This window comes from Glycine soja, chromosome 2, assembly GCF_004193775.1.
Source record: "Glycine soja cultivar W05 chromosome 2, ASM419377v2, whole genome shotgun sequence".
NCBI classification, from domain to species: Eukaryota; Viridiplantae; Streptophyta; class Magnoliopsida; order Fabales; family Fabaceae; genus Glycine; species Glycine soja.
Genome location: NC_041003.1, coordinates 17,633,901 through 17,705,989, shown reverse-complemented (window position 1 = coordinate 17,705,989; position 72,089 = coordinate 17,633,901). Strand labels below are relative to the sequence as shown.

At 35.0% G+C, this 72,089-nt stretch overlaps 2 protein-coding genes, 1 long non-coding RNA gene and 1 pseudogene across 5 annotated transcripts; 1 reads left to right on the top strand and 3 right to left on the bottom strand.

Annotated features, from left to right (window-relative positions):
* Window positions 1–27,142: 27,142 nt before the first annotated feature.
* Window positions 27,143–28,179, bottom strand: LOC114371264. Its single transcript, XR_003658039.1, has 2 exons — window positions 28,039–28,179; window positions 27,143–27,547 (listed from the first exon to the last, which is right to left on the bottom strand). It is a non-coding gene; the product is annotated as an uncharacterized LOC114371264 (long non-coding RNA).
* A 5,158-nt stretch (window positions 28,180–33,337) lies between these two features.
* LOC114391143 lies at window positions 33,338–34,521 on the bottom strand (annotated as a pseudogene).
* Window positions 34,522–34,698: 177 nt separating this feature from the next.
* Window positions 34,699–43,392, bottom strand: LOC114391132 (zinc finger protein ZOP1-like). Of its 3 annotated transcripts, none has more exons than XM_028352128.1 (5): window positions 43,033–43,380; window positions 42,092–42,292; window positions 41,375–41,450; window positions 35,527–35,622; window positions 34,699–35,432 (listed from the first exon to the last, which is right to left on the bottom strand). In XM_028352128.1, exons 1-5 carry the CDS (start codon window positions 43,039–43,041, stop codon window positions 35,074–35,076), a joined length of 741 nt encoding a protein of 246 aa, XP_028207929.1. In that variant the 5' UTR covers window positions 43,042–43,380; the 3' UTR covers window positions 34,699–35,073. The 3 variants fall into 3 exon arrangements, with proteins under 3 accessions (XP_028207929.1, XP_028207944.1, XP_028207935.1); XM_028352143.1 differs by lacking the exon at window positions 43,033–43,380 and adding an exon at window positions 42,413–42,547; XM_028352134.1 differs by lacking the exon at window positions 35,527–35,622 and having other exon boundaries at window positions 43,033–43,392.
* Window positions 37,311–40,447, top strand: LOC114391124. Its single transcript, XM_028352123.1, has 3 exons — window positions 37,311–39,496; window positions 39,589–39,707; window positions 39,820–40,447. The coding sequence occupies exons 1-3, from the start codon at window positions 37,711–37,713 to the stop codon at window positions 40,372–40,374; spliced, it is 2,460 nt and encodes an 819-aa protein (XP_028207924.1). The 5' UTR covers window positions 37,311–37,710; the 3' UTR covers window positions 40,375–40,447.
* Window positions 43,393–72,089: the final 28,697 nt, after the last annotated feature.

Genomic DNA, 72,089 nt, shown 5'->3' with positions numbered 1-72,089 from the left:
ACTTGAGGTGGATCTGTGATCTTCTAGATTTGAAGCTCAATCAACATCACCTAGGCCTCTAATAGGAATAGAATCAGTAGAAATTGTTGATCTTAAAAGTGTAGTCCATGATGAAGAGTACCTTTTAGGTATCTCAATATCCTTTTAATAGCTGTCCAATGAGCTTCAAGAGGGTGTGACATGAATTGAAACACTTTATTAACTACATAGCTCAATTCAAGATGGGTGATAGTGGAATATTGCAAGGCTCCCAAAACTAATTTGTACAAAGTGGGATCAGAAAAGCAATATGACCTTGTCTTGGTCAGCTTGCAACTTGCCGTCATAGGAGAGGAAATAGGATGAGCTTTTGTCACTTTTGTCTTCTGTAAAAAGATCTCTAATGTATTTACTTTGAGAGAGAATAAGAGAACCATCAGATTGTTGTTTAAACTCAATACCCATAAAATAATCCAAATGTCCAAGCTAAGAGATAATGCAACATTAGGTTTGGAAGTCAGTAATTGAACTGAATTGCTAGAGATGATAACATCATCAACATAGGCAAGAAGAAAAATGGTGTGAGAGGCTATTTTGCAAACAAATAGAGAGGAATTACACTTAGTGGAGACAAACCTAAACTGAATTAGAGTAGACTTTAATCTATCAAACCACTACCTCGGGGCTTGTTAAAGACCATAAAGTGCCTTGTCGAGTTTGCAAACTAATGTCTTATCTTTATGCTCAAAACTAGGAGGTTGTTGCATAAAGACATCATCTTCAATTAGCCCATTGAGGAATGCATTATTAACATCCAATTGAAAAATCTCCCATTGATGAGTAATGGCCAAAGTAAGAACTATTCTAATAGTTACAGGCTTGACAACAGGAGAAAATGTTTCATTAAAATCAAACTTAGCTACTTCATGAATGCCCTTAGCCACTAAACATGTTTTATACTTGTTGACTGAACCATCTAGATTTTCTTTGATTATAAAAACCTTATTGCAACCCGTAACTTTCCTATTGGGTGGTAGGGAAACTAAGTCCCAAGCGTAGTCATTTTTTGTAAACCTTTAAACTCTACATGCATAGCCAAAAACCATTTAGGACCAATTACAACATGTTTGATGTAACGACCCGCCTCATCGCTACGATATCACTAACTATAAAATGTGACATTTCAATTTTAAGTGAAAGCTCCATTAATTTGATTATGAAAACGGTAAATTCTTCGCAATATACATTCATCAAACAATGCACAAACACATAAATAATTACATATATATATATATATATATATGTATGTATGTATGTATGTATATTAAACCGCAATACATCATTCACATGCCAGAACATAATTCAGTTTTTACATATATCAAAACTTGGGACTTACATGCCCAATAAAAAAGAGTCAAAGAACCAACAAGAAATAGTTGATAACAAAACACAACTTTCTCCCAAAACAAATTCCAACGTTATCACGTCGGCTTGGCGGCTCCAACAAAAGACTTTTCTCCAAGTCGCCTACTGTTGGTCTTCTTCTCCCACAATCAAAATTTTGATATCATCACAGACACCAACCACACGGTACAAAAATAGTAAGGGTGAATTTATTATAAAAGATCAACAAACACCAAATGACAATGATTAGCAAGAAAGAAATATCAATAACTACAATCATTCTCAATATAATCCATTAGTTCAGCATACACTTAACAAACTAGTCATCAACTCTAAAATGCAATGTGGTACCATTCATCAGGAAATAGCCTAAGTGTGTCCACATGACACGCTCACTTAGAAAAACTAGGTAGTAAGTGTCAAGGTCACCCTGTCGTGCACAAGCAACTTCCCCCCCCCCCCCCCTAAATGGTGATCAGCCTGAGTTTCAAGGAAGTTCTAAACCGAGTGACATGCTCCCAAGTACAAGTATTTTTCCTCATGAAAAATTATGAGTACTTACTGACAAAGTTTATATTATTTCTATGCAATATGAAGTATGAAACATGAGCATCATCAATGCACTGACCATGGATAGTTAAAGATTTGAAGTCATCTCCTACTTTCTCCAGGGATGCTTAAAACTCTTTAAACACTTTATTTCCCCCTCTAGGGATATCCAACATGGTCACACCACCCCCAGGTACATACACAACATACATCATCTCAATGACATCATCAACATCAACATCAACATCATCTCATCTTAATATCATTATCAACATCAATATCATCTCATATCAATATCATTATCAACATGACAAGCAATCACATTCCACATACATACTTATAAATTCATGCCTGAGATTCACATTTCCCAGGTCTTTAGACAACACAAACCTCATACAACAATCATCCATAATATCACGAGACTAATATCTTAAGGAAAATTCTAAATTAAAAAGGAGAACTATGATATTCAAAACAAAACTCTTATGCCCATTTAAAATTTAATAAAGAAGTAAATAAAAGAACAAATATAAAATTTTGGGCAGAGTCTCCTTTGTAAATTAAGACTTTTCCCAAAAATTCTAACCATTACAGTGACAATATCAATAACAAATATATCACATCCCATTAGTTAAAAACACAATTTTTATTGAAAACTAACATGCACATCAATAACAGATATATCACATCACATTAGTTAAAAACACATTTTTTTAAAAAAACCAACATGCATAGGGACAAAAATACATCCCCATAATTGAGTTCCATGACCCCAACTATGGTATCAAAAGCTGTAATCAAACAATAAACTCCCTCACCTATCTATATCTCTTTGTTAATTCCTTGTGGCATTGTTCTAAGATCTCTTAGGTTCTTGTTCGTTCATCCAAACTATATACTAAATCAAAGATAATTTAGTATAGATTTCAAAGATAAGGTTAATATCAACTTTTGGGGTCAAATACTCATTCAATTTTAAAAAGGGCTAAAGGGGTATTTTGAGATCCACACCAAAGAGACATCATTTTGAAATTTCAATTACGCCATTATGATCATGGTTCAGTGAAGGTTACAAAAACAAAGTCTATTTTATTAAAAAAAAAACCAACTTTTACAACGTCTCATTTTCAAGGTTTTTTCAAAGAAACTATAAAAACATCCAATAATGGTACCCAAGTCACAAGAGATGCAAAGATAGGCTCAAACTAACTAGGAGAAGGCTTAGTAATCATGGTTACCTTGAAGAAACTGCGAAGGGAGGATTAGAGGCTTCGTTCTCTACCAAATCCTTGAGTTGAGTTTTGAAGATTCCACTCCAATTAAATTTTTCATTTCCGTGCAGTGGCCTTGCGGCAAGCAACGACAACTCATGATGGTCACTGGTGGTCGGTGGTGGTTAAGGAGGAGGTTGGGGGTGTTGGGTGAGGGTTTAGGGGAGAAGAAGGAAGCAAAATGGATGTTTTACATTTCTGGACTATTTGTAACCTGCAAAACTTGCCCAGACGAAATTTTGCTCACCTAGGCAAGCTAATCCAACTCATACTTGCCTGGGCGAGTTCTAGGCCAATTTTGCTCCAACATATTTTACTGCTTTTGTGAAGAAAATCATATCTCACACACTCTAGATGTTATTTTGAATATCCCAACAGTCAAAACGTGCATACTTGGGTTTCAAGCCCACAGTCCAACTTTGAAAGCGATCCAATGGTTAACGAATTTAGGATTGTGGTTTTGCCGGAACAGATTTAGGTAAAACTTAAAATTTCATGATTTCAACCTAAGTCAATAAAACTCCCTATAACTCAACATCCACATCAAGCAAATCACACATGGCTAATTCAAATAATACCTTAACTCATCCAAATTAATCAAGTAATCAAATAACATAAGAAATACATCAAACATCTATTTTTAGTTATCGAAATTTCAGGGCGTTATATTTGACAGATTTGGATTCATAATGTGTTAAAAGAAGAGAAGGACGAATTTTGTATTGATGAATGCCATATTTTGATTTGGTTTTCATAGGGTGGCTATTAGCAGGTCTAGGTGGGGAGAGTGAGGGGGAAGCAAAAGTTGAATGGATAGATTTTGAACTTGAGGCAGAACCGGGATCTAAGTGAGGTTCAGAATTTGTAAGGGATGGATGAGTAGATTTAGGATTGATAGGACAGTTAGAGGGAGGTGAAGTAGGTTCTGAATGTGTGCGTTCAAACTGAGAGAAAGGTTTAGATGGAGAAGCAACTTGGTTAGCAATGGTAGCTAAAGTAAGAACAACAATCTGAGATGGCATTATAGGAAAGCTTATTGGTACAGATGGCACAATATCTTGAGTAGATGAAGAATGACTTGAAAAAGCTTAAAATAAGGAAACTTGAACCCATTAAAGACAACATCTTTAGATATATATATCTTTCCTATAGGTGAAAGACACTTAAATCCTTTGTGAGAAGTAGAATATCCAAGTAAGACACGCTCATGAGACCGAAATTCTAGTTTTTGACTATTGTAGGGTCTTAAGAAAGGATAGCATGAACATCCAAATGATTTTAAGAAATTATAATCAAGGGTATGTTTAAACATAGTAGTAAAAGGAACTTCAAAATTTAAGGATGAAGTGGCAACCTATTAATGAGAAAAACAATTGTTGTAAATTCAAATTCCCTAAATTTGAGTGGAAGGGAGGCCTGTTTGAGAAGAGTAAGTCCCAATTCTGTAATGTGTCTATGTTAGAATTCTATTACACCACTTTAATGGTGAGTATGAGGACAAATAACCATATGAAGAATTCCATGGACATCTTAGACCTAAACTCCCCAATCAATTTGGACACTTTCAAGTTTGGTGTCAAACTGAGTTTCTGTCATGGCTTCAAATTGTTGAAACAGAAAATGCATCTGATTTATATATCCAAATATATCATGAAAAGGCATCCACAAAAGTAATGTAATAATAGAATCCATGATAAGATGGAATGTGAGATGGTGCCTAAAGATCATTGTACACTAACTCAAGTGGAAAATTATAGGAAGTATTGGAAAAAGTGGATGGCAATCTATGGGATTTGCCAATACAACGAGCTGAACAAAAATCAATACAAAAATTTATTTGATAAGGGAACATTACACTATTTGAGTACAAGTTTCAAAACATTAGAATTAGGATGACCTAATCTAATGTGCCACAATGATTGAGAATTACAGATAAAGTTAGAACTAAAACTAGACTTAGAAAATTAAGAATCAATGGTGCTTTTACAATAAGTACTATTAGATGGGTTTGCACAAGGAGCTGAGCTTGCTGGTATGAACAATGGAATTCACAGTTGCAGTAGAAGGAGAAAGGTGATAGGAAGTTGAAGAAGGAGTTGCCTGCTTTTGTAAATGAGATTAGGAAAACATAGACACCATCAAGACTAAGAATTCCTTGGAGCAAGACTTCATTGGTGACCTGTGATTTCACGACACAATAATTAGAGTGAAACTAAAAAAACACATTATTATCATGTGCAATTTACTCACGTTGATCAAGTTTTAGTTATAGTATGCACATCAATAGTTTATAAGAGTTAAAGCTATTTTAGAGTTAAGAGGAGAGGCAAAGGAAGAAGATCCAACAAAATTATGTTGAAAACTTGTTCATTACCAATTAAAATCTGATTTGGCCCTCAAAGAACTCAAGCTGATGAATATTTTATGACTCTCCTGTGACATGAAAAGAAGCTTTTGAGTCTAGAATCCAAGTGGAAGAGTTCCCTTGAGCAGAATCTGAATTAGCTATCATATCAGAGGGCTAATTCTAATTTGACTATCCTCTAGACTAGTTATTATGAGATTGATTGTTGTTTCTAGAATTAGTTCCATTATAACTGTTCTGAAAGGATTGAATCTATTGAAGATTACCTTGACTTGTAGGATCTTGAAGAGAAAGTGATGAATTAGGTTGATATCCTTGATCAAACCTAAAATGACACACTGAAGCAGTATGCCCAAATTTATAGCACACTTGATACTGAAAATTAGAGTAATGTCCTCCACGACCACGATTGCCGCTGCGTCGGCCACTTCCACAACCAAAGCCTCTGCCATAATTGGGGGTTACTATTGCATGATTGATCAAAATCAAATCCATAGGACTCGTTTGGTACAAAATATAAATAAAAAAAAATATTTTTTCTGATAAGGATTACAATTTGAAGATGGAGCTTGAGTGTAATTAATCGAAGGAGAATATTTGATCATCCTTTTTCATGACTTCAAAATACGTGACCTATGTACTAGTAAGAGCACTTCAACTTTAGCAATTGGAGGAGACTCAAACTTTCTTTCAATTACTACAATTATAGGATCATACTCCATCAGAAGGCCTTCAAGGATGACGTCGACATGTTTTTGATGTGATATCGGATCTTCGACACCATTAAGCAAATCACAGATCACTTTGATTCTCAAAAGAAACTTTTTCATCGTCTTATCGTCAAGCGTTGTGCGATGCAACTCCATGTGTAATTGTCAAGCTCGAGCTCGTGTCTGCAAATGGAAGTACTCATGAATTTTCTCCTAGACTTAATAGGAATGAGTGCATCTCAGCACCTGCGAGAGAATCATCTTCAATAATGTCAACTGAAGCCAAGTTTAAAGAACCTGATCTTGTTGTTCCCAAATTTCATAGGCAGGATTTTCAATTCTTGGATCACAATCATTTTCGATGAGAAAATGCATCATAATTGTAGGATTCGCCACAAATTGTAGAAGTTTGTGAGGTTTTATCACTAGTTCTACTTGTTGTAGCCATAATAGATAATTGGAATCATCAAGCTTTTTTGAGATCAAGGGAAATGATTAATGCGAATGATGAGAAAATAAGGGCGTATCAGAAGTGTTTTCTGCCATTGATGAAGCTTTGGATCGAAACTAAGCTCTGAATACCATATTAAAGTTTGAGAGAAAAGAAGAGAAGCAAAAGATTTGAGTGAAAACTGATTATGATTCTTCACTCAACAAGATAACTCATTTGTTTATATATAGATAGTTACACAATTGTGAGCATCTCAACTAACTCTAACTATTGAACAAAACATATAACCAACTAACAAAAAATAAACAGTTAAGCTAACTTTAACTAACTAACTAACTGCAGTTGAACTAACTACATACTTAACTGGCTATACATTTATCTCTAATAAGGCTAAATCTGAAACGCTTACTATCTTTAAACAATTTAAAGCTTTGGTTGAAAAGCAATTTAATCTTTCTATAAAAGTTATCCAAACAAACTAGGGGAGAGTTCGGACCTTTTACCCTCTTTTCACAACAAGAAGGCATGATGCATAGTGTCCTCATACACATCACCAAAATGGTGTGGTTGAGAGAAAACATAGACACATAGTTGAGCTTGGCCTTACTCTCTTGGCTCAAGCTCTTCTTTCTCTTGGGACCATGCCTTCCTAACCAGTGTATATCTAATCAATAAACTCCCTACTTCTTCCTTCAAATTTGAAATCCCATATTTCAAATTGTATAAACCGCAACTAGATTATCACTTTCTTAAGATTTTTTGTTGTGCTTGTTTTCCATTCCGATGACCTTATAACAAAAATAAACTTCAGCAGATGGCATAAGTTACATATTTAAGGATGTTGTGTTTAATGAGTCTGAATTTCCATATCCTAATTTGTGTTCTTCTTCTACTTTTTCTAACTACTCTCTAGAGTCTCATGTACCTAGCACTACTATACCTCTAGTATTTGTCCCTCAAACCCAATCACCTGCTCCTTCCTCTCTTGCCTCTCCAACCAACACATCACAATCTAGTCAATCTTCTCCTTCTTTACCGATTGGCCCTCAACCAAACTCTCAAACAACAACTTCTGTACCTACTAATTCATCTCGCAAAGTCTTTTTTTTTTACCACAGGCATCTCTCATTCCACCCATTCCTCAAAACACCCATCTAATGAAAACCATATCCAAGTTTGGTATTGTGAAACACAAAATTCACCGTACTATTCTTCTTGCTCACATGGAACCTAAGTCTACTAAGCAAGCCTTGGCTGATCCTACATGGCTAGTTGCCATGAAAGTTGAATATGATGCATTGATTAAAAATGACACTTGGTTGCTTGTTCCCTTGCCCCCTAATAGAGTTCCTATTGACTGTAAGTCAATTTTCAAGGTTAAAGAAAACCTAGATGGCTCGGTCAAAAAGTAAAAAGCCAAATTAGTGACCAAGAGATTTCATCAGTAGTATAGAATTGATTATATAGAGACTTTCTCACCTATTATCAAGTCCATAATAGTAAGACTTCTTCTCTCCTTAGCTATCACTTATGGGTTACCACTTCGTAATGGCATTCTTGAAGAGGAGGTGTGCATGCAACAACTTCTAGGGTTTGAATCTTCTACCAAATCAATGGTTTGCAAGCTTCATAAGGATATCTATGGCCTCAAACAAGCTCCAAGGGACTAGTTTGATAGACTTAAAGAGACTCTACTGAAGTTTGATTTCGAACCCAACAAGCGTGCTCCCTCTCTCTTGGTTTACTCCAAGGGATTATCTACCATCTACATGTTGGTACATGTAGATGATATCATAATAATGCTGAATAATACTCCATTATTGCAGCAACTTGTGTCTTGGCTTCAATCTCTTTCGTCAGAACTTGCAGTCTCATACAAGTTTCTTGTCATCCACTATGACAACACAAGCACTATGTCACTTGCTCATAACTATGTTCTTCATGCTCACACCAAATACATCAAGTTAGACTTTTTTTGTTCACAAAAAAGTTATGCACAAATTGCTCCAAGTAATTGATGTGCCTGCCACAGACCGATATGCAAATATTCTTACCAAGGCTTTGTCTCCCACTAACTTTCCAATTTTTCTCGGTCTCACCCACTATGAGCTATTAGAGTAACTTTCCAATTTTTCTTGGGGGGAGGGGGGCTATTAGAGTATTATTTTCTCGGTCTCATGTAGTTCATTGTAATTTGACTTAATCATTCTGATCAATGATAAAATCTACTTTATATTTTCTCTCAAATTCTATCACTGCCAACTAGTTAGTTGTTAGTTAGTTTTCTATTAGTCACTCAAGTCTTTGTAATCTGACTTTTTGATTCAGATTAATGAGAAAGTAGTTTCAGATTCTCTCAAACTCTGATATAAGGGAACCAATGCTTATGGGGGAATTCTCATCATAATGATGATAGCATAATGAGACCTCGTGTCCAAACTTGTGACAAAGCTGACACTAAACATTGGCATACCTACCGAGAAGGTTGAGTAACTTCAGGTGAAAGTTGAGAAGAGGTAATAATGGGAGAGGAATTAACAGGTTCAGGGATAGGTTCAGGTTGAAAAATAGAAGCAAAAATAGATATGGTTGGAGGAGAAAGGCTAGGTTCTGATATGAAAAGTGTTGTTGTATAGATGTAATGGATAGTTAGGAATGTTGTGCACCAACAAAAATAGGAATAGTGGGTACAACAAATTCTCCTCCGTCGTTGTCTTCATCAGCAAGAGCTTTTGAGTGCTTCAAAATCATTTGTGCACTCAATTTTTCAGAAATCGCATGGGGAAAACTATTTTCTTTAGCTTCACCAAGTGGAACCTGTGATCAAGAGCTATCATCTTTAACATTATGCATCACTTGAAGATTTCAATTCTAACACTATCACTAACGCATTTCATACTCGAGAAGAACAAGTTCAGTTCCTTCTTGTGTGGTTTCAATCTCTTATTTCCGTTGACATGCTTTTGCGTGTGATTGGTTGGAAATCTTCATGGCAACTATGGGACAAGATTCAATTGCACTTTTAGTTGCTTACTCGAGCTTGTGTTTGACAACTTCACAATGATCTCCAATCTCTCTCTCTTGATAATCGCTTTATTATGGTTATCTCCTTTATGTTCAAAATCTTGTTAATGAGCTCACCACTATTGGTGAATCGATGCTGGCATCTGAACATCTACATCTGATTCTTGATGGCCTTCCTGATGAGTATGATTCTTCTATTTCTATTATCAGTACTCGATTTGACCCCCTTTCAATTGATGAAGTTGGGACAATTCTATTAAAGCATGAAACGTGAATCGAAAGATCAAAGAAAAGAGCCTTATGTTCAATTAATCTCACTAGAGGTCTCTCTGGCAATTCCTCTCAATAAAATGCTTCTAATCCAAATTTGCACTTGCTATGAACCTTAATTCTTAGGGTCAAGTCTTTTAAATTAATACAAACAATAATTAGATCAAAACTATCCCAACACTAAAATAGATTCAACATGTCCCACCAAAATATTCACCAAATATTCTAGTTAACTCTAAAATCAAGGGACTAATTCAATTGACTAAAGCACATCCGAAACTAAATTATTGTAAAAGGATTTCTCTTAACTCAAACAGAGCAACTCATAAGCAAATTTCAAACCTAGGACTGATGTTGTCTCGTAATTCCAAGAATCAAAATCATAGGATTTAAGTTATTCTTTCGCTCCTAATTTCCTTCCTATTTCTTAAAAGGGAGAAACATGGTTTATTTTAGTTCTAAAACACCTAAGGAAATAAATAAATCAAGGAATCAAGCTTTACATACCCTGTGTTAGGGAGATTTAGTAAATTATATTCAGATAGAGAAGCTCAGATGATAGAATGAAAAGATAGATACCATGCAAAGTTGTTAAATTTATTGTGAATAACAAAATTTATAATGAAAGGGTTCAAAGCACTCTCAAGCTCACTGAAACCAGAATACAAAACTCCTTAAAAAAGGATATAACAATTATCTAACTGAAAATAGTTACAACAAAAAAAAACATAAAATAGTTATAGTTACGACACAACTTATGTTAATGAACCACTATAATGAATGCTCCACCAGATTATAGAAGATTGGACGACTAATACAGAAGACAAGAGTGTTGGACTAGATGACCAACTTATGTTAATGAACCACTATAATGAATGCTCCATCAGACATTTTTTTCATTATTTTTTGGGCCTTGTATTTAGGGCTCCATAATATAGGTAAGGTACCCTAGAAATGTAGGATTTTTCAGCCCTTGTATTTTAGGGCACCTAGACTAGTTTTTTGTATTAGGGGTAGTTTTGTAATTCCAACAATCTACGTCATGCAGATCCAAATAATGCATGAACTTGTTTCTTTGAACAAGCTTTGTGAATATATCAGTTGGATTCTCCGTCGTATCAACTTTTTGGACTTCGACCCTTTTCTCAAAATGTATGAAGTGGTATCTGATGTCAATGTGCTTAGTCCTCTTATGATGAACTTGATGCTTGTCTAAGTAGATTGCACTCAGACTATTGTAGAAAATGATAGCCTTTCTTTGGAAACCCAAGATTTTGAATCAAACCTTTCAGTCAGATCCATTCCTTTGCTACTTCAACCAAAGTGATGTACTCTACCTCTGTAGTGGATAAAGTTATTGTGGGTTAAAGTGTTGCATTCCAAATGACAAGAGAGTTGCCAATCGTGAATGCATACCTAGTCACAAATCTCCTTGCATCCAAATCTGCAATATAGTCAGAATCTGAGTAACCAACGAGAGCACAAGATGTGTCACCGTGGTAGACGAGTCCAATATCAACTAATGTTCCTTTCCAGGATTACCTATATACCTACTCACAACACTAACTGCTTGTGCTAGGTCCGGTCTGGTGGATACCATAGCATACATGAGACTGCTTACAACACTTGCATAAGAAACATGAGGCATGTATTCCTTCTTTGGTTTTGATTAAGTAGTATTGAGTTCATATAGACAAATATATGTTGTTAGAGGAATACATATTGGTTTTATGGATGCCATCTAAAAACAATTCAACAATTTCTGAATGTATTCCTTTTGACACAAAAATAACTTCTTCTAGACTCAATCCCTCTTGATCTCCATGCGTAAAATCTTTTCGGCAACTCACATGTCCTTCATCTTAAATCCACTATTGAGTAGTGACTTCAAATTACCAACATATTTTGAGATTCCATGAGCATGTCATCCACATAGAGTAATAGATAAATATGAGAACCATCCTCCACCTTGCTATGATAAACACATGAGTCATTGTGACTTCTGATATACCTATGAGAAACCATGAACTCATCAAATCTCTTGTACCACTGCCTTGGTGTTGCTTCAACCCATCAAGAGACCTCTTCAATCTACAAACAAAATTTTCTTTTTCTTCCACCTCAAAACATTTTCGTTGTTACATCAAAATGTCTTCCTCTAGTCTTCAATGGAGAAAGGTTATTCTGAGATCTAGTTGCTCTAACTCCATGTCCAGAGTTTCCACTAAGGCCAACAAAACACATATGGAAATGTGTCAAACTACTTGAGAGAACATCCTGTTGTAGTCTATTACTTCCTTCTGGCTATAGCCTTTAGCTACCGGACATCCTTTATAACGAAGGACTTCTTCAATGGAAGATCTAGAATTTTTGTTGAAGATCAACTTGCACACCACTGTTGGATCAAGTGGCCTCGAAATAATTAAGAAGAGGGGGTTGAATTAATTATGAATATGTCTTGGCTAATTAAAAATCTATCCTTCTGAATGTTACTAGATTCAATTAGGCTTTTACTACAAAGTTAAGAAAGTAAAGAACAAAAATAGAAACTTAACCAAAAGTAAAAGCGGCAACTAAAAGTACACAGCGGAAATTAAAGAGTGTAGGGAAGAAGAAGACAAACACAAGATTTATACTGGTTCAACCACAAACCGTGCCTACATCCAGTCCCCAAGCAACCTGTAGTTCTTGAGATTTCTTTTAACCTTGTAAAATCCTTTATAAGCCAAAGATCCACAAGGGATGTACCCTCCCTTGTTTTCTTTGAACAAGTGGATGTACCCTCCACTTGAACTGATCCACAAGAGATGTACTCTTTCTTGTTCTCAGTATAACAATCCCCAAGTAGATGTACCCTTTACTTGTACCACAAAGGATGTACCCTCCAATGTGTTGGGTCAAAGAATTCTCAGGCAGTTAGTCCTTTGAATCTTTGTAAGGGGAAACAAAAGATATCTCAGGCGGTTAGTCCTTTGAAATCTTTTGCTTAAGGGGAAGGGAAGAATCAAAAAAATTCTCAGGCGGTTAGTCCTTTGAATCTTTTGTAATAGAGAAGAGAGACACAAAAGAATTCAGGCGGTTAGTTCTTCTGTTCTTTTGGCAAAGGGAGAAGAGAATGAAAACATGAATAGCACAAGTTTTTGAACAAAGAACTTTTCTTGGAGGAGAAAGTGTTGATCAAAAACTTTTTGAAAGATGAAGAGAAATGAATCAGAAAATTCTGTAGAAAGATATTGAAAGATGTTGAGAGATGATGTTGAAAAAAGATTGAAAGATAGATTATGTAAAAGATTGATTATGATTCATGCCATGGTCACATATTTATAATCTCTTGATGACTCAAGTTAAAGTTTGTGACTCTTGGCAATTTCTTTAAAATTAGTCACTTAAAAAAGTTGTGACTTTTGAAAAAATCTTCAGAAACAAGTCGCTTGAAGAATTGTGACTTTTGGAAATTTATTTTTCAAAATTAGTCACTGGTAATCGATTACCATTAAGGTGTAATCGATTACACATCAACATATGTGACTCTTTATTTTAAATTTTGAAAATCAAAAGGTTTAGAAGCTCTGGTAATCGATTACAAGTATTGTGTAATCGATTACACAAGTTTAAAATGTTTTGAAAATGTTTAAACACAAGTTGTAACTCTTGAAATTTGAAATCTTAACGTTTTAAAACACTGGTAATCGATTACTACCTTCTGGTAATCGATTACCAGAGAGTAAAACTCTTGGGTAATGATTTTGTGAAAACTTCTTGTGCTACTCAATGTTTTTGAAAGACTTTTTTAGTACTTATCTTGATTGAGTCTTCTCTTGATTCTTGAATCTTGATCTTGATTCTCGAATCTTGAATCTTGATTCTTGAAACTTGATTCTTGAATCTTTGGAATTTGCTTAACTATTGATTCTTTGGCATCATCAAAACAACCTTGGAAGACATTGCTTCCACAACCACTACTTGTTTACCTTCAGGTAGCTTAACTAAATCCTAAGTTTGGTTCTTCTAAAGGAAACCCATCTCTTCATTCATAACCACTATCCACTCCTTAGCTTTAGAACAGGAAATTACTTTCTGATAAGTGGTTGGTTCGAATGAATCAATTTCTTTTGCTACTTGTAGTGCATGAGACAGTATATCAAAGCCATATCTTTCAGGAGCTTTGATTTGTCTTTATGCCTTTTGGGTGTTGTTGTTTTGGGCTGCTTTGGATAGTTTTGACTTGTCCAATTAGTCCCCTCAACTGGTGCTAAATTCTGATGTTGAGGGTGAATTTGAAGATCTTGATCAGTCTCATTAGGTGCTTCAAACTGCTTATGATCACTAATGATTTTATTTGTGCAACTATCAAACTTCACCTACTTAGTGGCATCCTTTGCCTTGATTAAATCTTCATCAGATTTAGAATCTTCTCCTTCTATCATCTGAGCTTCCCTATCTGAGTGTAATTTATCGAATCTTCCTAACACAGGGTATGTAAAGCTTGATTTATTTATTTCCTTAGGTGTCTTAGAACTAAAATAAGCCATGTTTTTCCCTTTTAAGAAATAGGAAGGAAATTAGGAGTGAAAGAATGACTTAAATCCTATGATTTTGATAACTGGTGCTAAATTCTAATGTTGAGGGTGAATTTGAAGATCTTGATCGATTAGGTGCTTCAAACTGCTTATGATCACTAATGATTTTATTTGTGGAGCTATCAAACTTCACCTGCTTAGTGACATCCTTAGCCTTGATTAAATCTTCATCAGATTTAGAATGTAGTATAGAGAGTTTGTCAAAGATGACATCTCTAGTTAGAATGATCTTTCTTTTACATGGAGATCAGACTCAGAATCCTTTGACTCCATCTCCATAACCCATAATAATCCCTTTTTGCCTCCCATACATACAAGATTTTTCTTAAGTTCTAGAACACGATGAACTTTAGTTAAGATTCTAACAACACTAACATGCATCCTGATTTGTATCAAACCTATACCAATAGACTTATAAGGAGTATCGTTACCCAAGAAGATGTTGCTACCAGACTTCTTCTCATATGTCTCAAACCAATGTCTGTGTGGACAAATATGATAGTAACAACCTAAGTTTGCTACCTATTGTTCAAAATGTTGTTGTAGTTCTTCACCAATAGCCATAACCAAATCACTTTTTGATGAGGAGTCATTTTGAACAGGAACAACAACAAAAATATTTCTTTTCTTTCTTTAGACAATTTCGCTTCCAATAACCCAGTTTTTTGTAATTATTGCATATGTCCTTAGGATCAACTTTGCTCTTCTTGCCTCCTTTGTCTTTCTTTTTCTTCTTCCCTTTAAGCAGAATTAGTCACTGATAATTTGGACATAGTGGCTTCATCATCATTCCCAGACGCCTTTAGTCAAAGATTTCTAGAATAGAGACTGGACTTTACTTCTTCAAGTGTAAGGGAATCCTTGCTTACACTAAGAGCACTCACAAAATTTGCATAGAAGGGAGGGAGATAGGCTAATAAAATCATTGTTAGATCTTTGTCTTCCATCTTTACATTAGTGTCATGTAGCTCCATCAGAATAGAATTTAGCTCATCAAGATATTCCTTCACTAGCATCCTTCCTTCAAAGGCCAAACAAACATCATTTCAAAAAAAAACTTGTTGTAGATTGATTTTGTCATGAAGAGTTTCTCTAATTTGAGCCAAAGCCTAAGAGTAGTCACTTCTTCCAAAACTTTATAAAGAACCTCATCAGACAGAGATAAGATAATTAGAGAATGTGCCTTTTCCTCTTGTAACTCAAGCACTGACATATCAATCTTCGACGATTGATAGGAGAGAAGAACCCAGATGCCTTGTTCTTTCAACAAGGATAACATCTTGATGCGGCAAAGCTTGAAACTATTCTTCCTTGTGAATTTCTCAATCATGATTGTGTTGACCATCTTCTCGAATAGAATCTTGAAGACACAACAAAAATAGATAACAAATAGAATGGTTGATCACTGATGACTTGATCTACCACAAAACAGATGCAAAATTGATATTGAATCGAAGCTCTGATAACTCTTTCATGGATCACAATTCAACATCTTAACAAACCCAAAATTAAAGAAAAATTTTGTAGAAGAAAGGGAAAACCAAATTAAAGTGAGAAATGGAAATGAACAACATCACAAGCCCTAAGGATTGATAAGTTGAGGAGAATTCACCACAAAGAATAGGAATTCTTTGATAAGAATTTAGGGTTTTACACAATAACCAAGAGAGAACAATTCTCTCACACTTAGCACAAAGATAAATTCTGATTTCATCCAAATCTAAGTCTCCTTTATTGATAAAATTGTGAGGTACATTTGTCCTAAGGCATACCAAGAGTCCCTAATTATAATGAACTTCTAATGATAGTAATTATTTCAAGTTAGTGGCTTATTTACTTACTAGCAAGCCAACGACCACTCCTATTATGTCATATTAAATATTTACAACTTTATTTAATAGAAAAATAAAACTAGATAATATATTTTCATGGGCCTTGTCTTGAAAATCGATCCACCAAGTCCTTGTAGTGCTTCATTGTCCATGTTCCTTGTTTAATCCTCATCAAAAAGAAAAATATTGCAGAAAATTGTTAAGTTTAGTGCGAATAACGAAATTTACAATGAAGGTTTCAAAGCAATCTCAAGCTCACTAAACCCAAAATAAAAAGCTCCTTATAAAGGATACAACAACTAACTATCTAATAAAAAATGGTTACAACAAAAAAAAAACAAAAAGCAGTTATAGTTACAATACAATCTATGTTAATGAACCACCAGAATGAACGTTCTTTTCTACATGACTGAACTCCACAGTAGATTACAGGAGACTGGATGACAATTATTGAAGACAAGGCTACAAGACTAGATGACCAACACCGTCATCCACCCTATCTCTATCGTCTATTGTCCAACAATCAACACCCTGTACACTTCCCTTGCAATCAAATTCACATAACACTTCATGTACCCATGCCTAAAAATATAAACTTTCATATTCTTTACATTAGCGAGTCATTAAAATATAACTTGATTGATTCATTAAGGCACTCATATAAAAAATAATTGGCTTAAATATCCAACAGGCTATTTGTCTAGAATCAAGAAATCAAAACCCATAAGCCACATATTATACATAATGAATGCATATGCCAATCCAATACTCACTCACCATTCACATTTCCATACCATCAACTTTTAGCACCACAAGTATACAAACCATAAAATTATAATCACATTTTGCTTTTATAATACAAGAGTCTTTAAATTAAATTCTATAAATAGGGAAATCAAAAGTCTTGCAACACACATCTATATATCTTACTATAACAATCATCATTTAAGTTCCAATGATCATTCCTTGACCTTTGATTGTGGCTTGTAGATTAGTTTTGTGAGCTAACCCACCTTATAGCTTAGTGGTCATTCAGGGGCCCATTTTAAACCCGCAAGGCATACCTAACTATTCTCATGGCAACAAGCACAAAAGTAAAAAACAAAGAACAAAACAATTCACAATAATAAAAACAAAACAATATCACAATTTTATCAAATGGAGTTATAAGTCATCGAGAACAAGATGCTTCCGACTAACAATAATTTCCTAAATAGTCTAGGCTATCTCACACACCTCTACCTCGATTTTGGAGCTTCCTTTGTTAGTTCTCCACAATCCATGTGACTCCTTATGCACTTTTCTCCTTTAACTTCCAACAGACATAACTTTCTGCTTAGTTATCCAATTGATGCGCATGACCTATCAAATGAAAATTCTCAATGAACACTACACAAGCATGGCTCTGTATATGGCTTTCAACCTTCTACAAGTCAAGTGCAAGGACAAACAAATTTTGGCTCATGCTGGAAGAAATGAGATATCACAATTTGTTACTTTTTTTATTCCTATATTGTGAGGGAACACATTGGCACGATCCGAGCTTCATTGGCAAAGGAAAAACACCACCTTGAGCTATTGGTATGTTTGATTCAATGAAGGGGAAATGGAACCTGACATGCAATATTGTTGTTGGTCACAAACTAGGAAAAGGAAAAAGGGAGGGAGATATGGGCAAACCAAAGATGGTGGTTTCCAATTGAGATGAAGGAATTGGTGATTATTGATAGTAGGGAGAGTAGGGCCAAATTGGAGAATGAGAGTGGTTGAGGGGCTTGTGCATGCGTTTGTGTGGCCTCACTTGGTTAGGAAGAAAGGTTGAATGGCAGAGAATAAGAGAGTGTGTAGGTTTTGGACAATGGATGGTGCACATGAAGCTTTTGTGGGAGAAGAGTTGAAAGGCTTAGGTATATGTGGGAAGGTTGTGCCTAGTTTGGTGCAAAAGAGAGATTGAACTATTTTTCTTTTTAGAAGAATAGTAGCGACCAGCTAGTTTTTAATGTGGAGATATAATCATGATATGAATATAAAATTGCAATTGAATTAGAATATAAAGGTATCAATTTAATTAAGTTGTTAGAGATAACTATAGCAAATATCTTATGAACTTCAATAGAAGACAAATAATAATAATAATAATAATAATAATAATAATAATAATAATAATATAGTTTATTTGATATATACATAAATCAACCAGTTAAGCACAAGTAATTATATCACAACAACTTATAACTAAAGCACCTAAAATTTAGGATGATACACATACATTTAAATAAACTCTTATAGAAACTTTTTTTTAAAACACTTTATACAATTAATATTTCGTACTTTAACTTATAAGATAAATTGTTGTGTAGATTAAAGCATAGAACAACATACTTTAGTTTATAAAAAGAAGTTTTCATAACAACTAAAAATTTAAAATATCATCTTATGGTGGTAAAATATTTTATGTAAGTGATTTAGCTCAAAACTCAATTATTTAGCTTAAGTAATTAAAAGAAGATATATTTACAAGCTAGTACATTATTCTTCTAAGTAACAAGAGACATGAGGCTAATACCAAATATAATATCCTTATAAGAATTCAATAAAACCTTAATATACTATATTTCCCAAGACTTTGAAAACTATTACTACATATATTAATCTCAATCTAATGAGATATATGACGGTCTCAATAAAATATCATGTATAATAAAATAGAATAATTTTAGCCTTTAATTGAGATGTTTGGAGATAAGGATATGATATTTTAAAAACTTATATGATAATCTTTAAAAGTATAACTAATCTTTAAAAACTTGCAAGAATATGTACTTATATAAGCTTGTGAGAGTGCAAGCTCTAACTACAGGCATACGATGAGGGGAGAAGTTTTCTTTACAACTCCCCCCCACTTTATAAAATTTCTTCCCCAAAATTTCATGAATTGGGTGGGAGAGTTGCAAGGTACTATGCTAATGCATCTAGGTTTCTTCGCTTTTGTTCTTATTTGGCTTCCTTGTTGGCATCTTCTCCTTCTTGATTTTGTGACCTTTAGTCATTTTCAGTTGATCTCATATGGATTTTGGTAGACTTTGAACTATTATATTTGGTTTGGCCCTTCTTAGAAACATGTCTTAGAATTTTTTATTTTTTTTCATGTGATTTATAACAAGAAAGGAGATTATTTTGGTATGGTTTGAGAGTATATGGAGTGTTTCTTTCTTCTTCAATGAAATCCATTAAAATCCAAAATGTAAGAAGGGTCTACTGTGAGGAAAGGAGTGATGAGGTCCTAAGAGTTTGAATGGACAACCTCATTCATACTCTTAAACTCTACAATCATGCCTTTTTTTCCACAGTATCATGACTCTTGCAACTTAATTGTAAAGAAATAAGAACACTTCTAGCAACGATAGACAAATTAACATATTCACAAGGGTTAAAGGATCTCGTAACCACTAAGGAGGTTATTATTTGGTCATCTACCCTATAGTTCCATAGGAAGAAACAATAGTTGAGTATGGCATGACTAATACTCAAATAGGGTATTACTACTACTTTTAAACCAAATATACCACAACTTTCATCACCGAATAGTATCAAAAAAGGGTTATGTTCGAAGAATATAATCCACATGAGATCACTAACTTCCTTGATGAATTTGGAAGAAGAATCCTTGGTTGTTTCTCCAACTTCTTGGCCTTGTAGAAATCCCTTAGTTCATCCTTTACATTGGTGTGTCCACACTAGAGATATTCCTCTTACTGACATATACATGCACATGTGGGTTTTAAACAACCCAAGGGAAAAAAATCATTTTCCAAGCTGTCATACCCTAATTTCGTCCGAGGACCATTGTTTGTCGGCATGCGACCTTCTTTTGACCACCTCAAAATGTTTAACATCCATCGTTGTGGAATCCGTAAAGTTTCGAGATGTTTCGGGAAGAAACCAGTCAAAAACATGAAAATGGGAGTGCATTTAGCAAAGTGGGGTGTGTGTAAACAAACTATTACACTCCAATTTCATCTGAGGACCATTGTTGATCGCTTTGGAAGGCTTAACACTCATCGCGGTGGAATCCGTAATGTTTCGTGAGATTTCGGAAAGAAAGCAGCCAAAAACACAAAAATGTGGGGGGTGAACTTATCAAGATAGGGGTGTAAATAGCAATTCGAATCTAGGCCCTTCCGGAACATTTTGGAAGTTGGGTTGCTTAAGGAGGAAGCAACTAGGCGGCAAGCTCTTCCACATTGTTGAAAAATGGTTTCCGGGACTTCCGTGGCTGTCGTAATACTTTCGTAAAATTTCCGAAAACCTTGGGTAAGCATATTTTACTTAACATTGGTGAAAGGGAAGAGAAAAAAAGATGAAAATCAAATCCTAAACACTTTTGTAAGACTTCCGTAACTTTTCCGTAAAGTACGAAAAGGGGGGTGAACTTAGTAATTGGGGTGCGCTTAGAAATCTTCCTCAAGAAGCCTCTGGCGGTAAGCACCTCCCTTTTTCCCTATAAATAGGGGAGGGGGGGCTGTTTCAAAATATTCCGGACCCCTTGGCTATGCACTTCGACTGTTTTGGGTGAAAAAATATGTTTTCGTGAAAAAAATCCAAGCCGAGGTGCTTCTGTGACGCTTTCGTAAGCGATTATGTGGAAATTATTCATCTTTCTTCGTTCGTTCTTCGTCGTTCTTCAGTCTTCAACCGGTAAGTTCCCGAAATCGAATCTTTCAATTCATTCTATGCACCCTTAGTGGTCCCTACTTGTTTTGTGTACTTTCACTTTAATTTCGCTTACTTTCAGTTTTCTTTTCTTCCGCTTTAATGAGCTTTTAACCGTTTATTTAAGCCGTTTTCTCACCTAATAAATGATAAAATGAATTTCAACCGATCATTTGTGTTGTAATCTCGTTTAATCACTGTTAAAACAAAATCTAACTGATCGTTCACGCTGTAACCTCGGTTAAACCAAAAAAAGAAAAATAATAATAAATAATCAAAATATCATGAAAAATAATAATAAAAAAATAATCTAGAAAAATCAATCGGACGTTTTTCTTTGAAAGTTTCCTTGAATTAATTGACTAATAATCAAAGTGAAACCAAGGCTAAAATCAACTCACAAATCAAGCTTTGTCCGCAAAAATCACTAAAAACCGTTTTAAGGTCCAACGCCTTAAGCGGTCCTCTTTGCTTTTATCTGTTAACATGGACCGTTCAAAAGCATAAAATCAACATGTAACTTTACCACTTTTGCAAGAACTACGTAGGTCTGATTTCCTCATCGCAATTGAGGATACGTATGAGCAAAAGCCCCGCTTTTGTCAACCACCCCAAGAGATCGTTAATGGTCCAACACCTTAACGTTTCTCTCCTTTCAAAAACCAAGAAACCGTTAATGGTCCAATGCCTTAACGTTTCTCTCCTTTCAAAAACCAGGAGATCGTTAATGGTCCAAAGCCTTAACGTTTCTCTCCTTTCCAAAAATCAAAAGATCGTTTAATGGTCCAACGTCTTAAACGACTTTTGTTCGGTTAAAATCGATCTTGCGGAAAAAGATCAAAACAACTTAACCCACGTTTAGTTCTAAAAGAACTACGTAGGTCTGATTTCCTCATTGCAATTGAGGATATGTAGGAGCGAGGGAAACACCCTTGTCGACCACAAAAAGATAAAAAATACAAAAAACATAAAAAGCATAAAAACACAAAAAGACATAAAAAAGGGAAAATAAAACATTTTGAAGTCATATTTGCACACTTGATTAAAGGTTGTCGTCCCTTGTGACGGGCGCGTTGGGTGCTAATACCTTCCCCGTGCGTAAAAACAACTCCTGAACCTTTCACAATTAAAGTTCGTAGACCACACGTTTTGGTTTTTCCAACGTTTTCCTCAAATAAACGTTGGTGGCGACTCCGCGCATTTTTCTTTCTTGTAAGACGCACCCGTGAGCTCCGCGTCACCCTCCCGCCAAAGGGTAGGTTACGACACAAGCAAAACAAACAACATCAATCAATCATACAATCTCCTGTAACTATAGGAGCTAGCTAGCTAAAGGAACTTTTCCAAACATTCACAAGCATTAAGCAAAAGTCCTTAATCACAAGTATAATAGACTACCAAGGACTATACCCAAACTAACTTCCTCATAATATTTGCCAAAATTTTAGGGAATGCTTTGATACCACGCTATAACGATTTGGTTTGTTGGAGTTAGAACTTAACTAGTTTACCTTCAAAATAGGAAAGGTCAAAATATTGTTTGATCAAAGTTGATAAAATTACAAGTAAATTTTTCGTGATAGTCAAAAATTTGTATTTCAATTTATATAAGATAAAATATGTTTTTCGTCCCTCAAAAAATTATATTATGTTACTTTTTGGCTCGGAACTAGGTTTGGATGAATTTGAACCAACATGAAATTTTTTTTTTCTAATTTGCATTTTAAAATGTAATTTCTAGAAGTTAGAAACCACTACAAAATGCGAGAAAAAAAATTGAAACACAATTTGTGGCGATACTCTAGGAAAAAAATAAAATAATTTGATATCTCTTTCTCCAAAACCCAGATCAACCACCATCAAAACCACCAAACACCACCCTAGCACTTCCAACTTCACTAACCATCATGCAAAAAAAAAACATACAAACACCACCGCGCACCACCATCTCCTTCCAAAAAACCACCGCACAACAAACCTACCACCATCATCATCAAATGATTCAAATTGCATCGCCACCTCCTTTCTCATTTTGCGCATAACCTTGACTTTGAGCCTCCGTGCACACATGGCCTACGTAGCAAGCCAACAACCAACAACGCCATCAACAAATCTGCCTCAATCAAACCAAGATCTAAACCAAACACCATCCCCACCTGCCTTCACCATGTAGTCACTGCAATACCTTTAGTCTCCAACATGTGCGACAAGGCCTCACTACACAATCCTTCTGTCCCCATCACCCACATCGTCTCCTACCTTCCTCCATCAATTTAGAACTGGAGTGGTGCGTAATAGAGACAACGAAGTGGGTTATGGGTGGAGGAGGTAGTATTTGAGAAAAAGTTGAAGGGTTAAGGGTGGGGGATGAGGAATCTTATAGACAGACGATCCAATGTTTTCGGCCTCTCTATTCTCTCCCCCGATGGATTGGTTAGAACACATGTGTCCATGCATCATTGGATCACTGGACAGGCATCAAACACCTAAAGCAATTATACAATCAAGGATAGTACATTAGTCACCATAGTAACACATACTACTAAAAAAATGAGTTTTAATATCGTCCTATTAACATCGGTTATTTGAAAACTAATGTCGTTAAGCACTTATAACATCGATATTCAAATAACCGATGTTAAAACTGAATTTAGTGTGATTTTAACATCGGTTATTTGAAAACTAATGTTGTAAATGCTTAACGACATCGGTTTTCAAATAATCGATGTTCAAATAATTCAGTTTTAACATTGGTTATTTGAAAACTGATGTTGTTAAGCACTTACAACATTGGTTTTAAAATAACAGATGTTAAAACTGAATTTAGTATGATTTTAACATCGATTATTTTAAAACCGATGTCGTAATATTAAATTTAACATAATAAAAATATAAACACATTAGACCTTCTCTATAAAAATAAATCGTGTTAGGTTAGTTTTTACATGTGTCTCCTCTTTTTCTCAATTTCGTTTTCCCCCTCCTCCTCTCAAAATCCTCTCTTTTTCTCGCATACCACCAAACCTGTTTGAGAAAAAATGACGATCTCAGACTCATTAACCGTTGGATTGTCGTGAAATTTAAGCACCAAGTTTGCAACTCAATTCCGAGCATTCTCACTGTTGAGAATCACGAAAATATGTCGAAGCTGAGAGAAATACACTTCGCATCATAGTCTTTTCTTTTCCCATAGAAACCAAAACTGTCCTAGTAAAACTATGATCCCGGTTTCGTTAACCGTTGGATTGTCGTGAAATTTTGATATGTGGTTTGTGATTCCATTACTCACACCTTCACCATTGTGATTTGTGAAATAATATTCATGCAAAGAGAAAAAGGAATCGCACAAAGACAGTACAAATGGAGGCTTCAATCCCTTCTCCTTCTCTCTAATGTTTGAGAACCCTAACAAAGCAACCGGAGGAGGGGCTTTAGAGAGCACGGAAAATGCCACAATTGATAATAGAGAACACTTGAGCGACTATATCGAGGTAAGGGATAAGTTATTCACAATTGAGGATTAGTGAGAACATGTGTAGAGATCCTTAAAGTATCAATTGAAATGAGTTTTGTGGTGTTTCCACAATTTTTTATTTTATCCTTATAATTATAACTGAATTATATATGTTTGATGAACCAGTTTATGTCACAATCAGAAATTACTGTGAAATTGATATGCTCTTGTGTTGAGTATGAACCCTATCAATTGAGCATTTTTCTAATTAGCGTGAATTGATAAAATTAAGTAGAGATTTAGCGTAAGAGGGAGTGAGATATTGATTTTGTATTTTTAAAATTTAGAAGAGTATTAAATGACATAAACTTGATTGGTGTTAACTTTCATTCTCTCAAAACATGGCACATAATGATATTGATTTTGTGCGTACATGGCACCAGAGGTGATCCGATGTGAACCTTATAATGAAAAGTGTGATGTGTATAGTTTTGGGGTTATATTGAACGAGCTTTTAACTAAAAATTACTCATACATTGAGACAAAATATGGTTCCACCAAGGTATATATGATCATCACACTAATCTTGAGTTGCCTAGTTAATTTTGTTAAATTGTTATGTAAATGTTTAATTAAGTAGTTCAATGCTAATCTCAATTGTATAGCAATCTGAAATGTCACTTGATCTTGATTATCATGAAATAAAATGTTTGATGTTATATTATTAGATTGTCATGGAAGTTGTGGAGGGTAAGCTATGACCTAAGCTTCCGTGTGATGATGTTGGCCAACTTGGAACCAGAGAGATTGAAGGCACTTTGCATCCAATGGGCAAAATACTATTTGAAAGTTAAAAATGAAACTTAGGATGTTTAGACAATTTTGTAATTATAGTTTATATTTACTTATTTTACCATTTTTACAATTCATGTTTCAACATTAAAAATGCTTTAAATTCATAGTAATTAGTAAATTTCTCATGGAATTTCGAGTAAAAACTGTTTCAAAACAGAATGAAAATTATATGTTGTGTGGTTTGGTTTTAAACTTTGCAGGTTAATTTTGGGTTTATTGAAAAAATAGACAACATATTAAAAAAAAAGTTCTAAAACAACATTGATTTTTTAAAAAAACTGATGTTAAATGTCACTAATAACATCGGTTTTTTTAAAAACCGGTGTTAAATTCCACTTACAACATCAGTTTTTTAAAAACCGATGTTGTTAGTGACATTTAACATCGTTTTTTTTTAAAACTAATGTTGTTAGTAACATTTAACATCGGTTTTTTTAAAAAAAAAAATCGATGTTGATATGTAAATTTATAGCTTTTTTTCATAATTCTTATCGTATAACATCGGTTATTTAAATAATCGATGTTGTATTTATTAGTTAACATCAAACCGATGTTAACAATGCTACTTTCAACATCGGTTAATAACCGATATTGAAAGTCTTAAATAACCAATGTAAAAATCTTATTTTCTAGTAGTGACAAAGAGATTATCATCACGTCAAGTGATTATACTACAATATGGAATCTAAAAGTGTTTCACTACTATTATTCATGATCATAGTTCTCTAAGCACAGTCAATCCTCTGCCAAACATAACATTGAGCACTAGTAACATTCTACAAGCAATGTTATTACATTTATCAATCACATGGAAGAATAGAATCCAAGTACACTTTTCATTTTTATCACTCATTGAGTGTATTCAAACATCCAATGAGTTAATCACCTAGTATGAAAGTCATGCATGATCATACTATCAAATAGTAATTATGTTGTAATTAATACATGATGCATGCGAGTACCCAAAGATAGTATTTATATGGCCCCCTTGGCACTTAGTCGTGGAATAACCCAAAAACTTAGGCTGACACTAAGCCTAGAGGTGGACACTAAGTCTTGGAATGTCATGATGCATGATCAATTATTTAGTTTTTCCCTTTTTATCTACCTGGATGAAAGGAATGGATATCGATTTTATGGAAGAAAGCCCTTAGCCCAAAATCAGATATAGATTTTCTATTCACAATACACTTTCCTTACCCTTGACACCTCTTTTGAAAACTTGGCAAGAACTAGCATGATTAAAATCCTTATTATGAAAAACAAAAGGCATCCATATGATGAACTCATTCAAGAAGGGCATTCAGACTTGTTGCACAAAGTCTAGATACCCTCCCTCATTAAAACATTTACTTTTATGATATAAACTATAGTAAGGTTATGAAAGAACATGTTTGGTGAGGAAGTTTCCAAAATCAGGGACACCTAGTCCCTGATAAATAATATTCTCGAAACGGAGGACACCTAGCCCTTGAACAATTTTCAAAAAGGATTTCTCAAATATCAATGAATCCATTGAATTTTCTCAACACATCTTTTATATAGTTTTATTGTATCTTTCTCAAACATGGTAACTCCACTATGTGTTTAAATCACATTTACACTTTTCAATTTTGGAGAAACTCAATTTATGATCATCATGTCCCTCATCATCTAGGGTAATTTGCATATGATTTTCTACTAGATTAACATAAAGGAAAAACACTACAACATTTATGCCAACAATATCATACATACTCAGTCATTTTTCAATCAAAATTCCCATATACAACCTACCATAGTAAATAATCCATCCCAATTTATATAAGATTCAAAATCCAATGAGATTAGTGACATATCAAAATAGACATATTGTATCTAGATCATCAAAGGAACTCAAGAGATTCAAGGAACAACATTTCCAACCAGCACCTAAACCCGTCGTCTCCGCCATTGACATCCTTAGCCACTTGAACACCAACGCAGCAAAAGCCATCATCACCCGCTTGGTCTCCATCATCTCGCACCATTGAATCACAGTCACAGCACCTTCGTTTCTTTAATTAAGCCTGCACTTTCGCCTTCTTGTTCTGTACGTCACATTTGGTCTCCTGTCATTTTCAAAAAGGTGTCTACCACATCACTCATTGAGGATCTTGTGTGTGTTCCACATCATCTCTCCAAAGCCAGGGATGAGATTTGTCACAAGTTGCTAGTTAAGATTAGTTAGCTTCTATTGCACCCTTATAGTTACATATAATTCTCTCTTGTATCATTATCTTTCTTACGTGAAAAATCAGTTATCTATAGAACTCCCCTTCTATTCTTTAAGTTCTATGATGTATGGCCACATCAAAATTCTGATACGTATATCAGCTTTGAGCCAGCCAACTATGTAAGATACACACGGGAATAACTTTACAACCTATAATAATTCTACCCCACTCTCTCCCACTAAAAAATTGAAAAATAGGAAGACTGAAATGAGAAAAAAGAAAAAAAAAAAGTAGGATTACTTCTCAGAGAGTATCCTCGTACTGAAATTGCTGATTAAAAATTATGGGAAGATTAGTGTGCAATTTAGGCTGAAAAAGCAACATACCTTTTTCCCTTGTTGACATATAAAATGGTCTCCATGGTGGGTCTGTCTTCTTGCCCCTTCTTCGTGTCTTGCAAAATCTCAAGCATTTGATTAATTATTGCAACAGTAATTTAGGAGAGAGAATGTGATTCACAACTAAGATTTCTGGTCCATAGAAATCTTGCTGAATTGCACGAGAGGATCAGGATTAATTCCTGCCCTGCCACTAGGTGATTAGAAAATCAAAGTTTCTATACTATTTTTTGTGTGTGTGAATTCAATAATATTTCTTTAATAGAATTAGTTTAATGTCTCATTTCACGCTATTAAATTCACATTTATAATTTATAAGATTAAATTTTTAATATATTATTATATTATTAATGATTTAATTTAAATTTTAGTAAATATGTCAATAAATATTTAAATATATTTTTATATATACACATTCTAGAAACTATTATTATTGGAAGTGTAGTCCTAGGTAGGTAATTCTTCACTTTGGTGATGTGTTAGATGTTCCATTTTAACTTTTTTTTTTAAAAATGATTTAATTATTTTTTAATCATTTTATTAGTATAAAGTATCTAATAACTTTGTTAATGATTAATCTTCGTCAAAAGTAAAATATGTTCACGTGCCAAAATCTTCTTTTATAATATTTTAATTAAATATATTAAAGTTATCATATGTATGAAAATATTATAAGGCGTATGATGATAAAAATTAATAGAATCATTTGCATATATGATAGGTATGATGTAGTTTAATTTTTTTATTTGATTTAAGTATTAATAATATGACTAATAATTTGTAAATTGATTCAAATCAATGTTTATTTATTTTTAAATAATAATATATTGATTAGAATACTTAAATTAAACTTGTTAAAATTTTAAAAATATATTTTCAGAAGAAAAAGTGTATCAAATTAGAAATTTTGTATTTGATGTAATAAACAACAATTTATTTTTAAAGAAAAGTGATTTCCGCTTAATTTGAGATAAAAAAAATTGAATAAAATTGTTCAATTACAAAAGAATTTTTTTATTATTATTTAATATACATTTTTAAGCTTTATATGTCATCTAAAAATATTTAAACTGTAAAAAAAGTTACCAAGTAAACTTTAAATATCATTTTTGGATCAAATTATAAAAAAAAATATAAACTTACATTATAAATTATTCATGAAAATTGTTTATTATTTTTAATTTTTTATATAAAATTTATAATTTAATTTTGATATTTTAAGTATGAATGACTCTAAGTAGAATTTGATCCGGTAAGAAAGATAATTATAAATTAATTAATATCATATGACAAATACATGTATATAAAAAATTTTACCCACAACATCTGAAAATTCATAATAATAATAATAAATTAAAAATAAAACTTTTCTGAATTTTTAACTTAAAGAAAACACTACATCAAACGAAAGTTTAATATTTCTTTTTTAAAAAAGAAAAGCTGTTATTTTTATAATTTGATGGAATCATGAGATGCCGTTAAGAATACGTATCATTAATTTAAAAAACCTAAAATTTGAATCAGTAAAATTAAACTTATTTGTGATTACTAAAAATATGGGAAATTTCTAATAAGAAAGATAATTATAAATAAATTAATGAATTAATATCATGGACAAACACATGTATTGATTTTAAGTATTTCAATTAATATATCAAATTAAATATTCACTTGAATTATTTTACAAATGATTGATTGTGTTATTAATAATTACTTAAATCAAATTAAAATATATTTATAATATTATTAATAATTACACAACTATTTTCTTGACTGTGTCGTATAATATTTCTTTTTGAAAAAAATAAATATAAAATTGTCATGTAGTATCTTCCCATAGAAAAACATTCTTTTATATATATATATATATATATATATATATATATATATATATATATATATATGATAAAATAGATTCTATATCATTCTTTTTAGTACCTTATATAGGTGTGAAGGATCTATTAAACTTGTCTAGACTAATACATACCCGGAACATGACTGGCATATGTGGTGACATCTTTGATAGCATTTCTTTTATTTTTCTTATGAAGGAATACATCGTTTTATTTAAATGACTTAAATATCTTGTACTTTAAAAAAATAATTTAATTGGTGAGTTCAATGAGATTTAAATATTTTTTCATAAAATATATTGATTTGACCGCATATAGGACTTTGAATTTTTTAAGCTTCAAGGGAGCAGTATAAGGAAAAAAACTCATGCCCAATTATGATTTTTCTATTCATTCATAATACACTTATTTTCATTCCTAATACTTAAATTCAACAGACCTTACTTTTTGGATAGCAACTTAGGAGAATTTGATATATTTCATTAAATAATTTTATTACTAACAAATAAATATTGAATATTTTTGTCTTTTTAATATATATAGTAAATTATTTTATTTTCGTTAAATACTTTTTACTTTATTTTCAAAAGCATTAATTATCATGTATTTTAAAATTATTCTTTTTGATTTAAGGCTTAAATATAATTTTGGTCCTATAATTTTTTTTAATTTTAGTTTCTATAAGTTGGTGCATTTTCAATTTTAATTCTTATAAAATATTTTGTTCATTTTTAGTCCTATAAATTTATGTTTTTTTTTAATTTTGATTTTTGTAAGCACAAACTTTTAAAAACTATAAATAAAAAATATTACATAGACCAAACTTAAAAAAACATAAACTTATATGGACTAAAAATGAATAAAATATCTTACAAGAATCAAAATTAAAAATACATAAACTTTATTTATAATTGAAAAAAAATGAACTTAGACCAAAATTTTAAAAAAAAATACTAATTTACTGAGGATCAAAAACATATTTAAATTTTTTCTTAATAAATTAAAAGTTACTCATTAGGACATAGTTGATAACGAAAGATTGATTATGTATTGGAGGTGATTCCAGTATTTGTGGCAAAGCAGGGAGAAGCATGTCCTTCCAATACATTATTAGTGATTATATTGCTCATACTATGTTGCGTTAGCTAAATTTGAGGAATATATAGCAACCTTTGCTTCAACCATTTTGAACAAGCCACGAAAACGATGTCCAAGTCCTTGGAGAGTTTAAAGTTGAACGTTGAGTGAGTCTGCAACCATTGTGAGCTTTTAATAATGAACAGAAGAAAGCTTTAGCTTTAGTTAGACATTATGGTAATTAGGGGTATGCAAAAATTAATTCAGTAAAAAAACAGAACTAGATTCATTTCAAATTGTTTTAACGGTTAGATTTTATATCCAAGTAATCAAATTGATTCAAAATCGAATTAGTTTTAAAAAACAAAACTGGTTTAGAGATAAACTAGATTATGTATTGGAGGTGATTCCAGTATTTGTGGCAAAGCAGGGAGAAACATGTCCTTCCAATACATTATTAGTGATTATGTTGCTCATAATATGTTGCGCTAGCTAAATTTGAGGGATATATAACAACCTTTGCTTCAACCATTTTGAACAAGCCACGGAAACGATGTCCAAGTCCTTGGAGAGTTTAAAGTTGAACGTTGAGTGAGTCTGCAACCATTGCTAGCTTTTAATAATGCACAGAAGAAAGCTTTAGCTTTAGTTAGACATTATGGTAATTAGGGGTATGCAAAAATTAATTCAGTAAAAAAACAGAACTAGATTCATTTCAAATTGTTTTAACGGTTAGATTTTATATCCAAGTAATCAAATTGATTCAAAATCGAATTAGTTTTAAAAAACAAAACTGGTTTAGAGATAAACTAGATTATGTATTGGAGGTGATTCCAGTATTTGTGGCAAAGCAGGGAGAAACATGTCCTTCCAATACATTATTAGTGATTATGTTGCTCATAATATGTTGCGCTAGCTAAATTTGAGGGATATATAACAACCTTTGCTTCAACCATTTTGAACAAGCCACGGAAACGATGTCCAAGTCCTTGGAGAGTTTAAAGTTGAACGTTGAGTGAGTCTGCAACCATTGCTAGCTTTTAATAATGCACAGAAGAAAGCTTTAGCTTTAGTTAGACATTATGGTAATTAGGGGTATGCAAAAATTAATTCAGTAAAAAAACAGAACTAGATTCATTTCAAATTGTTTTAACGGTTAGATTTTATATCCAAGTAATCAAATTGATTCAAAATCGAATTAGTTTTAAAAAACAAAACTGGTTTAGAGATAAACTAGATTATGTATTGGAGGTGATTCCAGTATTTGTGGCAAAGCAGGGAGAAACATGTCCTTCCAATACATTATTAGTGATTATGTTGCTCATAATATGTTGCGCTAGCTAAATTTGAGGGATATATAACAACCTTTGCTTCAACCATTTTGAACAAGCCACGGAAACGATGTCCAAGTCCTTGGAGAGTTTAAAGTTGAACGTTGAGTGAGTCTGCAACCATTGCTAGCTTTTAATAATGCACAGAAGAAAGCTTTAGCTTTAGTTAGACATTATGGTAATTAGGGGTATGCAAAAATTAATTCAGTAAAAAAACAGAACTAGATTCATTTCAAATTGTTTTAACGGTTAGATTTTATATCCAAGTAATCAAATTGATTCAAAATCGAATTAGTTTTAAAAAACAAAACTGGTTTAGAGATAAACTAGATTATGTATTGGAGGTGATTCCAGTATTTGTGGCAAAGCAGGGAGAAACATGTCCTTCCAATACATTATTAGTGATTATGTTGCTCATAATATGTTGCGCTAGCTAAATTTGAGGGATATATAACAACCTTTGCTTCAACCATTTTGAACAAGCCACGGAAACGATGTCCAAGTCCTTGGAGAGTTTAAAGTTGAACGTTGAGTGAGTCTGCAACCATTGCTAGCTTTTAATAATGCACAGAAGAAAGCTTTAGCTTTAGTTAGACATTATGACAATTAGGAGTGTGTAAAAATTAATTCGATAAAAAAACAAAATCAAATTGGTTTCAAACTGTTTTAACCGATTCGATTTTATATCCAAATAGCCAAACTGATTTAGAAATTTATTCAAAATCTGATTCTAAGAATTAAATCAGTTTGGAACTAGTTTATGAACTATTTTTTTCAAATAAAATAAATATTTAAATGAAAATCATCTGTTAACCGAGTTTTATAAAATATAATTTGGTTTAAGTTTTGTTACGATTTAGTTCAATCTGAACGGTTTTTTGCATACCCCTAATGGCCATTTTATAGTTTCCTATAAATTTTAATGAATTGAAAATGTGCCATTAGTATTTCTCTTATTCAACATCTGAACTAGGCATTTATCTCCAAGGATAACATAGGTTACCTGGTAACTTTGACACTTGACTCAAAACTCGAATTGTTCATGCATTCTTGGTGAATAGATTACAGTGTAATCACGCATGATTAAAATAAATACTGCATTTGCTTGACACCGCACAAAGAAAAGAATAAACAAAAAACAAACAAAATATTACAAAAACATGGTTATTCAAAACATACGTAAGATATGATTAGCTAGTGCTTAACAATCAACACAAGAGGTTCTATTCTCTAAGTGTCGATCGCATGTATTCTCGGACACTCAACTGTTTTGAAGCTTTCAGCACCAAAATTAAGCTCAATCAGAAGATGATGATGATGATGATGATTCTTTGGGTTTGGAAGCTTTTTTCTCTATTTTCTTTCCCTTCTTCCCATGCCTTTCTTCCTTGTGGTAGTGACTTTGATGATGATGCTCATGCGCAGTGGAGAAATCTGAGATATCCATGTGCACACCAGGATCATTGGCCTGATAACTTCCACCAAGCATGACCGAGTTGTTGATGGCTTGGAAGTTGCTGTTAACAAAGGTGCTCAAAGCCTCAGGCTCATCACCATGAGAAGGGTTGCTTGATTTTTCATCCAATTCACTTTTCATAGTGGCACCATTGTTGTTCCCTAAAGGGTGACCATGGTCAAACCATGTTCTCCATCATTCTCCATTTGGTTGGTTGAACCTGGCTTGTGAAAATCTGTGACCCTGTGAGTGATGGCAGAGAGCATGCCCCTGATCTCTTTATTCAATTGCTTGTGTTTCTCTCCTTCAGCAGATGGAGAGTGACTTGGCTGCACTGGTGAAGGCATTTTCTTTAAGGTAAATGAATGAATTAAGATTTTCACTCAAGTGTTGAAGGGTCTGATTTGTGCTCAATATGAATGTGGGTGTGTTTATATGAGGGAGCTGAGGGACTCTAAATTCTTGTGGGGAATAAAGTGAATGGAATGACTTGAATGACAATAAAAGGATATTTATTCTAATCAGCAGAAAAGGAAAAAAAAAAAAGTTGAAGGATTGCTTGACATTGGGTTAGCCTATTATGCTTACACTTTGTGTTTTTATTACCATTACCTTCAATGATCATTGTGAAGGGAAGGAATACTATTTTGAAGTAGATTTGAAAGCCATGTTGTACAAACTATTAGCATCCAAGTTGATTTTTGCTTTCAATATTTTCCTTGGGAATTTTGGAAGTAAATATATATTACACTATTGACTCAAACAAAATAAAGTAAAAACAAAAAATAAAAATGTTTTCTTAAATCAGAAACAATGAAAAAAGCTCATAATCCCCTCACCCCACAAAAAAGAAAAGTACATATACTAATAAATAAAGGAATAAAGTTCAGGATATTTGACTATAAGTTTTCCCAACTTGTACACCATATGATTTAACACACTAAAGAACGTTAAATGTGCATTGCTTTAGTATCCACATAAGGATAAGGATTAACTTATTTGGATGTGTTTTACAAAAGCTTCTGCAACGGAGATTTAACTTGCTTTCATCGGCCTAACGAAGACTTCTAAACCTTTTTTTTTTCTCCTCTCATACAAACAAAGCTGAAAATTAGCATTCATGTATTGCAAAAACAAAACAAAAAAAAAAAAGGAGCAGTTACATTGTACAAGGTAGAGTCACATGGAAAACACTTGGGGACTTAGGACACCCACCTTAATGGCAGCCTAAAGGAATCAGGCAAAAAAGAAGCACAACCTCATATTTCTGGGGGAAGACAAGGCTGCTAAAGTAAATTTTGTACAGTTAGTAAGGCTTGTTGTAAAGGCCGAGCAAGGGTTTCTCCCTCTCCTGTACCCTTTTCCTTGCAGCCTCTCTTGCCTTGAGAGCTGCTTTTTCTTCATCAGAGATAACCTTGGATTTTTCACCAGGTCTCTTTCTCTTTCCAACTGCAAGAGATGAAGGAGCAGCTTTCACATTTCTTTTGGGATTCAAAGTTGTTACAACTGGCCCTGGTGAAGATCTATTATTAAACTTATTTGCTTGGTTTCCATCTGATTTGGACTGTGATGTTGACAAGGATTTCTTCACAGTTGGTCCATTGTGCCTGGCATTAGACGTAAAGTGAGGGGAGGCATATGCTTCTTCCTGTGTCACCCACTTGCCTGTTGAAGTTGAAATTTTTTAAAGAAAATATGCCATCAATTATCAAGATGATATTATACACGTAAGAGTAAGACAAAATCACTAGCATTGTACCCATAGTATCAGAATAGTAAAATCCTGACTTTTGGTCATAGTAAAATCCATTTGTTTTATGGTAGTAATAGCCTGAACTGCTGTCAAACTCCCATTCTACAAAATCATGCAGCAATAATCAGTTTTGAGATGCAAAATTGTTAGGAACTTCTTTCTAAAGTAGGAAAAATAGAACCCACAAGGGAAAAATCACACACGACAGGGAAAAACTGGAATAGCTTTCTTATTGCTGAAAGAGAGAGGACAAACCAGATATACAACTCTAAAGGAGCTTTCTCCTTTTACACTGGCAATAGCTCAGTAACTGTATATTTCAAATCCTGTCCTCTAACTAAAGAGAGGACTCTTATTTATAGGAGTTAAAATTCTCCAAATAACAGAACTAACCAATTCTCATATCACTCTTAAGTGTTTGTTACAACTTTTTGACCCTTTCCTTATCCTATAATAAACCTGCAAACCCAAACCCTTTCCTGTTACAGATTCTTGCTTGGACTCAGTCCTAACAAAAATCAATACAGCAACAATACAATACAGTGACACTGACACTGACACATCTATTGTGAGTATATTGAGTTGGGTTTGTATCATGAAGCTACACGTATATTTTTTTTGGCATCATGCTCCTCTGCAGTTTAAAATGAGAATGCAGAGATCCTGACCTTAACTTTATTTGTTTTATGCTAAATGTTAAAGTTAAATATGTTAAAAATAAATTTGGCCCTTAGATTGTAACTACAGAAGGTGCCGTTGAAAATACAACTGTAGGTAATCCATTCACATATTTTTTTTCTAAGCTGAATAGGAACAAAATTTTATATTTATGCTGTCAACACAAACAACTCCCAACACTATGAATAGTTCCAGAAAAGAAATTTCAAAATTTCTTTCAATGGGAAAAAATTGAGAAAGTAGTAAATAGACTTATTTTGCTCTTTCAATGAACCTAGTATGAGAAGCCATAATATCATCTAGATTTCAAATTTTCCAAATTTTCTTGTCATTTACACCCATGGTATTATCTACCAAAATTAAAAGGAAAAAAACAAACGGAAGGAGAGGAGACTAATCGTAAGTCTTTAGATTTGATATTCAAGTCCTTTCTGAGGAAAAAAGAGTTCCACTTTTTTAATGTGAAGAAAGAAATTATCTAAAAACATTCTTAAAAACTGTGTTTCATACCACAGATTAAAGTCCCTTGCAAAACTAAAATTTGACAGAAAGATAATTAGATTATTTAGCCCAAGTTTCTCAAAAACACCAGACCACTATTCTTAAAAGGGTTAAAATTAGGGCTTATTTTAATAATCTGTAATGAACTCCAACTCCTAAGTCTACCACATGAAATTAATATTAGTTAAAACAATTTCCAATGCTAAAGATAGTTTTGCATTTCCTCTTACAAAGTAAACTCTGTTATAACTGATTAACTACAGCTTGCAGGGTAATTCCTTATAGTGTAAGACTTGTTTGGCATATCCAGTGTTGTTAAATGGCGGCCATGGCGGCGCCATGGCGGATTTAGGTGGCGGATTTGCGAAAAAACGCCACCGAATAGCGGTGGCGTGGCGGGTTTGGGATGGCGGCGCCATGGCGGCCACCATAGCCATGGCGGTCGTGACGATTATGGCGGGGTGGCGGAAAATGGCGGGATTTGCTTGGTTTTTGTCCGCGGTAGGAGTTGGGCCGACCCGACCCAACCCTACCCGGTTATGCATTCAATTAAATGTTGTCCCACGCCGCACCTCACCTCTGCGTCCTTCCCTCACCTCTGCGTCCTTCCCTCACCCCGTCGCACCCAGCCGCCGCCGCGACAGGCGACACCCGCACAGTCCGCGCACCCAACCGCCGCCGCCCGCGACACCCTTACACGAAGACGAAGGCCAACTTCGCGCGAGCCCCGGCAACGCAGCCTCCCGCGACCGCGACGCCTCTTCTTTCTGTCTCGTGAAGAAGACGAAGAAGACGAAGACGCAGACGCGGGTCAGCCAACCTTGATCTTTTTTTTTTTTTATTTTGATTTGGGCTTTTTGCTATTTGACACACCCCATTTTTCTGTCTACAACTTTTTTTTTTCCTTTTGCTATTTGACACCCCTTTTTACTGTTAACAGTCCCTTTTTTTTTTTTCGTATTTGACACCATAATTTTTTTTTCCTGTTCAGTCCCTTTTTAGTGATTTTAAATGGCTGAACCATCATCCGATGCTGCTACTGCAAGTGCAACGAGGAAAAATAAGGCAGACCCAGGCTGGAAATATTGCCATTCACTAGTGGAAGGAGATACAAACACCATTGTTTGTAATTTTTGTGGAAAAATCACTAAGGGAGGAATAACCCGAGCCAAACAACACCTGATTGGGAAGTCGGGCAACGTTGCAGCTTGCAAGAAAACTCCCCCAAATGTAGTTGAAGAGTTGAAGGAATATATGGCTACAAAAAAAAGTGGGACCACTTACAGTACTTCTGGCAGTGGTAATATGGCAAATATAAGAGATTTTGAATTTGGTGAACCGATTGGATGTGATGGAAGTGAAGAAGATGAGTTTGCGGATTCTTGTAATGCTGCTGCAAGTGCAAAGACAAAGTGTGGGACTAAAAAAGGACCAATGGACAAATTCTGTAAGAATCCAGAAAATGCAATCAATCGGAGAAAAATGGAGATGCTGAGGCAAATGAACATAAGAGAGTCAATGGATAAGAATGAAGTATTGAAGGTGCATCAACATATTGCTCGCTTTTGGTACCAAGCAGGTTTGTCATTCAACCTCATTAAATTGAAAAGCTTTGAGAACATGGTTGCAGCCATTGATCAATATGGGCCACATTTGCCCATTCCTAGCTATCATGACATCAGAGTTCCACTCTTGAAGAAGGAAGTTGAATATACTGAAAATTTGATGAAAGGCCATAAGGAGCAATGGGTCAAGTATGGTTGTACTATTATGTCCGATGCATGGACTGATCGGAAACAAAGATGCATCATTAATTTTTTGATTAACTCTCAAGTTGGTACCATGTTTTTGAAGTCTGTTGATGGCTCTGATTTTGTGAAGACAGGTGAAAAGCTTTTTGAGTTGCTTGATGCCATTGTGGAGGAAGTTGGAGAAGAGAATGTTGTTCAAGTTGTAACCGATAATGGGAGCAACTATGTTTTAGCGGGTAAGTTGTTGGAGGAGAAAAGGAAACATATTTATTGGACTCCTTGTGCAGCTCATTGTATTGATTTGATGCTTGAAGATATTGGGAAGCTTCCCTTGATAAGGAAGACCATTAGAAGGGCAATTAATCTAGTTGGGTTTATCTATGCCCATTCTAGTACCTTAAGTTTGTTGAGAAATTTTACAAACAAGAGGGAATTGGTGAGACATGCTATTACTAGATTTGCCACTTCTTATCTAACCTTGGAAAGGCTTCACAAAGAGAAAGCCAATATTAGAAAGATGTTTACTTCTGATGAATGGACCTTGAACAAGCTATCTAAGGAGCCTAAGGGAAAAGAAGCTGCAAAGGTAGTGCTCATGCCTTCTTTTTGGAATAGTGTGGTTTACACTCTTAAAGTCATGGCTCCACTTGTGAAAGTGCTTCGTCTTGTGGATGGTGAAAGGAAACCAGCCATGGGCTATATTTATGAAGCAATGGACAAGGCAAAAGAAACAATTATGAAGTCTTTCAACAACAATGAAAGCAAGTACAAAGATGTGTTTGAAATCATTGATAAAAGATGGAATTGTCAGCTTCATAGGCCATTGCATGCAGCTGCCCACTTCTTAAATCCAGAGTTCTTTTATGACAACACTGACTTGGAGTTTGATTTTGAGGTCACCAATGGTTTGTTTGAGTGCATTAAGAAGTTGATTCCACAATTTGATGTGCAACAGAAAATTCTAACCGAGTTGCATCTTTACAAGATTGGTGCTGACCACTTTGGTTCCGACTTTGCAATGGCTCAAAGGAAAACCCATTCTCCTAGTAAGAAACTTTTATCATACTATTTTTTTTATGTATTAGTGTTAGAATTCAGAATTCTAAGTTATGCTCTTGGTTGGTAATTGGTATTGCAGCATATTGGTGGCGAATGTTTGGGTCACAAACTCCAAATTTGCAGAAGCTGGCTATTAAGATTTTGAGTTTGACTTGCAGTGCTTCAGGATGTGAAAGAAATTGGAGTGTGTTTGAGCAAGTAATTGTGACAAAACTCTAACTATACTTTTTAATTTTATTTAATTTTGATGATCAAGTTATATTTGGAGTATATTTGAGATTGAAATCAACATTTATTTGTTATGTTGTAGATTCATTCCAAAAAAAGAAATAGGCTTGAGCACAAGAGGTTGCATGATTTGGTGTTTGTCAAATACAACCAACAATTGAAGCAAAGATATAATGCAAGAGATGAAATTGATCCAATTTCTCTTAATGATATTGATGTATGCAATGAATGGCTCGTGGGAGAGATGGATCAAGATGATGATAATGATGCTGGAAATGATTTGGTATTTGAAGATGATGATGCTCTAAATTGGGCAACTGTGTATCAGGCTTCGGGGGTTGGAGAGTGTAGGATGTATACTAGGCGGAAAAAGCAAAAAACAAGTGTTGCTGCTGCCCAAACTTCTAAAAAACAGGCAATGGTTGTTGGATCTTCATCAAGGAAGCAAAAAGCAGTCCAAGAAAATGATGAGGATCTAGATGTTGAGGAGAATATTGATGTTGAATCTGAAGAAGAAGAAGAAATCATGGTCAATTTTGAGGCGTCTGATGGGGAAGAGGGAGAGGGAGAGGGAGATGCTCCATTACCATATGATAACAACGAAGATGATTATGTTGGGATTGGAGAAGATGATTAGAGCCTCAACCTTCACTTTGCACTTTGCATTATGTTTTTATCATTTTCTTATTTTGAACTCTTTAATGAGTTTATTTGGTGTTGGTACTTGATTATTGTATGAACTCATGAAACTTTTTTAGTTTATTTGAATGCAATCCTTTGTTTTTTTCAATTTCAATGAGTTTATATATATGTTTTTTTTTTTTTTTGTGTCCGCCATGACATCCGCCATTTTCCGCTACGCCATCCGCCATATTTTTATGGCGGATTTTTGACTTTCCGCCATGAACCGCCATCCGCCATTAACAACATTGGGCATATCCACTTATACAAGCCAACTCCCACCACTTTAAAACTTCGTACCCCATTGCCCAGAGGCTCTTCGCTATGCGAAGGTATGGGGGAGGGATGTTGTACGCAGCCTTACCCTTGCATATGCAAAGAGGCTGTTTCCGGATTCGAACCCATGACCAACAAGTCACCAAGGCACAACTTTACCGCTGCACCAGGGCTCGCCCTCAACTCCCACCACTTTAAAAAAAAAAAACTGGTCTTTTATAACTATAACTAGTGCAAAAAGGCACTCCGTGCCTAAACTTGGAAGTTACTTATATATGTAGTTTGGTGTAACTTGTTTTTTAAAGATGTAACTGCTATTTTGGAAGTTAAAATAGTAGTAGTTTATAATAGTTGAGGGTAAAATTGACCAGAAGAAAGATGATACTAAATGGGATTATTCCCACTATAATAGTTATAGATAATTACTGATAACCTTAGGAAAGATGTGCGGTGCAAGAACTTCTTTGTAATGCTTTGAAAGACCATACAGTGTAAGTAATTTCTGGAAATGGGGCTCTCCTAATTGAGTTGATTCACCAAAATTATTTTTTCTTTGTAACAGACTAATTCACTCCCCTATAGTATATGATCTAAACAAAGTTTGAATGTCAAAACATGTATCAGACTAAGCAAATTAATTGCTAATTAGAACTCTATCAATAGAAGTTTATACTTACAACCTTGGTCATCCAATTCATGTGATTCTCTGGTCTCCTCAAACTTTGCTTTATCCTTTTGATAGCTACGCTGCGCTTTCTGCATTTGTATACAAAGAATACAGATATAACAAAATTTACATATCTCATCTTTGAGTATAAATGTGTACATAAACTATGATACTACTGCAACATCCAAATATTTCCCATTTGCCAAAAGTTAAGCACAGGTGCAAATTTCATGCAACTTCAATTTCCAGTTGATTCCCAATCGTTGAATACAGCCAACATTTTACTTGAAGAGTCCCTTCAGGAATCCAAGATCCTTATAATGTCAAGTCTTTTATTTGGATTAAAGACAAGATATGCTAACAACATACTGTTTTACATCCTTTTGAATACATTTTTTTACCCTTGATAGTGTTTGCTTAGCTAGCATTCCAATAATTGTGCATTATGTGATATCAGGAGACTTCCAGTCATATATTCTAACATTGTATAGCAGCCATTGTTATAAGGGAGAATTTGCTTGAACTTGTGAGAACTGAGAACCATGTATTTCTCAGAATTTGCAGCAATTCACTTCAATAACTTCAATAGGCTTTGTGGTGTGAATAAAGAGGGTAAAACGCTATGGATGAATGAATTGTTCATGATTATACCAGTGATATCATTATCATGAATAAGTATGAAGAATGCAGCATCAGCATGATTAATATAAAATAAGTGTGAAACCCTTACTGCTTCAATTTGCTCAATGGCACGAGCTGTTTCTTTCTGTTCTTTCTCCTTAGCAATATTATCTTTTCTCATAGCAGCTAGCCTCTTGGAAACATTATCTTTGTGGCGTTGGCCAAGCTCATGATTCCTGATGCTTCCAGGGTTGTTTGATATATAAATTTTGCAAAAGTCGCACCATTTGTTGCCCTGGCTGACCCAGTACTGAAAACCACGAAAAACAGTTAATTAACAAAACCCACCAGCATCGAAGTGCAACCAAACAATAAACTGGTCACAACTAACAAACCTAACTTTCACATATCAGAAAATTAAAGATATTACCAAATCTCAATAATCCACCTCCACAACCTTCTCTCATGATGGTCTAAATGCCCACATCTCCAACGACTCTTCTAAAATATATATGGTGTTTGAAAATTTGTTGAGGATGGAGGAATCACGTTTAGGATGTGAAAGCTATAACTGTTAGCTTCTGAAAATCACATCCGAAACGTGGAAAATCACATTCAAAACGTGGAACCAAACACGCCAATAATACATGTTAGGCATAGATTATTTTAGAAGAAATTAATCACTATTTTTTTCAAAAGCTTTCTGATGAAATTATAAATATGATATCATTTCTCCAAAATAAGCTGAACTAAACACGCACCTAGTGGACTCCAACCTTCTGATTCCGGAATATATCATCACAAAAGCAAAAATATTTTTACATTAATCTGGTTTTAAAGTATCAGAACACATAAATTCATAATAGGCAAACCTTGGACAAGAATCTTGGGTGGTAGGTAACATTGATTATGAACGGGGCAGAACGCCCAAGAAATATATAAACTTTGATATGATTCTTGTGCAGGAATATAAATTATGAAAAATAAAGAGTGCATCAGAATAATCATGAAAATTATATGATATAAAATTGGGGTGATTAACGCATTTACCTCAGTCATGGTAGAAGATTAGGGTTGGGAATCGATGCGGCAAGAATTGAAAACGAATTGAAGCTGAGAACAAGAGAGGCTGAGGGCGGGATTGTGTTATTGCTGTGAAGTGAGCCCAAATAAATTCTTCAAATGTTTTCAAAACCCTCCAAAAAGCAGAGCAAAGATTTCGGGAACAAAACAATGTCAGCAGAGACTTCTCTTAGATGAGAGACAGAAAGAGAGAGGCAGTTTTTTTTTTTTTTTGTCCAAATATATGAATAAAAACGAAACCCACCGGGAGTTACAATTGGTCCCACCGCTTTTGCTATCGGTCCCTACCTCTGTCTGAAAAGACCCTTCTGTCTCTCATTTCAAAATTTTCCACCCCTCCTTCTTCTTCCTTCCTTCCACCAGATCCCACCCCACCACCACCACCCACCTTCTCTCCCCCTTCTAAACCCCTTCCCAACTCTTCCATTCTCCTTCCCTTTCCAGTCATTTCCTTCTCCTTCAGTTTCCAACCTTTTCATCCTCCTCCCCCTTCATTGTCGTCCCCCAGATTTGTTTGTTTTTTTCTTCCCATGATTTTGTGTATAATGAAAAATTTTCAATTATAATTACCTCTATCATGAAATTATGATTTCGTTTCCTAAAAATAACATAAAGAATTGTAATTTCATTATGTATTTTTTTGTTTACTTTTTAATACTACACAATTTCAATGTGTCTTATTTTTCTATTTTTAACATGTTTTCAATTTTATTTTCTTAATTAAATATAATTTTTTATTATGCAGAATTGTTGACTAATTTTTTCATTTTTTTTTTTAGATTTGTGATGACTTGCAAGAAGCAAACATCATACATTGGTGAATGCAACCACAACATTAACGAAAAAATGTGACAGAGAGGCACATTAGACCGTCATTTGGAGAAGGCTCAATTGATTTGACCTTTGGTCATATAAGGATCATTGTGTTGTGCACATTTGTATTTGCTTGGAGCAAAATAAGCTAATGCTTGTTAGTCACAGTGCCTAAGTGTTATTATGCCTTACCATCAACAAGTTAGGGGGTTATAAGGATCGATTGGGACTAACAAGCCTTGTTGTAGCGCAGTATCCTGCCACGAATAAGGGCTTGGTGAATGCCTTTCTAGAGAGGTGGCACTAGGAGACATCTTCCTTCTATCTACCTGTCAGAGAGATGATCATCACTCTAGATGATGTGTCTTGCCTATGATATGCAGGCTTTCATCATGTCCCCTCGATCTTTGACAGAGATGCAATGACAGTCCTACTAATGAGTCATCTATGCATTTCGATAGAGACAAAGGCTAAGGCGACAACAAATGCAAGTGTTAGGGTAAGTTGACATGGTTGGCAGATCTACATGAGAGATATGTCGAATCAAGCTCCTATGTTTGGGTTGCCACAACTTATCTCTTGCACTTGATTGGCAGTACGAAATTTGGAGACAAGAACTCGACTCATGTTCATGTTGCTTATCTCTAGTACCTCAACAACCTAAGTACTTGTCACAAGTACACACAGGGAGTACCTGCATTAGCGTACCTCTATGACTATCTCTCCTATACGAGCTTGTATGATAGCAAGCAGTGTGGAGGTTAAATGACGTTACTCATAGTAATGAAGATATTTTAGTAATGTAATTATTTTTATTAATATTTTTTTATTATTGTACTTAAATGAAATTTGAATTTTACAGGCATGGGTGTTTGAACATTTCTCCAAATGCTAGTTACCCGAAGCCGAAGGATTACTATAGAAGCAAGTTTCATGATGATGAATCAAGTTGATTCAAGTAGTTTTGATGATAACAAAGATGATGACAAAAAGCCCAAGAGAATGATTTCAAGATTGAGTCAACAAGTTTCAAGAATCAAGAGAAGTTTGATTTCAAGATTCAAGAGAAGATGACTTCAAGATTCAAGAGAAGAAATCAAGAAGACTTCACAAGGGAAGTATTGAAAAGATTTTTCAAAAAAACAAACATAGCACAGTTTTGTTTTTCAAAAGAGTTTTTCTCAAAATTTTCTAAGTTACCAAAGTTTTTACTCTTTGGTAATCGATTACCAGTTTCCTGTAATCGATTACCAGTGGCAAAGTTTGATTTCAAAAGCTTTTAACTGAATTTGCAACGTTCCAATTAATTTCATAATGGTGTAATCGATTACAAGATATTGGTAATCGATTACCAGTGTATCTGAACGTTGAAATTCAAAATCAATTGTGAAGAGTCATATCCTTTCATAAAAAGCTTTGTGTAATCGATTACATGTTTTTGGTAATCGATTAGCAGTGACAAGTTTTGAATAAAAATCAAGAGATATAACTCTTCCAATGGTTTTTAGGTTTTTCTAAAGGTTATAACTCTTCTAATGGTTTTCTTGACCAGACATGAAGAGTCTATAAAAGCAAGACCTTGACTTGCATTTCAAGAACAATGACTTACAACTTTTTCATATATTCTTTCTAAGTTTTCTGGTTTTCAAACCTTGTTCTTTCACAGAAAAGAAAAGTGTGATATTCATCTTTTTCATTCTCTTCTCCCTTTGCCAAAAAGAATTTGCCAAGGACTAACCACCTGAATTCTTTTTGTGTCTCTCTTCTCCCTTTTCCAAAAGAACGAAGAACTAATCGCCTGAATTCTGTGTCTCCCTTCTCCCTTGTCAAAGAATTCAAAATGACACAGTCTGAGAATTCTTTTGATTCTTCCCTTTCCCATAAACAAAAGATTTCAAAGGACTAACCGCCTGAGATATCTTTTGTTTCCCCTTCACAAAGTTTCAAAGGACTAACCGCTTGAGAACTTTGTCTTAACACATTGGAGGGTACATCCTTTTGGGTACAAGTAGAGGGTACATTTACTTGGGTTGTTGTAACTGAGAACAAGAGAGGGTACATCTCTTGTGGATCAGTTCAAGTGGAGGGTACATCCACTTGGTTGTTCAATGAGAACAAAGAAGGGTACATCCTTTGTGGATCTTTGCTTGTAAAGGATTTTACAAGGTTGAAAAGAAATCTCAAGGACCGCAGGTCGCTTGGGGACTGGATGTAGGCACGGGTTGTTGCCGAACCAGTATAAAACTCTTTTGTTTGTCTTCTTCTTCCATACACTCTTTAATTTCCGTTGTGTACTTTAATTATCGCTTTTACTTTTGGTTAAGTTTCTATTTCTGTTCTTTACTTTCTTAATTTTGTAGTAAAAGCCTAATTGAATCTAGTAACATTAAGAAGGATAGATTTTTAATTAGTAAAGGTTCATTAATAATTAATTCAACCCCTCCTTCTTAATTATTCCGAGGCCACTTGATCCAACAATTACATGGATGAGGATCCTCTAGCCACTAGATGGAATCCATTAAGAGGTATCTGGTGTGACCTTCCAATCAAGGAGAAACCGAATGAGCTACAAATGAACATTGTCATCTGGTGTCCATATGAGGAGCACAAGCATGTGAGGCCCTTTGTAGGTCAGACACTTTACTTTGGCTTCATTAGATGCAAGACTAACCTGAGGCCTTATCTTTTGGAAAGGGTACTAAGGCAATTTGGCCATGTACAATCGATTTGATGCCGGCCACCTCCTTGTTGTACGTATCAGTTGTGTCAGGGATGGGCAAAGTGGTAGCCATATATCATTCCTCTAGGCAATGTTGTGTCGCTTGGGGGTCCTTGGGCTTGTAGCTCTAATTATATGCCTTGGTTTTACAAGCTTTCACACCAAGTGGAGACTATGTACCAGGTGGAGACTACTCTTGCCAGGTAATGCAAATTGAATTGTGTTGATTTTTTTTGCAAAATTGACATTGAAAAATAGTTATTAATTGTAATTTCTATTATTGTAGGATCGATTCTAGATAGTGTTAGGAGCTATGCAAAGCTTCCTGGACCTCAAAGCTATACCAAAGGGTACGAGTCATCATCAACTCATACAACAAGTTTTACAAGTGTTGCAGGAGGGTTTAGTAGTTGGGTGCAACTCTGACATAGGAAAAAGGATGACAAGGATGGTGGCAAGGGTGACAAGAAGGATGCCAAAGACGGTTGATCATTGTATTGAACATATATTATTATTATTATTATTATTAGTATAGTTGTTGTTATTGTTATTGTTGTTGTTGTTCTTGTTGTAAACTTTAGCAAGATATCCAAATACTTGAGTAAAATGACATTTCGTTAGAGTATAGATTACTAGAACTAGAAGGAAGAGAAATTTTAAAGGTACAAGATTAGACAAATAATGAAGACAAAGATCAAGATCTTTTTTTAATTTATTAAGTATAATTACTACTCACAAATGACACTATGAAATAACCCTAGTAATCCAAAATGAAACATTTAATATAGTTGCCTTAATTCATTCTGGAGCTAACATCAATTGTATTTAATAAGGATTAGTACCTACAGAATATTATGAAAAAACAATAGAAGGGTTAGCACTACAAATAGATCTCAAATAAGAAAGCACACTTTTAAAAGAAAAGTCAAACTGAAATCTAACGCACTAGTCTCTACATTATTATCGCTATTATTATTGTTGTTGTTGTTATTTTTTTTGGGGAAAATGTAAATTATATTAAACCCAAAATGATACAACAATAAACGGGGCATACCCCACAGCTAGAGAAAATCAAAAGCCTCCCTAATGCAAGAAGGCCTATATCAAGATGTTAAAACAAATGCAACAGGTGCGCTTGTCTATACATAAGAAACTTAATCTTGCTAATAACCTCTATTACAGAAAATTGATAATCTTCAAAAATCAGCTTGTTCCTAGACAGCCAGATGCAGTAGACTGTAAATGCTATAGCCAGACAACGTAATTTTCCTTGAACACCTGATGTGGATCTGCCCCTAATTAAAGAGTCAGTAATGCGCTGTAAAGAAGTGAAACGCCTGCGGAAAGGAGCCAAATCACGAGTGTGAGCCCAAACTTGGAGAGATTTTCTGCAAGAAAAGAATAAATGAGCATTTGACTCAGCCTCATTTGAACATAAAGGGCAGAGGGAACCCTTGTTCAAAAAAGCAACTTTGTCAAGAGTAAGCAGTCAGTTCCTTTTAGCAAGCCACATAATGAAAGACATCTTAGGGGGGATTGCTGGGTTCCATATAACAGAACACCAACTAACAGTAGGCTTGGCACCTCTAATGTATTCATAGACTTTGCCAACAAGCAATTGTTCATTGGTGCTCCAAGATTGAATCCTCTTTTTGGCCTCTTCCGTACTTAGCTCTTTGGAGATAATAAAGTCCCTTATTTGAATGATTTTCTTTATCAAAACTGAATCTGATGAAGAAGTATTGTAATTCCACACATCGCTCCCTCTGAAATAGTAATGGTGAACCCACCAAACCCATAAAGAATCTTTCTTACAATGAAAGTCCCACAGGATACGGGAAAGAAGCGCAAGGTTCCAGTCCTTGAGACTAAAAAAGCCTAAACCCCCTTCTTTTTTCGGAGAACAAACTACTGACCAAGCAACCAGGGGCTTGTTTTTGCCAATATCCGCTTTGCCCCACAGAAAATTACGGCACGAAGCGTTGATCCGGTCCAGGACAGATTGCGGCAAAGGAAAAATCCCCATCCATAAATTCACAATTCCTTGAATAACTGCTCTGATCAACTCTAACTTACCTGCATAAGATAAAGACTTCTTGCTCCATCCCTGAATCAGACCAGTAATCTTGGAAAGCAAGGGAGCATAATGACATACATTTAATCTAGATGATAAAAGGGGAACACCCAAGTATCCAAAAGGGAAGTCACCCAAGCTAAATCCAGTAAGTTGCTGAATATGAGAAAGCTCATGAGGCCTAATACCGGCTGAGTATATGGCAGATTTATCAGAGCTGATGGAAAGCCCTGAAACCCTACAGAAGTGCTGAAGCTTGGCAAACATAGTTGACACAGAAGGGATATCTCCTCTAGATAGAAGCATAATATCATCTACAAAAGCCAAATGAGATAGCTGAATACCTGCACAGTTGGGATGAAATTTAAAATTGGCATCATCCTTGAGGCTGGTCATATCTCTGGAAAAGTACTCCAAATAGAACACAAACAGATAAGGGGAGAGAGGATCCCCTTGTCTAAGACCTCGCTGCCCTTTGAAGTGACCGTAAATGGATCCATTGACTGCCACACTAAAGGAAGTGGAAGAAACACATTCCATGATCCAAGTACAGAACTGGGCTGGGAAGCCAATGGACTTAAGCATCCAATCCAAGAATTCCCAGGAAATGGAATCATAAGCTTTATGCAAGTCAATTTTCAGGAGGCATCTCAGAGAGGATCTTTTCCGGGCATATTTGTGCAAAATCTCTTGAACTAGGAAGATGTTGTCCATCATCTTTCTGTTCTTAATGAAAGCAGTTTGAGTTTCCCCAATAATAGTCTCAAGCACTGGGGCTATGCGGTTGGCCAGAATTTTAGACACAATCTTGTATAACAAATTACAGCAAGATATGGGTCTAAAATGGTTAACCTGGGAGGCCTGATCATGCTTAGGAATAAGCGCAATAATAGCATGGTTGAGCTGCTTTAGAATTTTTCTAGTTGTAAAGAATTCATTAACCGCTGCAAACATATCATCACCAATGATATTCCAAGCCTTCTTGAAGAATAAAACATTGAAACCATCTGGCCCAGGAGCTTTATTGTTATCCATCACATAAATAACGTTCCAAACCTCTTGCTTAGAAGTAGGACAAAGTAAGGCCGCAAAGTAATCGGTGGGAACCTTAGGACCCCTGTTGCAGATCGAAATGGAAGGAGTTTGGGTCAGCTCATGAGCACTAAACAAATTCCTAAAGTGATTCACAAAAGCAAGGGCAATTTCATCTTGGGAGGAAGTGTTATGCCCATCCTCTAGCCTTATGGCAGCAATAAACCGGCTGTGTCTGTTGTGCTTGATTAAAGCATGAAAGAATTTGGAGCATTTATCAGCCAGCAGCAGATATTTGTTTTTGATGAGCTGAGCAAATTTCATAGACTCCATTTTTCTAAGCATAATGGTCTGCCCTCTAGTGCGGTTTGCCAGAGCAAGAAGGGAAGGATCCTGAGGATTTTGCTTTAGAGAAATAAGCACACTGTTATATTCAGCCTCAGCTAGCTCCACTCGGTTGGAGATGTTGCTGAACTCCTGCTTAAAAAGATTCTTCAAAGGAGCTTTAAGAGCTTTCAATTTCTTACAGACCTTGAACATGCTACAGCCATGAATATTTTGCTTCTAGCCATCTGCAACAATTCTTAAGAAATTTGGATGATTCACAATAGCATTGTTGAATTTAAATGGAGAATTACCTCTAGGCACTACCAACTCAGTGGTGACAACTAAAGGAGTATGGTCTGAAATAGAAATAAACTCCATAACTTCACAAGCAGAATTTCCAAATGAATTGAACCAGGCCTGGTTACATAAACCTCTGTCCAGTTTGCTCCACACCCTGCCATTAGTCCATGTGTACAAGGGGCCATGAGTGTTGATGCTCCCCAACCCCAGGTTAGAATAGCAATCAAAAAAATCTTGCAACTCATAATCATTGGGCTCAGCTCCATTGAAACGGTCGGTGGGAGACATAATGAAGTTGAAGTCACCAATGAGGAGCCAGGGGCAATTCATATTAGCATTGATACTATTCAGATTTATCCAAAGAGATCTTCTTGCCATTATGGAGTGAAGACCATAGATGAATGAAACATGAAAGCGCTTGGCAGTGGTTTTACAATCAATAGCACAGTGAATCAATTGGGCATTTGACTCCAAAACAGAAAGATGAATCTTATCCTGCTTCCAGAGGATAAGAATTCTGCCAGCATTATGAGAAGTGAAGTTATGGGTGAAGTGCCAGTCACCAAACTTTCTTCTCATGATTTCCTCAACTAAAGCCTTATTCAACTTAGTTTCCAACACAGCCATGACGTTAATTTCCCTGCAGCGAAGGAAGCTCTGCATCGCATGATGCTTCAGAGGCAAATTAAAGCCTCTAATGTTCCAAGAGGCAATGATCATGGATTCGGACAGGAGGAAGCCTCCTCGACCCTAGTTACAGCTTTATGATTTCTTCCTCTTTGGACATCAGCTTTCATATCCACAATACAGGTTGTCTTTATGAGTTGCACTTTTTTACCTTTTTTCTGGTGTTTTGTTTTCACCTGAACAAACCCCTCTTCTATAGGATCATCCAACTCAGTGTTCCCTGTTTCTTTGAGGTCATAAGAATTTTGAAGGACAGGAACATGATTTGTAACCAGAACATGTTTTCTGTGAGGAGGGACAGACAGATTAGTCTAGACATTCTTTGGATAATCAGATGGGCCTGTTGTATTGGTATGTGGGGGCATTTCTGAATCACCCACTTGTGGCTGATCCAAGGTGGGGCATGCTGTGATGAGAACAAGCTTATTTGCAGTGACAGTTTTACAATTAGTGAGGCGGCGCCCAATCATCTTGCAGTGAGTGCAAAAAGAAGGTCTATTTTCATACTCAATCTTTTGCACAAAAGTCTTCCCTGCAGGAAGTCTAAATCGCACTTCATCGATGAGCTCCAAAGAAGCATCAACCTCAACTAAAGCTCTAGCAAAAGAAATAGACCCCTTAGAAGTAGTACGATGGTCAGATCGAATGGGCGAACCAATCTTGGACAGGATTTTCCCTAAGGCTTGAGGATTCCAAAGCTCCAGAGGTAGATTTCTGAGTTTAACCCAGACGGGGATCTTGCTGAGCTCCTCATTGCCAAAGTCAAAGAATGCTGGCATAACCTTCAGCAGTAGGGGTCTTTAAAATATGAAGTAAGGGCCTATAGAGAGGACTTGGTTCAGATCGTCCTCAGACTCAAATTTAAACACCAGCCAACCACTTTCATGAGCTGAGTATGAAAATTTGACTCCCCATTTTTGGCAACAATCCCACAGAGCTTTCTTTCCTGGGAATCGACCAGCCACATAGCCAATAAGGCTATGTCCCCAAGCCTCTTCCAGGGGTTGCAAATCAGTTTCTTCCAACAACACTTCATCATCAGAGGGTGGAGGGGAGAACTTCATTCCAAAACCTTTGGAAGGGCTTCTGTTATCTTTGAATAGATTGACCCAAGGAGTGGGAGCCTTATTGTCGTCTAGCTGCGGTGATGACTTAGAGCCACAGGAGTGAGATGAATCATCATCGGTGGTTGAATCATTGTCCCCTAAGGTGCAAGAAACCTCTGGGGAAGATTCAGATTTAGCACTGCATTCCGAAAAATTATCAAACACTTGGTGTGTGACATCATCAGTTTTTGCAAAACTTGTCCCTGCCTTTTTTACGAGCACCTTGCCTACAAGATTATCCTGTGAAGCAGTATAAGCATTATGATTTGCTTGGACAACATCCAAGCAACCAGCCAGACCAGAAGTAGCAGATGTTTGGGATTTACGTGAACCTGAGGTAGTACCTTTCACCATAATTTGCTTTGCAGCTGAGTGCGATTGGTGACCCTTGTTCTTCCCCATCAAGAGCAGTTCCAACTGGCAACTATTTCATAGCCCAAGATGAGAAAAAGTGATACGGCACGTGATTGGGAAAAACAAGGAAAAACTTTAGAGACTGAGGCAGTTAGAACTCCCTAGGATCGAAAAAGGAACCCCAGCGTTTGTAGAGAGCAAAAATCCACTCCGTCGGTGGCCAAGCCACTGGGCAACACCCAAGGACGGAAGGTGATGCAAGCTCCATTGGAGCTTGTAGGCCTAGGATCTTCTTCATCAATGGATTCCTTTGCTTCTTGGAAGATAAATGGTAGCGGAATGGAGAAGGAAGAGAGAGAGGAGACGCCACTTCAAGGAGAAGATGAGTCTAGAAGAAGCTCACCACCATAGGAGGCCATGGATAAGAGCTTGGAGGAAGAAGGAGATGAATGAAGGGAGAGAGAGAGAAGAGCACGAAATTTTGTGCTCAAAAGGAGCTCTGAAATCTGAAGTTAATATTCAAATGATCAAAGTTCAAAAAAATACACACACATGACCTCTATTTATAGCCTAAGTGTCACACAAAATTGGAGGGAAATTCAAATTTCACTTGAATTTGAAATTGAATTTGTGGAGCCAAACTTTGGAGCCAAAATTTCACTAATTATGATTAGTGAATTTTAGTTATGGTTCAGCCCACTAATCCAAGATCAATTACAAGATTCTCCACTAAGTGTGCTTAGGTGTCATGAGGCATGAAAAGCATGAAGGACATGCACAAAGTGTGACTATATGATGTGGCAATGGGGTGTAGTAAGCAAATGCTCACCTCCCCCTCTAAAATTTAATTGGATTGGGCTTCTACCAATTCAATTAAATTTATTTCCAACCACACACATCAAATATCCACTTAGTGCATGTGAAATTACAAAACTACCCCTAATACAAAAACTAGTCTAGGTGCCCAAAAATACAAGGGCTGAAAAATCCTATATTTCTAGGGTACCCTACCTACAATATGGAGCCCTATATACAAGGACCAAATATAATGACATCCTAGTCTAATATGTACAAAGATAATTGGACCCAACCTTGGCCCATGGGCTCAGAAATCTACCCTAAGGTTCATGAGAACCCTAGGGCCTTCTTCAGCAGCTCTAGCCCAATCTTCTTGGAGCCTCTTGCTCATGGTTCTAGTGATTGGTCCCTTCCTAGGGAGGATTGCATCATCCCCTTCCCCTTGAAGAGGATTTGACCTCAAATCTGTTAGTTCCTCCTCCTCAATATCAGCTCCACCTGCAAAAGGAGTTAAATCAGAAATGTTAAAAGTGGTGCTGACTCCATACTCTTCTGGGAGGTCCAACCTATAGGCATTGTTATTGATCCTCTCCAAAACCTGAAAAGGTCCATCCCCTCTAGGGCTAAGCTTGGATTTCCTTTTAGTAGGGAATCTATCCTTCCTAAGATGGAGCCAAACCCAGTCACCCTCATTAAGAACTAGCTCTTTTCTTCCTCTATTGCCTTTAGTTGAATACACCTTTGTTTGATTCTCTATTTGGTTCTTAACCCTCTCATGCATTTTCTTTACAAATTCTGACCTAGATTCCCCTTCTTTATGTATAAAAGAAGTGTCCAGTGGGAGGGGAATGAGGTCTAACGGTGTTAGGGGATTGAACCCATAGACAACCTCAAAAGGGGACTGCTTGGTGGTTCTATGAACCCCCCTGTTGTAGGCAAATTCTACATGAGGAAGATACTCATCCCAAGACTTATGGTTGCCTTTCAGAAGAGCCCTTAAAAGGGTGGATAAAGACCTATTCACTACCTCTGTTTGCCCATCAGTTTGTGGATGACAAGTGGTAGAGAAAAGAAGTTTAGTTCCTAACTTAGCCCATAAGGTTTTCCAGAAGTGGCTAAGGAACTTAGCATCTCTATCTGACACAATGGTCCTAGGCAAACCATGGAGTCTCACAACTTCCCTGAAAAAGAGTTTTGAGATGTGGGAAGCATCATCCACCTTGTGGCATGGTATAAAGTGTGCCATCTTGCTAAACCTATCCACCACCACAAAGATAGAGTCTACACCTCTTTGGGTTCTAGGAAGCCCAAGGACAAAGTCCATACTAATGTCTACCCAAGGTGCAGATGGGATGGGTAAGGGTGTGTATAGCCCATAAGGCATCACCCTAGACTTGGCTTGTAAACAAGCCACACACCTAGTGCAATGCTTATGGACATCTTTCTTCATATGGGGCCAATAAAACTTTTCTTTGAGTAAGACAAGGGTCTTGTCTATCCCAAAGTGGCCCATGAGCCCACCCTCATGGCTCTCTTTCACAAGTAATTTCCTAATGGATCCTTGGGGTATGCAAAGCTTTCCCTCTTTGAACAAATACCCCTCAGCCAAATAGAATCCATCTTGGGCCTTTTTCCCACAACTCTCATAAATGGGAGAGAAATGTTCATCTAAAGCATACAAGTCCCTAATATTATCAAATCCTAAAATTTGAGCTCCTAGGGAGCAAAACAATGTGTGTCTCCTAGAGAGGGCATCAGCTACCACATTTGTTTTTCCCTTTTTGTATTTGATAACATATGGAAATTGCTCTAGGTACTCTACCCATTTTGCATGCCTCTTGTTTAACTTGCTTTGCCCTCTAATGTACTTAAGTGATTGATGATCACTATGAATGACAAATTCCTTGGAAACAAGGTAATGTTCCCAAGTTTGGAGGGCTCTTATTAAGGCATAAAGCTCTTTATCATAGGTGGGGTAGTTGAGGGTGGCACTATGAAGTTTTTCACTAAAATAAGCAATAGGGTGCCCACCTTGTAACAATACAGCTCCAACTCCCACTCCAGAGGCATCACATTCTAGCTCAAAAGTTTTAGAAAAGTCAGGAAGAGCTAGAACAGGTGCCTTAGTAAGCTTTTCTTTGAGCAAAGCAAAGGCTTGCTCTTGTTTTTCACCCCAGGTAAATGCCACATTCTTCTTCACCAGCTCATTGAGAGGTGATGCAATTGTAGAGAAATTAGGAATGAACCTTCTATAGAAGCTTGCTAACCCATGGAAGCTCCTAATATCTCCCACACTTTTTGGGGTGGGCCATTCTTGGATGGCCTTAATTTTCTCAGGGTCCACTTGGACCCCATTTCTACCAACTACAAAACCTAAGAAAACTATATTATCTACACAAAAGGTACACTTCTCTATATTTGCATAGAGGGTGTTTTTCCTAAGGACTGAAAGAACTTGTCTGAGATGTCCTAAGTGAAAATCTAGGCTCCTACTATACACTAAAATATCATCAAAATAAACAACTACAAATCTACCTATGAAATCCCTTAAGACATGATGCATAAGCCTCATAAAGGTGCTTGGTGCATTAGTGAGCCCAAAAGGCATCACTAGCCATTCATACAAACCAAACTTGGTCTTGAAAGCAGTTTTCCACTCATCACCCTTTTTCATCCTGATTTGGTGATAACCACTTTTAAGATCAATTTTTGAAAAGATATTGGCACCATGCAACTCATCAAGCAGATCATCAAGTCTAGGAATGGGGTGCCTATACTTTACAGTGATGTTGTTGATGGTCCTGCAATCTGTACACATTCTCCACGTACCATCCTTTTTGGGCACCAACAACACTGGCACAGCACATGGGCTTAGGCTCTCTTGGACCCAGCCCTTCTCCAACAATTCTTTAACCTGAGACTCTATCTCCTTAGTCTCCTGAGGGTTAGTCCTATAGGCTGGCCTATTAGGAAGGCTTGCTCCTGGGACTAAATCTATTTGGTGTTCTATTCCCCTTAAAGGAGGTAGCCCAGGGGGTATCTCTTTGGGAAATATATCACCAAATTCATGTAAGAGTTCTTGGACCTTTGGGGGTAAGGTCTCAAATGTAGGAATTGTGGCAGTGCTAAGGGATGTTTCCCTTGATAGGAGAAGGTAGAAAGATTGTTTAAGAAGGAGTGCTCTTTTAATATCACCTTTTGTTGCAAAATGATTTTCCTTCTTAACAATCTTCTTGGAGGAATCCTTTCCCTCTTTTTCCTTCCCCCTGGCCTTTGAAGACAAGACCTTACTATCCTTCTTTTTCTTTTGTTTTTCTAATTTTTCTTCCTCATCCCTCTTATCTTTCATAGTTAGTTGATCTTTGGCCACCTGTGAAGGTGTTTGAGGATGCAACACAAATTTAGTGCCAAGATGGGTGAGGCTAATCTCATTAGTTAGGCCATTATAAATGATCTTCCTATCAAATTGCCACGGCCTTCCTAAAAGAATATGTCCTGCCTCCATGGGAACTATATCACAATTAACTTCATCCTTATATGTCCCAATGGAGAAAGGTACCTTCACTTGTTGGTTAACTATCATTTCCCCTTGCTCATTGAGCCATTGAAGTTTATAAGGTTTTGGGTGGGGAATGATAGTGAGGTTCAACTTGGAAACTAATCTTGTGCTACAACAATTGCAACAAGATCCACTATCCACAATGAGAGAACAAGTTTTATCTAAAATTTTGCATCTTGTATGAAAGATGTTCTCTCTTTGGGATTGAGATAGATCACAAGATTGACCTCCAAGGAGCCTTCTAACCATTAAGAGGTCACCTTCTTCATGAGGGTAGACTTCCTCACTAGACTCTTCACCCCTTACTTCATCTTCACTTCCACTAGAGGAAGGGCAAGAAGTAGTCTCCTCTTGACTACTATAAATGTCTTGACCCCTCATGATCATGGTTTTCTTTGTGGGGCATTGAGAGGCAATGTGACCTCTCCCAAGACATTTGAAGCATTTAATGTTGCTAGTCCTTTCTTGGGAACTAGTCTTAGGGGTGCATTTCTCTATGGTCTTACCCTTATCTTCCTTGGGTTTTGAAGGTGCAGCCCCTAAAATTCCATGGGCTTGGTCCTTCCTTGGATAAGAGTGAGAGCCATAAGATTTTGAAGAAGGCTTTCTTTTAAGTTGTTGCTCCACTCTTATACAAAGTTGGACTAGCTCATCTAGGTCCCTATATGGAAGGAGTTCAACCTTGTCCCTCACTTCCATATTGAGCCCACTAAGGAACCTAGCTATGCTTGTTCTTTCCTCCTCCCTAAGTCCAGCTCTTAAAAGGAGTAGTTCCATTTGTTGTCTATATTCTTCAACACTCATACTCCCTTGTCTAAGCCTTTGGAGCTTGTCCATAAGCTCCCTTTCATAGTAGGAGGGAATGTGCCTCTTCCTAAGGGCACTCTTAAGATCATTCCAATACTCTACTGGAGGATCCTCATGAATCCTTCGTTCTTTAACAAGGGAAGTCCACCAATAGAGGGCATACCCTTGAAAGCTAAGGGTAGCCAATGGAACTTTTCTCTCTTCGCTAATATGATGGCAAGCAAAGAGTTGTTCAACCTTCATTTCCCAATCTAAGTAGGCCTCAACATTATCTTTTCCGTGGAAATATGGGAGGCTAATGTTAACCTCTTGAGGCCTTCTATCCTTTTCTCTTCTTTGGGAGTGATGTTTAGTATGTGAACTATGACGCCCTCTATAATAGTCGCTAAGTTCTTCACTTAAACTCTTGCAAGAGTCATGACTACTATAGGAGGCATGTTTTTCTCTTTTCATTTCTTTCATTATTTTTCTTCTTTCTTCCTCTCTTATTTTCTCTCTTTCATCTTGACTTATTTCTTCCACTCTTTTTTTACCTTTTTCTTTTCTCTCTTGTTTTTCTTTCCACAACTTAAGGGATCTCAACTCATCTAATATCTTATACAAGGGGTCCTTAGGAGTAGAACCCTCACCATTAACACTAGATGAAGAATGAAGACTCATGTTGGTTCCTAAGTTATGGTTCTTTCTTGTTGGGGGTTTGAAAAAAAAAGGTAAAAGAAACTATGGTTGAAACTAGCCAAAATAAACACTAAAAAAGGTGTGAAAGATAAGGTAAAAACTAATTGGTAAAAAGGAAAGCTATCTAGGCGGTTTGACAATGGAGGGTAAAGGAAATAAGCTATGAAAGTAAGCAAGAAATTAAAGTGCAAGAAATGCAAACTAGGCGGATCCTAAGAGTGTTTGGATGACCTCATTTAAGGTTCCCAACAAAACACTCACTATCCTAAGGGAAAATTGCCTAAAATTATTACACACAAATGGAAGTAGGGTGACCTAGCGGAGGCTCCCAACTTACTTCCAATGAAAGGCCTTTTGTTACAAAATTTGAAAGCAAAGCAAATTGCCAATTACAAAATTACAAAGAAAAAAGTCCTCAATTGTGGTGGCTATTCTCTCTTTAGTGTTTCACTCAATTTGGAGTGCTTCTTAGTCCAATAGCTCTTAAGGTGGTTGGCCCCTTGCTTCTTGACTCAAATTCTTCAAGATATGGCACCAATCCTCCTTTCCAATTCCCTATATGGCAACTCACAAGCAAGGAAACAAAGAGACAAGCAATAACCAAAGACAAAAAAAAAAAAAAATGAAATGAAAGCTAAACCAATAGAGTTTTAACAAGACAAATTTTCAAGGATTATTCAACAATTAAAGCAATGGAAAGCACAAAAAAGCAAGCTAGGACTCAAAGAGAAACCTAGAATGGCTCTAGAGTAGAGTAGAAAAACTAAAAAAAAAAAAAAAAAAAGACTCAAGAAACCTCTAGTTTTGGCACTTGTTTTCACAATAATTTTCAATTGAAATTTCAGAACTAGGATTGGTATAAAATATGCACCAATTATAGAACAAATTTTGAGCCAAAACAACAAGCACACTTTCCTTTCACTTTTCTTTTTTTTTCCTGGACACTGATTTTTCTGCCAACTTGTGAGATTTTTCTTATTTTTTCCTTTAATCCAAATCGCTTGGTTCTTTTTTTATAATTTTGGTCCAGATGTCTAGAAAATTCGGTAAAAGTTTCAGCTCAAAAATCGTAGTGACCAATTCCCAGTAATTTATACACTTTTGTATGTTCAAGCTGCCTGCACCAGCGATTTCAACCTAGAAATCAAGAGTAGTGTTTATGTTGCTTAAGGCTTGGATAGTTACAATTTGTGTTTGCTTATGCTCAATTATCTTGAATAACACAATTCAAGAGAGCTTAAGACTTATTTGATTCACAAATCCAGCCACAACTCAGCACCACATCTCAACTTCATCATAGGCATCATGTAGGAATCTTAGAAAACAAAAAAAGAGTTCAACAACAAGACTACTTCTAGGAATTGATTTAGAACATGTTATGAACTAAATAACATGCATGAATTAGACTCAAAATTGAAAAGATAGGCTAAGAATGACAAGAATACATGAACAAATGTATCTAGAATTCAAAAAGCAAAATAAAAATTCAACACAAACTTAGAGCATAATGTGACAATTACTATGACTAAACATGACTCTAAGACAACATGGATTAAGTGATTTACACTTAGATTTTTGTGTTTTTTTTTCTAATCAATATTTTGGAACAAAATTTAGATCTAAAGGTTCAGCACAAGAATATTATGAATGAAAATTGATAGAACCTAAAATCAACACAAAAACAAGATTCAAGAGTAGATCTACAAAATTTGAACCATAGAAATGCAAGAACAAGTGTAGATCTAAGATTTAATCGGTTTATTTTTTTTTGAATCTACTCTAAACAGCACCAAACCACAAGACAATGGAGGATATACATGGAGAATAAGATGAAGAACAAGGAATTAAAGAGAATTCACCGAACAAAAAGATAGAGGAAGCAAAAGAACATCACCTAGATGAAGATGCTCTTGATACCACATGATGCAAGCTCCATTGGAGCTTGTAGGCCTAGGATCTTCTTCATCAATGGATTCCTTTGCTTCTTGGAAGATAAATGGCAGCGGAATGGAGAAGGAAGAGAGAGAGGAGACGCCACTTCAAGGAGAAGATGAGTCTAGAAGAAGCTCACCACCATAGGAGGCCATGGATAAGAGCTTGGAGGAAGAAGGAGATGAATGAAGGGAGAGAGAGAGAAGAGCACGAAATTTTGTGCTCAAAAGGAGCTCTGAAATCTGAAGTTAATATTCAAATGATCAAAGTTCAAAAAAATACACACACATGACCTCTATTTATAGCCTAAGTGTCACACAAAATTGGAGGGAAATTCAAATTTCACTTGAATTTGAAATTGAATTTGTGGAGCCAAACTTTGGAGCCAAAATTTCACTAATTATGATTAGTGAATTTTAGTTATGGTTCAGCCCACTAATCCAAGATCAATTACAAGATTCTCCACTAAGTGTGCTTAGGTGTCATGAGGCATGAAAAGCATGAAGGACATGCACAAAGTGTGACTATATGATGTGGCAATGGGGTGTAGTAAGCAAATGCTCACCTCCCCCTCTAAAATTTAATTGGATTGGGCTTCTACCAATTCAATTAAATTTATTTCCAACCACACACATCAAATATCCACTTAGTGCATGTGAAATTACAAAACTACCCCTAATACAAAAACTAGTCTAGGTGCCCAAAAATACAAGGGCTGAAAAATCCTATATTTCTAGGGTACCCTACCTACAATATGGAGCCCTATATACAAGGACCAAATATAATGACATCCTAGTCTAATATGTACAAAGATAATTGGACCCAACCTTGGCCCATGGGCTCAGAAATCTACCCTAAGGTTCATGAGAACCCTAGGGCCTTCTTCAGCAGCTCTAGCCCAATCTTCTTGGAGCCTCTTGCTCATGGTTCTAGTGATTGGTCCCTTCCTAGGGAGGATTGCATCAGAAGGAACCTAGGTTATGCTTTCTTTTCCGCAGAGAAAAGTGTTTTAGGCTTGAGTAAATGGTATACTTGTTGTTGCTATTGTTATTATGTTTTTATGTTTTGATGTAGATGTATAGGTTTTTTTATGTTGTTGTGATTTTTTTTTCCAATTTATGTTGTGGTTCAATTATTTTCTTGTGTTCATCAACTATTTAAACAACAACACCTAGTAATGTAACAAAAATGATGTCTTCATTTGATTCATAAAACAAACATCAATAACTAAGAAGCATTTATACAAACTTTTCTTAAAAAAACAACTAGCGTACAATTTTTATAAGGTAAAAACATGACTCCACAAAATCACACATTAGAGCAATGATCTCATCAGCAAATCTTGGTTTCCTTGGTTTATATACCAAAGCAAGGATTTCCAACTGGAGATTGACCAAACATTGCATGCAACTCAATCGGACTTTTGCTACAAATTCCCAAAAGTTGAAAAACATTTTTCCCACTTCATTGTTGCGTTTAAGCTCCATACATTCATATTCAACACAAACATCATCTACATAAATAGGTTGGTGGTAAAAAAAAGTCAAGTAAAATTTTGATGGCGTCCATAATTGTTTTCTTTAAAGCATTAAGCGACATGTCTTTACTTATTCTAATGACCTTAGGAGCACTAGGACATTCAAACAATACCGCTTCAGATGATGAAATCATGTCAACTTCACAATACATAATAGTAGATACATTCTCCATGTCTTAAGCAATATGGTGAATATCAACCAAAGGTGTTGAGTTGCATCAAACCCCTACTGCTACTTGTGTTAAAGGATCTATGTAACATGTAATGACCCGCCTCGTCGCTACGATATCAACACTTTAATACCCGATAATTTCAATTTTTATAAAAAGAACTCCCTTAATTTGCTTATGAACATAGAAGTAATTTTGTCCCAACATACATTCGCTAAAACATACACATTTACTTAGGTAAATATACATAATTATATAGGAACAATAACTCGGTACACGTCATACACATAATGGAAATTAAATTTGTTCATAAGTATAATTAAAATCTAAGTTTTACATCTTTAACTCAACAAAATAAAACTTGAAATCCAACTACGGAGGAGTTGATTACAAAACACAACTCTCTCCCAAAATAATGCCAACGTCATCATGCAGGCTCGGCGGCTCCTCACCATAATCTTACTCCCTGCACCCTGCTGCTGTCATTCTGCTCCCACGAACAATGTTCGCGATCATCACAGGTATCAACCACAAGATACGAAATTGCAAGGGTGAGTTCATTATAAAAGAACCAATACCAAATCCAAATAACCACAATTAGCAAGAAACATAGGCAACCATTAAGAGCTTACACAACATTCATTATGCGACACTCACATCCAACAATTGTTCATCATCCACATTCAACAATAACTCACCATCCATCCATGGATCAAATCAATATTGCACAGAATGATGCATGCACCTGACTCAACTCTCAGATGCAATGTGGTACGTACCAACAACCAAATCTCAGGAAATAGCCTAAGCGTGTCCACACGACACTCTCACTTAGGGAATCATGCAGAGTTCGTCGAGACCACCCGGTTGTGCACATAACTGCCCCTCTCCCATAGGTGATCAGCCTGGGAGCCCAAAGGAGTTCCCTACCAGGTGACAAGCCCCCTTAGTACAAAGTACACTCTGCCACAGTTACTCTATTTCCTGTGTCATATGAGCTATGAACATGGCCAAAAGTAAGTGCCAAAGACCATTGACCAATTAAAGCGCCTAAGCATCCCCTTAGAAATGCTTAGATTCTCTAACCATGCTTGTCACCCACGTCTGGGCCATTTGACAAGGTCAGTGCACTCTACCCCCCATGACATACACTACATACGACGTATGAACGTGGCCCAAAGCAAGTGCCAAAGATCCTAGAAGGTCAGTGCACTTCGCCCCCCACGAACATACACAACATCCAACGTATGAACGTGGCCCAAAGCAAGTGCCAAAGACCCTGGAAGGTCAGTGCACTTCGCCCCCCACGAGCATACACAACATGCACATGTCAATGCATTTCCAACATCAATCAACATTCCATTTCCATGTCATTCTCAACATAAATATCATCTCGTCTCAATGACGTTATCAACAACAACAACAACAATCTCATTTCATATTCACAGATTCATCAACAATAACAACAATTCATGTTGACATGGTCTTTATTAACAACGTCATCTCAAATCAATATTATCATAATTATCATTATCATCACATATCAATTAAAATCCTCAATAGCGACATCAACAACAAATCGCATTCCGCATATATATATATATTCCTTTCATGCCTGAGATTCACACTCACAGGTCTTCAAACAACACAAATCAAATAAAGACAACAATATCATTCATCACAAAACATATATATACATCGCATCCCATTCGTCAAAACATAGTTTTTCCTGAAAAACCAACATGCATATCAATAACAATTCCATCGCATCCCATTAGTTAAAAACATCGTTTTCTATAAAAGAAAAATCAGCATGCAACAGGGACAAACAGTTATCCTCATAGCTAGGTTCCCTAACCCTAACTATGGTGTTAAAATGGTAAATTTTATAATAAACTCCTCTCACCTATTGTGAGCTACTTGTGGGTTCCTCGTCACGTCACTTGGAGATTTCTTTTTCTTCTCCGCTCGTTGGTTCCATGCAAGCCTCTACCATGCCAAAACAAAGGAGACTTAATATGGATTTTAGAAAACAAAGCTAATAACAATGCTCTGGGTCAAACACCCACATCACTACATGAAAGGCTGAGAGCATTTCGGGTTTTACAAAGGGACATCATTTTGAAATTTCGATCACGCCAATGTGATCGGGGTTCAGTGTAGGTTACGAAAATAACATGCATTTCATGAAAGGAGAACGTTTACAAAGTTTCTTTGCTCTAGGGTTTTTCAGAGGAAACATAAAACATGCAATGGCAGTTTCCAAAGTCAGAAAAGATGAAATGACAAACTAAAACTAACAAGGAACAAGCATAGAACCATGGTTACCTCAAAGGAAAATGAAAGTTCAGATTAGGGTTTCGTTCTCTACCGAAACCGCAAGCCAAGTTGGAAGATTCCGCTTCGGTTGAAGGGTTGCTCTCGGTGTGGGGTTTTTAACGGAGAACAACGGCGGTTTGTGGTGGCTAATGGTGGCTATGGGTGATGGAGAAAAAGCTTGGAACATTGGAAATGGTTTTGGAAGAAAGAAAGGATAAGAAATGACATTTTTCCTAAGCTACATGAAAGCAAAGGCTGAAACGCTCAAGTGAGCAATGCTCTCGGGATCTGAAACGTCGCCCACACTCCAAACATCTTCTCAAAGATCCCAATGGTCAGATCGTGGACAAGTGTCTTTTGAAGCTGCAAACCAAATTTTGAGAAGATCCAACGGTTAAAGAATGCTGGGAAGCGTTTTTACCGAGGCAGCTTCATGTAGCTTCCTTGAGAAGCTTCATTAAGAGGCTTCCTCATGAAGCTTCCTCGTGGCTTCTTTGATAAGCTTTCTCAAGAGGCTTCTTTGAGAAGCTAGATCCTTATCTACCCACACCTCTCTATTAACTAAATTAGCCTCCTTGAAAATAATTACGGATAAAAATAACACAACAAATATAATCAAACATCAAACATAATTACTAATAATATGTAGATATATATCAGGGTGTTACATAACACCCCAACCAAATCACACCAAAATTGATGGTTCGAAGGTTGTGTAGGTATGAAACTATAAAATTGATGATAACTTAAAGGAATTAACTGGTACTACCTATACCAACAAAATGCATATACTTTTTGGTACCCTATCACTTAAGAACTCTATAGTTAAGCATGTTTGGCTTGGAGTAGTTATGGGGTGGGTGACCTTATGGGAATTTTCCTAGAAAGCATAAATGAGGAAAAATTATGTTGAAAAGTCTCATGTTGGTTTTTAGGGACAATCATTTATCCTAAAAGTAGCCAAAACAAATTATTAAGGTCTAGGAAATGGCTACCTATGGAGGATTCTAACCTGTGAAGGGTTCTGAACAACAAGTTGAGAGGAGTGTTACCCTGTGAAGTACCATAAAGTGTTAGTCGTCAAGACGTAATAATCAAGGGCGTTACAAATGGTATCAAAGCATATGTCTCTCCTAGTACGGTGTGGTTTTAGGACGAACCAAGCAAAAATTGGTGGACATGTAACACTCCGATCGAATCACACCAGATTGAGAGGGATCTAAGGTTATGTAGATATGGAACTATACAGTTGATGATGACTTAAAGGAATTAATTGATACTACATATACCAACAAGATACATCTATTTTTAGGTATCATTTCACTTAAAAACTTCACAGTTAAGCGTGCATGACTTGGAGTAGTTATGGGACAGTGACCTTTTTAGAAGTTTCCTAGAAATCGTGTAAGTGAGAACAAAGCATGCTAAAAAGTCTCGTATTGGTTTGTGAGAATAGCCATTTATCCTGAAAGCATTTGAAATAGATTGTCGAGGTCTCGGAAAAGGCTACCTACAAAATTGAGAGTTTACTTCCATAGTTCCATCTGAATTCAACATGCTAAAATTCATCCAACTATCTCTCTCTCTCTCTCTCTCTCTCTCTCTCTCTATATATATATATATATATTTGTTTTAACTTACTATTTTTTATTTTTTTGTGTGAGAAATTGGAAGACAATATATATATATATAGTCTTATAATTAGAGTTGTTTTTATTGCAGAACACAAAAAATGTCATGATCAGTTAGATGAATCATTATGTTTGGATTTAAAAGGAATGATTGATGAATACAATGTTCTTGCCTAATTTTTTAATTTTTTTCAAATGGTAAGAGATTTCTTCCAATAAGATGCATTTGCAGATTTTTCACTAAAATTGTATAGAAATAGCAGTAAAGATGCAAGAACTAACAATATGCCAAGTTCAGACAAGGTGGCTGCTTTAATACCAAGAGATTCAAACAAAACAAGAATCCATAAGACTCATACTACATTTTTACCATTACAATATCCATTATTATTCTTTTATGGAGATGATGTGTATTAAGAAGACATTCCTATACGATAATGTGAAGCCAAAAATAAAAATTGTAAGAGGATTAGAGTTACATCGAGTAAAGATGCAAGAAAAGATGCAAGAACTAAAAATCTGCCAAGTTCAGACAAGGTGGCTGCTTTAATACCAAGAGATTCAAACAATGTGGATTTTGGAAGAGATGTAGTTGTAAAAAAAAGGAATTAACAAGAATCCATAAGACTCATACTACATTTTTACCATTTCAATATCCATTATTATTCTTTTATGGAGATGATGTGTATTAAGAAGACATTCCTATACGATAATGTGAAGCCAAAAATAAAAATTGTAAGAGGATTAGAGTTACATCGAGGGAATTTGTTGCTTTTAGAATTTAAGATACAAAATCAGAGTTTAATAACATTGTTAATTCAAAAAATTGTTTAAATACTTTTTAGTTGATTCAATCACGACGATTGAGACACAAAGATTGTAATATATTAGGCTCAATCAAAATATAATCAAACAAGAAGGCTATAATGGATTACAAGTATTCAGTAGAGATGAAACTGGTCCAACCCAAGTGGGAACTATTTTTTTTCCTTCCTCATTTCATTGGAGGAATGAGATACATGTTCAATGATTGTCAAGATGCAATGACAATTTGCAAAAAAAATTATTATCTAGATCTCTTCACTATCATGTGTAACTCTAATTGAAATGAGATTCAAAGATTTGTAAGACACTAAAATTTAAGAGCTGATGATGTTGAGTCAAAAACCCTTGGTGTTTTAATTATGACAAACCTTCTTAACAAAAATCGTAAGTTTTCAAACTAGTAAAAGAATTTTCACTGAATGGTTCTATTAACAAATAAATGTTTAAAAGTGAAACATCTGACACCCTCTAACCTCACAAATATAAATAAATAATAAAAGGAAATAAAATCATACAAAATTTATTTAAAAGTTTTTTAAACACATAATAATAAAAGGAAAGAAAACCATTTAGAATTAATTAATTTTTTTTAAAACACATTTAATTTAAATCAATTCGAAAGAGTAAAAGGTTCACATCCACTGAGTGAATTCATAGTAGAAATTGTTTGAATAAAAGATAAAGTTATCTCGGCTCAAAACAAGGTCGTCCATTCTGAATAAATATAAAAGAAAAACTAAAACAAAAAACATAAGACAATTATATCATTCACGAAATTATAGCATATGAAGTAAAATTCTATGCCCCGATGTCACACTTATCAGAGCATATCACTATTATAGGCTAAGTATCTCTATCTCCAGCATGGAACGCATCATATGTTAGCTCACCTGAAACAAAATGGCAATCAACCCAAACACAAACACACACCGGGAGTAAGTTATCACATTTTAAAATAAAATACATATAAATAAAAGCATAATCAAAAATACATTATACAACTATTTATAACATAACTCAACTTAATTCAATTCACATTATTTCAACACTTTATCATTTAAATTTCACATTTCAATCACCTATCACATTATTCATGAATCACCCACTCAATCAAGGCATAACAACACTGGTTGATTTCATAATAAATAATTTACATGCATTATGCAACAATTATACTAAGACTCAAGCCTATATGCAATGTGGTACCATATCAGTGAAAAATCACACTAGGGCGCTTAGGAGTACATAACAAGACACACCATACAATGAGTATGTCAGGTCACTCTCACTAAGTAAAATCATAAGGTGACCAGTCAGGGTTACTCTGTTTTGCGAGAATGCTCCAATCATATGGGATCAACATAGGCTTAAAGGAGCACTCAAATCGAGTGTCTTTACCCCCAAGGCCTAGTAGACTCCGAAGAATCCATTTGAGCCTCACCTTCCTGATTCAGGTTCAACCCCTAAAACAATTTTTGTATGCAGACACTGTTCATGAATTATATAATACCCACGACCTTACACTTATATTTCAAACACATTTAACACGTTGCGCTACAGTTTAACCTTTCAGGATCCTAACTAGGAATCCTACATTTTTCCTTTAACACTGCACATAAAAAAATTTCTCAAGGTAAACACTGGTTGGGTTATTGTATAACTCATAGCTCACAACACAAGTAATATCACTTCAAGTATTATTTACACACTCATTCACAACCATATATCATATCGACAATTTAATATCTCACGATTTAACTAATTACAAGATATACTTAACAATTAGATAAAAAATGTATAACAATAATAACATAACACATCTAACTTCAAGGCTTATAAATATATTTACATGTAACAAATATATATAACATGCCACCATACAATTACATGCAATACTAAATATATATATATATATATATATATATATATATATATATATATATATATATATATATATATATATATATCACTTGATAAATATTATGTGCATATCAATGCATAAAAAACATTAATTAAATTTATAAGAAAACATATGTATTAAAAATATTAATATGCATATATATGTAATTAACACACTAAAACATTAATATAAATACATTAAAAACTTATTAAGTATATGTATATAAATGTATTAACATAACATTAAAATACTAACATAATTATATTAATTATATATATAAATTATATTAATGTAAACAAAATTAATATATACATATTAACGTAAACCTACATTATCATAATATAGTAAAATATTAACATAAATCTACATTAATATAAATATATTAAAATATTAATGTAAATTCGTTTTCTTCTCAACTATAGCTCAACTTAGTGGACACGCATAATAATCACCCGCTATAAGTTTGAGGAGATAAATGTTTTTCCCGTGTCCATGCAGTTGCCTATTAAGTGTACCATTCATAAAACTTACAATTACTTTTTCTATAATATAACCATATTAAAATATTAATGTACATTAATATATTAAATATATTATTGTAATATTTGAATTTACTAACATAATTACATTAAACATATGTATAAATTATATTAACATAAACATAATTAATATATATATATATATATATATATATATATATATATATATATATATATATATATATATATACAGTGGCGGAGCCAGAAAAATTATAAAGCCTGGGCAAAAATTTAAAGATAGCAAATTCATAAAATATGGATAAGTGGTGAAGGCACGCAATTTCTGTTAACATGTCAAAAGTGCCAAGGAAATTAGGAATCATTTCCAGTCAAAAGAACATAAGGCGTGCGTGACCTAAGTCCGCGATATCCCTGTTTGAAACAGAGAGACAGACAAGCCAGAAAGTAACCAGAGCAGAGACCCAATTGGCAGAGTATATTTCTACATTTTACTAAATCCATGTGAGGATAATGTCATATTGAACACAAGCATCTTATTAGTGTGCGTTTGGATATATATATATATATTTGTAAAATTAATTTTGAATCAACGTGAATTTACGGAAACGGGAGTTTTGTAGTAACATAACTTTTGTTTGGATAACAAATAATATTATCACACAATACTGTTTGAAGTTTGAACCAAGAGTTGCCATTTATTTGTACACTGTAATGCCATAATTTGATGACTGAGGCCACATTAGGATATCCAGTGACCTGCCAAATAGAATGTCATGCAATAGATAAAATTATAATTATTATTAGAATATTCTTTGATAAAAGTGGAGAAAAATTTTAAGTTTTTATTCCATTATTTGAGAAAATAAAATAGGAAGCAAATTACTAAACAATTAGTCAGGTTATTTCATTTCACAAAATTTTAAACAATTTCAAGAAAATATAATAACTAATAAGTGAGATGATGAGGAAAAAAGAAAAAAAAATAGAAAGGAAACAAGATGGAATCGATTTTTTTGATATAAAAAGTAAGTAAATCTTTACAATTATCCTTTCATGAATACAACTATAAAAAACAATGCATAATAGCAATGAAGAACAAACTTAAATTCCTATGCATCTATTTCAACCCTTAACTACTAGACTTATCTTAGTGGATTAAAAAAAAATGATTTGAGACAACATTTCCATGAGCAAGGAAAATAAAAAAAAGAATAAGAAATAAAATAAGAAGGCATTGGAACTATTTGAGCTTATCTTTTTGAGCATCTTAGCTCTGAAAAACGTGAAGAACGACTTGTATGTGCTAGTATTGCAGTTACGTTAATACAGCCCATTAAGAGCCCGTATACCACAAGTTCAATCCTCGGTCTTCAGAATAATAGCCCAAAATATGCTGTTACAACTTACAACTCAAATAATTTTTCACTTTTACAATTCACTTCTCAACTTACTAAGTATGCCCCCCTTTTTTATATTTTTTTATTGTAAAAAATATCATTTTGTATAAAAATAATAAAATTCCTGTCTATGTCTTTGGGCTAGAGCCTGGGCAATTGCCCAGGGTAGCCGGGCCTTGAAACCGCCCATATATATATATATATATATATATATATATATATATATATATATATATATATATATATATATATATATATTACAGGCATATCAAATACATAACAGAAGTGTATTATATATATATTAATATAAAATAATAACAATAATATCGAACATATCATTAAATAAATATAATATGTATATGACGAATCAAAAATTTATATACTTATGTTGATTTGCATAAAAAACATGTATACCTATATCCTAAACATATTTCAATGATGTCACAAACATTAAGGAATTTCCTAATTACAATGTGAATAAAGCTTCAATCAATTTCTTCAAATGATTTTAGTTAATTCAATTATTCAATAACCCCTGCACATATGAATTTCATGATGAGAAGTCACCTACACAGAAGAAACTATAAAGTTTGTGAAATAAAAGTGTCAATATGTGTAGTGTATACACTAGGGCGTCAAATTTTTTTTTTTAAAAGAATCAACAAGATTGAAAGGCCAATATATCCCGTATAACAAAATCACTATCACACAATTTTTATGCTCCTTATAAAGAGTTCTAACGCCTAAGGTACACACTCAATACAAGAACACATCAATTTTACAACAAATTCGCATCGAAACACCAATTGGTCCATCAAACACACTCAATCCGTGATTAAAACAAAACAAAACATAATTGAACTTCATAAAACATCCCAAAATAACCCAAAAATTGATCCTTTAGGAATCCCTACACATGTTCATTATAATCCCCAAGCGTGAGTAACTCATCTCTTACCTCGATGTAGTCACTCAAACATTTGTTGTTAGCAATGATAGCGTTTCTGGTGCTCTCTAGAGCTCCTCCTCTGGTTGTTCTATTAAGGTTCTTGTGCGTCAGAAGAAGAAAAGAGAACAAATGTGTTTTTGTAAAAGCTGCTCTGGGTTAAAAGTTGGTTTATATAGTGGGGGAATTGATGACCTAATCTTATTTTATTTATTTATTTATTTAAAGGAAGTAAAGGGACGACTATTACAAAACATAGAATCCATTTTCGATTATGAGTTCTTTGTAGTCAAACAAACAAGTTCCTAGTTTTTAACTTAATAGAGAATTGTCTAATATTTAATGCAAATCATGATAATAATTTCAATAAACATATACATTTTAGTTATAATAAGATTGTGATTCATAAGATAATAGAATAACTTTTGATACAAGTGTTTTCAATTCAGTAATTAGTTTGTACGTAATTCGATAATAAAGTTTTGAGAAGAAATAAGATTGAAAAAAATCAAGAATTTAGAAATGTGCAGTAAAATAAACAAACATGAATTCATAAAAGTGGAGAATTGAATACATATATGATGGTCTGCTGAACCTTTGCCAATTTCGATGG

Excerpts from the sequence above, each read along its gene's own strand:
- LOC114391132 (XM_028352128.1), bottom strand. Across the intron at positions 35,623-41,374 it reads ACATGAATTGGATGACCAAG|AATGGGAGTTTGACAGCAGT; the intron begins GTTGTAAGTATA and ends ATGATTTTGTAG. Across the intron at positions 35,433-35,526 it reads TTACTATTCTGATACTATGG|GCAAGTGGGTGACACAGGAA; the intron begins GTACAATGCTAG and ends CAACTTCAACAG.
- LOC114391124 (XM_028352123.1), top strand. The coding sequence starts at position 37,711 with ATGGCTGAACCATCATCCGATGCTGCTACTGCAAGTGCAACGAGGAAA. Across the intron at positions 39,497-39,588 it reads AAGGAAAACCCATTCTCCTA|CATATTGGTGGCGAATGTTT; the intron begins GTAAGAAACTTT and ends TTGGTATTGCAG. Across the intron at positions 39,708-39,819 it reads ATTGGAGTGTGTTTGAGCAA|ATTCATTCCAAAAAAAGAAA; the intron begins GTAATTGTGACA and ends GTTATGTTGTAG.